The sequence below is a fragment of the Euphorbia lathyris genome, chromosome 1, assembly GCF_963576675.1.
Source record: "Euphorbia lathyris chromosome 1, ddEupLath1.1, whole genome shotgun sequence".
Lineage (NCBI taxonomy): Eukaryota > Viridiplantae > Streptophyta > Magnoliopsida > Malpighiales > Euphorbiaceae > Euphorbia > Euphorbia lathyris.
The window spans coordinates 130,189,944-130,262,032 of NC_088910.1; the positions used below are offsets into that span (position 1 = coordinate 130,189,944).

General features: G+C 37.3%; 1 protein-coding gene and 1 pseudogene across 3 annotated transcripts; both read left to right on the top strand.

The window, feature by feature from the left end:
• Nucleotides 1-10,878: 10,878 nt before the first annotated feature.
• On the top strand, nucleotides 10,879-13,255 carry LOC136219485 (protein FAR1-RELATED SEQUENCE 11-like; annotated as a pseudogene).
• Nucleotides 13,256-20,779: 7,524 nt separating this feature from the next.
• LOC136210999 (cyclin-dependent kinase E-1) lies at nucleotides 20,780-24,802 on the top strand. Of its 3 annotated transcripts, none has more exons than XM_066002485.1 (3): nucleotides 20,780-20,903; nucleotides 22,597-24,194; nucleotides 24,578-24,802. In XM_066002485.1, the coding sequence occupies exon 2, from the start codon at nucleotides 22,721-22,723 to the stop codon at nucleotides 24,113-24,115; it is 1,395 nt and encodes a 464-aa protein (XP_065858557.1). In that variant the 5' UTR covers nucleotides 20,780-20,903; nucleotides 22,597-22,720; the 3' UTR covers nucleotides 24,116-24,194; nucleotides 24,578-24,802. The 3 variants fall into 3 exon arrangements, with proteins under 3 accessions (XP_065858557.1, XP_065858558.1, XP_065858559.1); XM_066002486.1 differs by lacking the exon at nucleotides 20,780-20,903 and adding an exon at nucleotides 20,919-21,099; XM_066002487.1 differs by lacking the exon at nucleotides 20,780-20,903 and adding an exon at nucleotides 21,186-21,343.
• Nucleotides 24,803-72,089: the final 47,287 nt, after the last annotated feature.

A 72,089-nucleotide genomic window follows, 5' to 3' on the forward strand; every position in this document is an offset into this window, starting at 1 on the left:
CATTTCGAGGGAGCAGGAGATGAAGATTATCCCAGTCCCAACCACGGTCGTCAATCCATAAGTCCGCCACTCTCTTCCCCTTCTGTTGGGCCGTCAATCCATAAGTCCGCCACTCTCTTCCCCTTCTCTTCCTCCGTCAAGGGTGTAAATGCTTCCTCACTCAACTGGCCAGCCTGTAGCCACCTATCCATCCAGAAATTCGTATCTTCTCCATTCTTAACTAATCTGCTGATGCCCTGTTTCAGTAAATCCACCCCTAGAATGATGCTTTTCCACACAGGGCTTTGCGGGTTCTTTTTCCTGAACACATCCAAGCCAGTCCTGTTCCCCCCATATATACTCTTTAGCACCTTAGCCTAAATGCAATCCTGCTCTGTGAGGAGTCTCCAGCCTAGCTTGGCAATATTAGCGAGGTTTGCTTTCCTGGTCTGACGAATGCCAAGGCCTCCAAGCTCCTTCGGTTTACACATAGTTTCCCACTTTACAAGGTGCATTTTCCTCCTACTGTTCTCACTGCCCCAGATGAAGCTCATGTTCATGCTGTCCAGATGCTTACTAACACTTACCGGAAGTGTCGACGTCTACATAGTGTGGATAGGCAATGCCGAGAGGACCGACTTAACCAGCGTTACTCGCCCTGCAAGGGATAGGCTCTTCTCCTTCCAACCCGCTAGGCGGTTCCTAACCCTGTCAATCACATAGTCAAAAGAGTGCTTGTTTATTTTCTCATGAGCAAGGTAAGTTCCCAAATACTTTCCAAGGTTCCTGGTGCTCTTTATCCCCAAAATCCCTGTTATCTGGTTCTGGAGCTGAGTCTGGACGCAAGAAGAAAAGAAGCAGCAGGATTTTTCAAGGCTAACCTTCTGCCCAGACCCATCACAGAAGGCCCCCAGAATCTTTTTAATCGTTTCCGCTTATTTTTCAGAAGCCTCAGCCATTAGAACAATGTCGTCAGCGAAGAAGCAATGGGATATTTTGGGCCCATTCTTAGAGAGAGTAACTGGAATCCATTCCCCTGCTTCCACCGCATCCTGTATGAGATGGTTCAGGCGCTCGAGACAAAGGACAAACAGATAAGGTGACAGCGGGTCCCCCTGCCTGAGACCCCGGGTCGGTTTGAAACCAGTCCCTTTCTCCCCATTCCATAGGATATGCATAACCGGTGTAGTGACACAATTCATGATGACCGAGATGAGACCCGGGGGAAGGCCGAGCAAGGTCATAGTATCCTGAAGAAAATTCCAATTGATCCGATCATACGCCTTTTCCAGGTCAAGCTTTAGGAGCATTCGCTTCTTTTTATTCTTAATGCGTTGGAAAGAGAAGATAGTTTCCTGCATTAGAATCACATTGTCCGATATCTGTCTACCCGGCACAAAGCTACTCTGCATAGGACCAACTACATCAGGGAGAATAGTTTTGAGCCTATTTGTAATACATTTGGTGATGAGCTTGTAACTGACATTGCATAGGCTAATCGGCCTAAACTGCGTGAGGCTCTCAGCATCCTTTACTTTTGGGATGAGGGAAATGAGGGTGTCGTTCATTCCCTCCTCCAACTCCCCCAAGTTGAGACCCCGAAGAACACAGTCCCTAGTCCTGGCTCCCACAGTATCCCAAAACCGCTGATAGAATCCCGCTTGAAACCCATCCGGACCTGGCGCTTTCTAAGGAGACATGCTACGGAGGGCTTCCTTCACATCATCCATAGTAAACGGTTGCTCCATATCCGAGTAATCCGAACAGCTGATCGCAGGGAACCCATGTTCGGATTAAATTTGGATCCTGTTCGGTAACTCATCAAAATACAGCTGCTTAAAAAAATCATCTGCCATGCTGCGCAGCATCCGATCTTCCCAACAGGTACCATCACTACATCGAAGCCCAATCTTCCAATTACGGCGGTTTCTGATCACGGTTGACAGGTGGAAGAATTTTGTATTTCTATCACCCTCCTTGAGCCACTGCACCCTCGAACGCTGCGCCCAAAATAATTCCTCCTGATGCAGGATAGTGCTTAGTTCCTGTCTTACTTTGCTCTCAAGTCTCAGCATCCCAGTCGTGCAATTAGAAGCCAAGCTCTTCTGGATCCCTCCCAGCCTAGCATAGGCTCTCTTTTTCCTGTGAGCCAGATTTCCAAAATCTTCCTTGTGCCAAACCGTCAACCGATCTGCCAGATCACTGAGCGCTCTACCAAGGGGAATCGCGTCATTCCAGTTTTGACTAACCACCTCCTGTAGAGAATTCCCTTCAAGCCAGGCACTCATAAAGCGGAAAGAGATCCTGGGCTTGCTTATGTTATTAAGAACGTCAATCAAGATAGGAGTGTGATCAGACTGAGTTCTCTGGAGGTGTCTCACCACAGCAGAGGGAAAACGGAGACGCCAGTCAGCATTACACAAGCCCCTATCCAACCTGCACGCTACACGGGTTCTTGGCGTGGATCCCCTGTACCACGTAAACTTCAGCCCCTCATACCCCAAATCCACTAATTCAAGCTCATTAATCCAGGAAGAGAAGAGATTACATCTGTTTAGAGTTCTATACGATCCTCCTTGCTTCTCACTGCCTTCTTTGATGCAATTAAAATCACCACAAAGAATCCAGGGCCCCGTAGTGTATCTTAGCAGCTGGCCGGTATCCACAAAAAAAGTACGTTTGTGAGATAATTGAGGTCTCACATAGACAATCGTAAGGTCAAAAAATTGATCCTTCCATTCACCCTCCTTCAAAGCAACGGCACAGTGAATGAACTGATAATTCTTCTCTTTTATATTAATCTGAACCTGCGCTTCATCCCAGAAAAGCCAGACTCCTCCACTGAACCCCTCTGCCTCAACGATCTCGCAACTATTGAGGCCCATCTGCTTACCAATAGCCGGAGCCTGAGTCCCCGGAATGCGGGTCTCAAGCAGACCAACAACATGTGGTTTATGAACCTTCACCATGTGCCTTAAGGCTCTCTGAAAATTAGTGCCACCGGCACCAAAACAATTCCAAATAATAATCTTGATGGACAAAATTAAAAGGATCAGAAGCCAGAACCGACTCAATTCGGGCTCCAACCAGGAGGCTGCTCCTCCATTCTGATTACGTTGCCTAAACTCTGCACTGTTGCCCTTTCTCTTAATTTCTGATTTAGCCTATCATTCCCTTTCAACTTAGGATTCTCATGCTGAACGTTGACGTTTAGAACGCTGAGAGGCTCCCGTGGATCCATGTCAAACCTGGTTCTTTTCCCTCTCCCAGCCCCTGTATCTGTCATGGCACTCTCCTGATTCCCATCACTTCCCATACGGATGCCCTTCTCTATTTCCATCAGGTCGTTGTTCAAGTTAGCAAATCTGTTAGGATGGGAGAACGAACCTTGCTCCTTGTTTTCCTTCTGTTTATTAGGCTTTACCGGTCCCTTAAATTTCTACCTCCGGGCAGAGGTACCACCTATACTTTCCTTCTCACTTTTTTCGGGCTCCGTCGCCTTAAAACCTGTGAAGTCGCCCTTGCTTGTGCTTCCCAATTCCCTTACCTGCTGCTGGACAAATGGGTTCAAGACTGGTTCTTTCCAGGCATTCGATCTCCCTCTGTTTTCATTACCTTGGTTGGTATTTCTAGCCTGAAACTTCCTTCTAGGCACCAGCATCCAGGGCCCATAAACCTCCGCGTTCATGTCCTGGACTCCAGATCCTGATTCAGACATCAAATTCGGACCCGTAGTTTGGTTATCGCTGTCAACTTCTTTCTCTCTTTCAGCTGTTACCATATCATTGGTCTCCTGGGTCTTCTTGACAGGCATGGCACTCTGCCAGTTGCATTCCGTCCTTAGATGGCCGTATCTACCACATTTTGTACAAGCTATATGGAGGCCTTCATATTCCACATGTTGTAACTCCCCATCAAGCTCAAACTGTGCAATTAGAGGCTTTAGTAGGTCAATTTCCATGCATACCCTGGCGAACCGTCCCCTAGTCCTCATGGCCGTATTCTCATCAACACGAACCGGTTTTCCGATGGTCGCTGCAATCCCTAACAATGTATCCTCATCATAGAATAAGAGAGGGAGTTGAGGGAAACGTACCCAAACCATAGACTTCTCCACGCTAGCTTCAACTGGACTGAAAGAGGCGGACCAAGTACGAACTGTCAGGTAGTGTCCCTGGATCATCCAAGGACCATCATTAATCACATGGCTTCTATCCAGCTCCTCATCAAATTGAACTAGGTGGAAGCCCTCTCCCAAGTCCATCATACTCACCCCTGCAATTGGCTTCCACAATTCCATGGTTCTCCGTTGAAGCGCTACGTAACCCAAGCTTCTACCAAGGACCTTAATGATTAGGGCGTTTTCCTAGGGTTTCGCCAACCTTTTTTTGAGCTTCGGGTCGATGGTGACAATCGGGACAAGGGGGTCTTCGTTGTTCTCATTAATCCGGATTAACCCCTCCGCACAGAGGTCCTTACGAGGGCGAGAAGACGAAGCAGGAGGCTTCACGGCGGCAATATCCTTCCAGGACAGCTTGGGCGGCGGCGGATTAGACTGTGGCGGGGGTAACTGATCTTCGGTCGGGGTGAAATTCGAGCGGTGCCGGTGGTCCGGCGAAGACAACCCTAGGGCTGCCGCAGGATCGGACAGGGACATCGTGAGAGAGATAGGTACCATGAATTAAAAAAAATCTAAGATTGTTCTTTTTATTTATTAGTTTAATTAATTATTATTATTTTTTAGATAAAGGAAAATTTAATTATAACGTTTCAAGCAAAGTGTGTATTTAGAGGTGTTTGTTTCAGCTTTTTTGAAATAATACAAATTTAATCCTAACATTTTCAAGGAAGATAAACTTTATCTGTGCTATCGAAATTTTGAAAAGACTGATTGAACTATTATTTAACTGTTACATCAGACTTTTCAAACAAGGTTTTTGATAAATTGAAGCAATTTCGTACATTTTGCGCTAGTTTTTTGTAACTATAATAACACAAATGTTTTAGACATGTTAACAAAAAAAAAATTGTGATGAACTTATATGAAGCATATTTCATTTTTAGGATTTTAACATAATTTTTGTAATTTTATTAGTAATACACTGAATAATACAAATTTAGTAATACACTGAATATCTTAGACGTAATTGATATTTGGAAGATTTGAAGTCATAGATGAATACCAATACTCTTCGATAATGTAAGAACTAAAATTGTTCTTACTTGAAAATATTAGGGTTAAATTTGCACAATTTCAATGTTAAGACTAAATCTGCACTTTCCTCGTTAGAATTAAATTTGGTTTTTATCCCTAATTTTTTTTATGAAATTTATTTAATTCTGCTCATACTTTTGTCAAATTTATAATTTAATATCTAATTAGAATATACATGATTATAATTTGAAATTTAAAGATTATCATATAAAATTAAAATTAAAAATTAAACATTAAACATTAAAACGTTGTAAATTTAAAATGTATCTATTAGTTTACATGGTTTAAGAGATTATTCATTGTTTGTTTTATTTTTCATCCATTAAAAATTCAATTTAAAAAAAAATCAATAAATTATTTGAATACGTTATAATTATTTGAATACGTTATAATTAAATAATTATTTGAATACGTTATAATTAACTAATTATTTGAATACGTGATAATTAACTAATTCCTTATATTTTTACTAATTTTCAATAAATTATTATTCATCCAAAATTTTGACATGTAATTTTTAATAATGTAGAATCCTTGCCTTTCCATTCATTGATAATGTGATATATATACACAAGATATATGTGTGAACATGATAATTACAAATCAATTATATTCCTAAATTACAGCAGAAATATCCATATCTAATACACCCCCGTAGTCGAAACGGGAGGTGGTCGAACGTTGAGACTAGAGCGGAAGTCGTCGAAAAGAATTTGTGGTAGACCTTTGGTGAAAATATCTGCAATTTGATGACGAGAAGGAACATGAAGTACCCTAACCTCTCCTTTAGCAACCTTTTCTCGAACAAAATGTATATCCATCTCAATATGCTTGGTACGTTGGTGTTGTACAGGATTACCAGTGAGGTAAACTGCACTCACATTGTCACAATATACCAAGGTGGATTTACTAATAGGGCAATGAAGTTCAAGAAGAAGATTTCTAATCCAGCAAGTTTCAGATACGACATTAGCAACACCACGATACTCTGCTTCAGCACTAGAACGAGATAAAGTGGGTTGCCGCTTAGCAGACCAAGATAGAAGATTGTCACCAAGGAAAACACAATATCCTGAAGTAGAACGTCGAGTGTCAGGACATCCCCCCCAATCTGCATCTGTATAGGAGACCAAGGAATCTAGTGAAGAGGTTGTGAATGTAAGTCCGAACTCCAGGGTTCCTTTAACATATCGAAGAATCCGCTTGATAGCTGCCATATGAGACGTTTTGGGATCGTGCATGAATAAACAGACTTGCTGAACAGCATAACTGATGTCTGGGCGAGTGAGAGTCAAATACTGTAATGCACCAGCTAAACTTCGATACTCAGATGGATCATGATAAGCAGAACCAGATGAAGCACTCAGTTTTTGCTTAGTGTCAACAGGTGTTGTACAGGAATTTGCTGAAGAAAGACCGGCTTTAGAAATGATCTCAGTAGCATACTTCTTTTGAGACAGAAAAAGAGAGCCGACGCTCCGAGTGACAGATATCCCTAAAAAATAACTCAATGGGCCAAGATCTTTCATAGCAAATTCGGAACTCAATTTGTTGATAATTGACTCTCGTAGAGCAGTGGAAGAAGTAGCTAGAACGATGTCATCCACATATAAGAGTAGATATGCCATCTCTGCTCCCCGACGAAAGACAAACAGTGAATGATCAGATTTACTGTGAGAAAAACCCATGGTAGACAAGAAAGAGGCAAACCGTTGGTACCACGCCCGTGGTGCCTGTTTGAGGCCATAAAGAGACTTTTGAAGAAGGCATACATGATCTGGATAGTTGGGATCCCGAAATCCCAGTGGTTGATGCATATAAACAGTCTCATGAAGATCCCCATGAAGAAAAGCATTTTTTACATCCAGCTGATGTAGTGGCCAACCTTTAGAAAGTGCAATACTTAATACAGCTCGAATTGTTGCTGGCTTAACAACTGGACTGAAAGTATCACCACAGTCTACCCCAACAAGTTGATTCGCCCCATTTCCAACAAGTCTTGCTTTGTATCTTTCAAAAGATCCATCTGCATTAAATTTGTGCCTGAGAATCCACCAACTACGAAGAACATTAGCATTAGAAGGACGGGGTACGAGGACCCACGTCTTATTTTCAATAAGAGCCTTATATTCTTCAGTCATGGCTTGTTTCCAATTAGGGTCTTGTAAAGCAAGTGAGGGATTAGAAGGAATAGGAGAAATAGTGGTGGTGTGTAAGTTGAGCTTTCTTTGGGGTTTGAAAATTCCAAGTTTAGCTCGGGTTGTCATAGGGTGAGTCGGTTGGGTTGGGTTGGCGTGTATAGGATCGGGAGAAGGCGGGGAAGTGGGCTGTTGTGGGGAGGTGAGCTGTTGTGGGGAATTTGTGTTTGGGCCGTGTTGAATTGGAGAAGGAAAGGGACTGTCGAGAGGAGAAGGGGGAAGTGCTGGGCTGTTTTGGGAAGATGGGTTGGGACTGTTGGGCCGTGGTGAAACTGGGCTTTGGTTAGGAGTGGACGCATTAGTGGGGAAGGGAATAATGGGTTGGGTTGTTTGTGTAGGTGAGTTGGAAATAGAAGAAATGGGAGGGGAGGCCGAGACATGTTGAGTGGAAAATGGAAATTTGCTTTCATTGAAAATAACGTGACGAGATATAATTATTTTCCGCGCGGAGATGTCGTAACACTTATAGCCTCGATGATTGGATGGATATCCAAGAAACACACATGGAGAGGACCTAGGTTGAAGTTTATTTCTAGAGGAAGAAGGGACAAGTGGGTAACAAAGACAACCGAAAGTGCGTAAGTGAGTATAAGAAGGAGTACGATTGTAGAGAATTTGAGTCGGTGAAAGAAGACTAAGATTTTTGTGAGGGAGAATATTTAAAAGATAGGTCGCATGAGCAAGAGCATGAGGCCAGAAAGAATGAGAGCAAGAAGCATGTGTTAGAAGAGTGCGAATTATATTATTGATTGTTCGAATCGTTCGTTCAGATTTACCGTTTTGGGAGGAAGTATGTGGACATGAAAAACGGAATTGCATACCATTATTGTTAAAAAAATCATGAAAATGACTATTGTTATACTCACCACCATTATCACACTGAAAAGTTTTGATATCTTTTTCAAATTGAGTACGTACGTAATTTCGGAATGTGAGGAACACAGAAAAAACTTGAGATTTATTTGCTAAGGGAAAAGTCCACAGAAAATTAGAATAATCATCTAGGAAAAGAACATAATATCTATAGCCACTAGAACTTAGAACAGGAGATGTCCATATATCACTATGAATAATATCAAACGGCATTGATGACATATTTTTAGAAGCATAAAAAGGCAATTTAATATGTTTCCCAAGCACACAAGAATTGCAAATAGAAAAATCAACATTTTTAGGACAAGAAATAAAATTATTAGTTCGAAGATTGTCTAAAATTTGAGGACCAGGATGGCCCAATCTATTGTGCCAAACTGAAGGAGATAAAACAGAAGCATTTAAAGCATAAGAAGACTCTGAAGAGGAGGATGTGACTGGATATAAATCACCGGTGCTATTACATCTCATAATAGGGATCCCCGTGCGCAAGTCCTTCACAGAGAAACCAACAGGATCAAATTCAACGGACACATTATTATCAATAGCAAATTTCCGCACAGATATAAGGTTTTTGATTAATCTAGGGGCATGTAAAACATTGTTCAATTCTAGGGTTTTGTTGTTTGTTTTTAAGGATGCATTACCAAGACCGATAACAGGAATACAAGTGCCATTACCTACTACGATACTCGTGTTAGGACTCTTATTTAAATAAGATGTGAGTTTACCTCCATCCCCGCTCATGTGAGAAGTGGCGCCGGTGTCCATATGCCAAGGTTCTGCAGGTGGTGTGATTGTCAAGGTGTGCATAGCCGCCTCAATGTTTGTTGGAGTGTAATACTGGGCCAGATGGGCCTGCGGATGGGCTCCCAATATGCCTGGCTGGACTGCAGAAGAATTGTTATTAAAAACAGGCCCGCGAGTTGCACCATGAGTTGCACCATGTGAAGAATTGGGCCAAGAAGGATAAGGACATGGGGGATAGGCCCATTGGGGCGCCTGTCCAGTCCATGGCCCGTACCCCCATGGCTGTTGTAAAGAAACAGCCCCTGACCAGCGAGGACCGCTATTTTGCTGCCATCGTCCGCCTCTGCCCCGTCCGCCTCTGCCACGACGATAATAACCCCGGCCACCGCGAGCAGCGCCAGAATTTTGAGGGAAAGAAGGCCGAACGTGATTTGAATATGGAGGAGCTTGATTCGACGGGGACTGTTGGGCGATAGTAACGGCGGCAATTTCAGATCCGACGGTGGCGGTTGTGCGTTTTTTACGGGCAGATTCTTCCAATAATAACATGGACCTTGCCTTTGTGAAATTGGGCAGAATGTCATTGTGGCGAATTTGTGTTCCGATTGTCTCGTAGGCGTCAGTGAGCCCCGAAATTAATTGAAGAACGAGACGATCGTTGGATACGGCAGCCCCGACGTTGCTTAATTGGTCCGAGAGGGACTTCAAATGTTGGCAGTAGGCAGAGATATCATCAAAATTTTCAAGTCTAGCATTGGACAGTTCTTGTTGTAAATAAAGGGCTCTTGAATTTTTATTATCGGAGAATTGTTGTTCTAGGAGTTTCCAAGCGTCGGCGGCTGTTAAATTTGGTCCGATGATACTGTTGAGAAGGTCTGAAGATATGGTTCCATAAATCCATTGCAACACGATGGCATCAACACGAGACCATAAACCTGGATTCTTTGCTTTCATAACCGAAGAAGAGGTTTCCGATTTATCGTCGGTTTCAGGAAGGATATGATCAAGAACTTGAAAAGCACGGGCATGTGTTTTAAAAAGTTCAGCCCAAGTGGTATAGAGGCCTTTGCCGGATTCGAGAGGATCACGAATAAAGGAGGTAATGTTGATAATGGAGAGGGCCGGATGAGTTGGTGCGGCGGCGGCACCATTGTTTTGTTCATTGTTTGGCATGGTGGTAGTAGAGTTTTTAGGGATGAAGAACGGCAGAATGAGGAAGAGAGAAAGAAGAGATTTGGGTGGGATTAGGGAGAGAAATTTTAGGAAAGAAATTAGGCTCATGATACCATAATAATGTAGAATCCTTGCCTTTCCATTCATTGATAATGTGATATATATACACAAGATATATGTGTGAACATGATAATTACAAATCAATTATATTCCTAAATTACAGCAGAAATATCCATATCTAATAATTTTATTTTAAAATATATATATTATATATGGCAAAAGCTAATGAGCGCCCCCGGGGCGCTAGATAAGAAAAATAATTATCATTAATCACTACATCAAAAGAATAAATAAAAGGATGTCATTATTGATCATTAATCATTTTTTTTTAACTAATTGACCATTAATCATTTTTTGACTAATTAATCATTAATAAAAAAGTTTGACTAATTGATAATTAATTACTCCATTTTATTTCTACCATAACATCTCATTCCCTCTATTTTCTATTCCCACCATTTCATCTTCCCTTATAAATTTTATAATTTTTTCAACTTTTTCCCTCCACTTCCTTTTCCACCAAAAAAATAATAATAATCAGATTACACTTTTAATTATAAGGCCTTAATATCTCATTCCCTCTACTTCGTTTATGTCATTTCATTTCCACTTCTTTGAGTTGAGAGCAAAATGTTTGATTTGAATATCCTCCCATCCAATGAAGAAATAGTTGTGTTCATGGAAGAAGATAATGTAGAAGAAACTCATGATCAAGCAAGCCTACGGCTACAACCATTTGTGGGTCAAACATTTTTAAGTGAAGAAGAAGCATGTGTAGTTTACCAAAATTATGCACGCCGACACGGTTTTAGCATTCGGAAAGATCGAACAAAAAAAAAGATGGTATAATTTTAAGTCGTGATTTCTACTGTCATCATAATCGAACTCAACCAGGAAAGGAAATTGACCCAAATAAGGAGCAAAGAAATAGAATTTCTGATAAATGTAGTTGTAATGCTCACCTGCGTATCAAATTGAAGATTTGTAATGAAATATTTCATGAAGAGTGGCACACAACTACATTTATAGAAGAGGATAATCATGCTTTACTATCTCAATCACAAGTGCGGTTCCTTCATGCTAATAGGATGATAAGTCAAGAAGATGAGGCACATATTCTGCTATTGAAAGAAGTCGGTCTATCGGTGAGACAAATTATTCGTGTTCTTGAGCTTGAAAAAAATGTAGAGCATGGAGATCTTCCTTTTCTTGAAAAAGATATCCGAAATCTTTTTACCAAAGTGAGAAAAACAGTTTCTAAGAATGATGTTTCCAATTTGATAGAGTATTTCAAATATTGCAAAGAAGAAAATTCCAACTTCCACTACGTTGTTAAGGTTGATCATGAGAAGAAATTGAAGCACTTGTTTTGGTGTCCAGCTTAATAAATTGAGTGGTATGACAAATATGGAGATGTTGTGGTCTTTAACACAACTTATAAAGTAAATTTATATGACATGCCATGTGGCATATTTGTTGGTATGAATAATCATGGAAAAATAATATTTTTTGAATGTGCACTACTCCGGAATGAAACTACAGATACTTTCAAATGGTTAATGAAGATATACATCAGTTTCATTTATTTTTTCTCATGCAAAATATCTTACTTTTAACTAACTCAATTATTCCTTCAAATTTTTACATTGTTCATTATTTTATAAGATTTAATTTTTTGCACTATGTTCATTGCTTTTAAGTTACTCAATTATTCCTAGCGTTTTTTTATTACACTATAGTAGTGACATATATATTTCATTAATTCTAACGTATATGTTTTTATTTTCTTGAAGACTTTTATGGATACTATGAAGAAGCCACCAAAAACGATCATAACAGACCAAGATCCATGGATGACACAAGCAATTTCTCAAGTATTGCCAAACACTAAACATTGCTTTTGTATATGGCATATCACTTCAAAATTTAGTGGTTGGTTCACATTTATTCTCCGTGATAAAGACCAAGCGTGGTGCAAAGATTTTTATATGCTCTATAAGTTGGAGACGATTGAAGATTTTGAGACCCAATGGCCCCTTGTTCTTAGCAAATACAACTTGCTTGACAATAAACATGTAAAAGGTTTGTATAATATCAAAGAATTTTGGGCACCGACATACCTTCGAAGTTACTACTTTGGAGGGATGAGGACTATAGGAAGATCCGAGTATATTAATGGTTTTATCAAGAGATTTGTGTCGTCCAATTCAACTTTAAACTATCTTGCTAAACAGGTTAGTAGAAACTCACTTTTTTCCCCTCTCAAATAGTGGAACTAGTAGGTACTATTAATGTGTGGTTGTTTATTTTTTTTCCGGAATTTGGTTTGATGAATTTCAAGCTTTTTGATTTAATCAAAGTGATTCATTTTTATTATGTTTATTGTTTTGTTAGATTGATGTTGCGGTTCAAGAGATTATCCAAAGACAATCACATGATAATATGGTAGCTGTCACTAAGAAGAATGTTTTAAAAGTCAAGTCCCCTTTGGAAGAAATATTCAATCATTTGCGATGATGGTTATGATTTCACAGTTAGATATTATGCAAATGAAAATAGTCGATGTCGCAAAGTATTTTGGGATGGAAATGTTGCAATGTGCTCTTGCAAGCAGTATGAGTTCTTGGGGATAATTTGCCGACATATATTGCGAATATTTCTTCAAAAGGACTGTCATGAAGTTCCATTTATTTACTTCCCGATTCGCTGGCGTCTTGATGAAAGCACCACTTCAACTCAATTTATAGGTGATCAAAGTATACAATCTACTGAGTTGATCAACAATGAAGATATTTTTTGCCCTCCAAAGTCGAAACCCAAAGGAAGACCGAAGAACAAACGAATACAGAGTGGAAAAGAAATGACAAAACAAACAAGACATTGTTCTAAGTGTAAGAAACCTGGACATTATGCAAACAATTGTGAGATGGATAAAGATGATGCTACTGTGTTGAATAGTGCACCGACAAAAAAAAAAACAAAGTTGATACATGTAATAAAGATTTGAATCCTGTCTTTTTAGTCAAATATTAGATTACTCAACTAAACTACTAATTTTTTGGGCCACTTTTGTAGACATTATTTTTTATGAGTTGTTAATTATGATTTTTTTTTATTTTATGAGTTGAAAATCTTTTTTTTTTAATTGGATTGGGATGAGAAATGATTATTGAATTGGACAGATGAAATGACGAGAAGAAAGTGGAGAGGATGTTCAGGCCTTAAATTTCAAAGGTCAATTTGATTATTTTTTTTTGTTGGTTGAAAGGAAGTGAGGACATAAATTGAAAGAAAAAAAATCTACAGAAATAGATAAGAAAAAATCTCAAAAGGAATGTGAAATGATGAGAAATATTATGGAGGGAATGAGATGTTATGGTTGGAAGATGAAAAAAATTTGAAAAAATTATAAATTTTTTAAGGAAAGATGAAATGGTGGGAATATAAAATAAAGGGAATGAGATGTTATGGTAGGAATAAAATGGAGTAATTAATGATCAATTAGTCAAAGAAAATTATTAATGATTAATTAGTAAAAAAAATAATTAATGGTCAATTAGTAAAAAAAAAGATTAATGATCAATAATGACATCATTTTATTTATTATTTCAATGTAGCAATTAATGATAATTATTTTTCTTATCTAGCGCCCCCGGCGTCCGTTAGCGGGCTCGATTATATATTTAATCAAAATATTTAATTATAGTAAACTTGTTGAGTAAAATTTATTTTTGTGAAACATGTAATATTTTAATTGTACTTTCACTACTAATTAAATCTAATTAAATCGTATTAGGATATCGTAAATTAAATTGGTAACAAGATGATATTTCACACCCGACCCTAGACGACCTCAATCGGCATCGGGCGTGAAATAGAAAGATCATAATCAATACTTAAGAGTCTCCAAATTATCCAACGCCATTATATTACAATTGAACTACCAAAGTTCTAACCATAATTCTCACAATAAGCAGCCAACTTCCAAACCCCGCTTAAACGGTCGGTAACCTTCTCTATATCCTGTACTTTCTCACCTAAAAACATTAAAACATTTAAAAACGTGAGACAAAAATCTCAGTAAGAAACTATCAGCTACAAAAACCAACTTTATTTAACATAGCTACATATATACCTTTATAAAGGGATTTAATCAAAACCTTATAAAATATACTCAAAACTTAAGTTGATATAATTTTATCAAACTAATGCATAATCAAATAAGTGTTTTATCAAACCAACTTGTAATCAAATAAGTGTTTTATCTTATTCAATCAAACGTAAAACTTATATCAAAATCAATCATAACCGAAAACATAATCCAAATGAACTTAAAACATTGTATCCATCCTCGAGTTTCTACCCTTAAGTATCAATCCATAACCACATATATAGTCGAGACGTCTCTTAACATTGCCTATCTCATATGGTCTTACCCAACACTTCACTACCATACCCAATAGGTCTTCACACTGTGTACACAGGCCATGTCCCTCACTGAACATGGTCTTCAAATATAAAACCACCGATCCGGATAACTCTCGATGGATATAAAATCATAAAATCATAACGTACTCAAATTTCATTTCATAATCAAATTCCAAACTATTTTATAATCATAAATCATTTGACTTCAATTCGCCCTTTTGTAACATACAAAACATATTTGGACTTCAATCCAAAATAATAACAACAATAACCGCAACAGATTTCTCAATCCAAAAACAATTCGTAAGAAATCATCAAATTCATTTTGTTCAATATAGATATATATTGAAACCAAAAACATATATGTAAATCAACCAAATTAAGCCTTAAATCAACATAATCAAGTAAAATCTGAAATTCACATAGAAGCATAATCAATAGCTTCATTTGAACCGTAATTTCACAATAAAAAGAAAAATCATGAAAAACCCTAATTTTACAAAATTCCTGCATAACCCTAAAATATCAATTTCTGAAAAATATTTGATATATATTTATCCATATACATAAAACTCAAAATATAGTTGATAGTTACTTACCTCGGCTAAAATACGCCCGTTCAATTCTCGTCTAAATCCTGTCTAAGACGTTTCGCTCCAAACATTGCCGAAACTCAAAAACTCTTCGGTTAGGACTTAGATCTATACATAAGGATGCTATATTTTAAATTTCGAGTGATTCGGACGGTCGAATCTCCGTAAATCAAAGGAACGGTGGAGAAACGGTCGATGAACGATTTGATAAGGATAAAAGAAAAAGAAACAGAGAACAAAAGAAAAGAAATAAAAGAAGAAGATGGTGATGATCGAAGGTCCGCGAACATTTGGGATTTATATCCCAAATTTGTTAAATATCCTTTTTGGTCCTCCATCATTATATAATCTTTTAATAATTACCCTAAACTTTTAATTTACACCTAAACGCATCGAAATAACTCCAAATTTTTCCTATAGCACCAAATAAAAATCATACACCTAATAATTATAATATATAGTACTATCAAGGTATAAATTCTAGAAATTTAGACCCGGACGTGACATGATATGTATAAATTAAAATAGAGATCCTTGAAGGAGCAGGGGAGTTTGCGGAAACATTTCTGTTTTAGGGGATCGCGATTAAGGTTGTAAATGGTGCTCATGAATAAAGCCACATAGTCTCTTCAGTGCCGGAGTAGAAGGTTAGCCTGGGGTCTTCCAATCTTTTGAGAAACGGGTGTCGATGATCCGGTACACTAGGGGGTTTTGCTTGACATCACGTTCCTTTCCATTACTCTGCCCAAAGCTCACTCGTCAAGGAATCTCTTAATCTTTGATTCTAGCAGGTCTTTAACTTCTCGTAGAGTCATGATTATCGTTGCGGGGGTCAGTTGAGATAATGCGGGTTGCTGGATAAGTGAAGATGGTTGTGGCACCGGTGGGAGATGGACCACGAGATGCGTGAAACCTTGATTGTCTGTGTATTAATGGCATGCGAAAGTTTTTTTCAGATGAAGATGGTAAGTGGTACATGTTTAGACTACTTTCAAGGGGAAGAAAATTTACATATAGTTTCTAGATGCCTTGGAATGGAAATTCCAATGTCTTTAAATAGCAAAATTCAAATCATATCTTCCTACTTCAAATATTCATAGCTAGAATATGTACATACATATTGTCAATTCAAAATGAGAAGAATGAGTCATCCGAGGCTTTTTCGGCTGGACAGTTGGTCATGACGTGTTTTGGGTATTTGTTGGACCCCAGCTCAGCAAGCTGGGGGGGGGGGGGGGGAGGGGGGCAGAGTTTGCCCTCCTCCTCTTTTATGGACAGCTCAACGAGCTGCCCGACAGTGATGTTTGCATGGACGGAATCCTTGCCTGTTCTTGATCGTACTTGCTCTTGATCATATTAGAGACGAAACGACTAACTATTCCTTTTCATTTTACATGAATTATGTCTAATAATAGATGATTTATGTAAAGTTCAAAGACTTTACATAAAATTAAGTTTTTCATGATGTTAATATTATTATTTTTTTTTATAAAAATGCAACTTTACGTAAATTATGTCAAGAAATAGAAGATTTGCGTAAAGTTCAAATGTTATGCATAAAACTCATTTTTTTTACAAAAATAATGATTTTTCTTGTAAAAATACAATTTTACATAAATTAAGTTTAAATTTTACATAAATTATGATTAAAAATAGAAGATTTATATATAAAGTTCAAAAATTTTACGTAAAATTCAATTTTTTTTATGATGTTAATCATATTATTTTGTAAAATACAACTTTACGTAAATTATATCTAAAATGAAAGGAGTTATTAAAATTCAAAGGTTTTATGTAAAACTCGATTTTTCGTAAAATTAGTTCATTTTTTAAAGGCAACTTTACTTAAATTAAATCCCACTTTATGTAAATTATATATAAAATTAGAGGATTTATGTAAAGTTTAAAAGTTTTATGTAAAACTCGATTTTTCGCAACGTTAATGTTTTTTTTTTGTGTGTGTAAAAAGACAACTTTCCTTAAATTAAGTCTAACTTAAATAAAATGGAAGATTTGTATGAAGTTCAAACATTTTACGTAAAACTTGACTATACCCAGGGGCGGAGCCATCCCAAGCCACCGGCTCCGCCCTTAAGTACAAATTGATTTTTGCCATGAAGCCCCTGTCCCCCCTAAAATTAGTATATATTGACTCTATGTAACATTATTTCAATATTTGAAAGTAGATTAGATGGTTAAGGATGCATGTTCCTATTTGAGAAGTCCTATGTTCAAGTCCCTACAACCTCATTTTCTTTTAGAAAGTTTTTATTTAGTTTTAAATAATTATAAAAACATGTTACCATTATTAATTAATTTAAATAGACTATTTATTTTGATAACAATTTTGAATTCATTTTTATTATATCTTTTCCATTAAAAAAAATAAACATATTTAATTTTAGGGTAAATTCAAAAAAAAAAAAAACCACGTGGTTTCACTGATTTCTGAAAAAACCCTTGTGGTTTGTTATGACAAAAAAAGGACTGTGTTATACGACGTTACCCGAAAAAACGGAAAATGGCTTAACACCGTTAAAAAAGCTGACGTGGCACAGGGGTAAAATTGGAAAAACGGTTTTTTTTTATTTCTTTATTTTTTTTCTCTCTCTCCTCATTCTTCTTCTTCTTCTTCTTCCTTCTTTTTTTTCTTTTTTTTTTTTTAAGTTTCGATTCCAGAAATCTGGAAATTTCCATAAATCTGAAAATTTCTGAAGAAATCTGAAAAATTTCCAGATTTCCGGAGTATCGGAAATTTAAAAAAAATAGAAGAAAAAGAAGAAGAAGGAGAGAAGAGGAGGAGGAGGAGGAGGAGGAGGAGGAGGAGGAGGAGGAGGAGGAGGAGAGAGAGAGAGAGAGAGAAAAAAAAATAAAAAAAAAATCGTTTTTCCAATTTTACCATTGTGTGTCACGTCAGCTTTTTAACGGTGTTAAGCCATTTTCCGTTTTTCGGGTAACGGCGTATAACACAATCCTTTTTTTTTTTGTAATAACAAACCACATAGGTTTTTTCGGAAATCGGTGAAACCACATGGTTTTTTTTTAGAATTCACCCTTACTTTTATATTAGTCCAATGCTAGTTCTAAAAAATGATAACATTTTTACAATTCTAACGCATTGGAGGCTAAACTTTTTTTGTCCAACCCGTTAATGCTAGTTACAATCTTGCACATTTGATTTTAGGGTTTGATTGGATGAAGGGTAGGGAAGTGTTAATAAATGAAGGGTAGAGAAGGGTAAGGAAATGGAAGGGAGAGGAATTTCTAACCCTTCCAAACCCACCAAATTAGAGAGTTGAAAATTGAATGAAATTTCTTAAAAAGAAACCATTCAAGACCTCTCTAAGCTCTTACCCTTCTAATTTTTTTTTGTGTTTCAAACATGAGTTTGTAGAAACCCTTACTAACCCTTCCCCCTCCCAAACAAGGGTTTCTATCAACCCTTCCCCCTTCTAAACCCTCCATCCAAGACACCTATATAGCTATGCTCATTGAGTTATAATTAAAATTTTTGATTAAACACATAAATATGTTTTCACCAAAAAAAACATGTATATTTAAAATTAAAATTAAATATCAAAATTTGGATAATAATAATTTATTAAAAATTAAATTAAGAAGCAGAAACGGCAATCTCGCATAAGATTTGGAACTTCACTTTTTGTGTAATAATATACTACTAATCTCCAACCTTTCAATTATTTATCATTGGGAAAAATGATTATATTAAATACTATAGTTACATGATTATAATAACAAACAAAAACAAAGAAAGAATTCTATGTATTTATTATAGATTCACATTTGTTTTTATGTAAGGGTTATTTAAGGTTAAATCAGTAAATATGTATGTCAGTAATTTAATTTAATCATAGACATTTAGATCTTAATCCAATGATTGATCTCCATGATAATAAAATGCAATCTCCATTAAAAATGAACCCATATATATATATTACTAGTTTTTGACCCGTGCGATGCACGGATTCATCTTAATATATAAATATTAATAAAAATATAATTTAATAATTACAATTAATGATATAAAGGTGCTATATAAATTAAATATTATTATTTTATTTTCACATTTAATTTAAATAATCTTTTTATAGATAAATATAATAATATAATTAAAATTAATATATTATATATTATATTATATTTTTTATCAGTAAAAAATAATGAAGTGACACCCCAGCTCCATCGTTACTATTTTATATTATATATAGATATGAAGAGAATTAGAGAGATTTTAAGGATTAATTTAAATTATATAGAACTTTTAGATATAGATATGCAGAGAATTAGAGAGATTTTAATGATTGATTTAAATTCTGCAGAACTCTTAGATATAGTATGGATAAAATAATCTTTTTATAAATAAATATAATAATATAACTAAAGTTAATATATTATATTTTTTATCAGTAAAAAAGAGGAAGTGACACCTCAGCTCCATCGTTACTGTTTTATATTATATATAGATATGTAGAGAATTATAGAGATTTCAGGGATTAATTTAGATTCTGTAGAACTTTTAGATATAGATATGCAGAGAATTAGAGAGATTTTAGGGATTAATTTAAATTCTGTAGAACTCTTAGATATAGATATGCAGAGAATTAGAGAGATTTTAGGGATTAATTTAAATTCTGTAGAACTCTTAGATATAGTACGGATAAAATAATCTTTTTATAAATAAATATAATAATATAACTAAAGTTAATATATTATATATTATATTATATTTTTTATCAGTAAAAAAGGAGGAAGTGACACCTCAGCTCCATCGTTACTGTTTTATATTATATATATATATATAGATACTTTGCATTATTTCATTTTCATATATATATATATATGTGTGTTTATATTATATATTTTTTATTTATTTTGATATATATGGATGTTAGGTGTATATATGTGGGTTAAATGCACCATAAGTCACTGCATTTACATGGTTATCTCAAAATGGTCATTCAACTTCAATTTGTCTCAATAAAATCATTCAACTTTGAGTTCGGTCTCAATTAGGTCACTATAGTTATTAAAAAACATCGGAATGATGACATAAGTGATACGTCAATATGAGATAACTCATATTTCTAACCGAAATGACACATGCCATCCACATATGCGTCATCTGGCTATCACGTGTCGATTATTTTTATGAAAAAAAACGAAAATTTAGTTTCTTTCATAAAAATACCCGACATGTGGCTGTCACATTTCTTCTTGGTCAGAGATTTGAGTTAACTCATGTTGACGTGTCACCCATGTTATTATTTTGATGTGTTTAACCACTAAAATCGACGGAGTGACCTAATTGAGAAAAAACTCAAAGTTTGGTGATTTTATTGAGACAAATTGAAGTTGAGTGACCATTTTGAGACAACCATATAAGTTTAGTGACCAATGATGCATTTAACCTAAAGCCCAAAATTACAATTTTGGATAGGATAGGATAGCTAGCGTGTGAGGAAACGACCCCGTTCTGTTTAAGGTCTGGTGTTACTTTCAACTCGAAACGGCACTTCGTCTTGTAGTTTAGATATTAGGAGAGAATGAAGGTCGGAGTTTCTTTCCTTTGTACTGACTGAGTTTGAGGAAATCGTGGATCACCTTCCTCCTTAGGTACGCTTCTCAGATTCTGCAATTTCGCCTAAAATTTTCTTATGCTATGCTTCTGCTGCTGCTTCATGCTTTGTTTTTCCCTTCACGGTTTGTTCTTGTTGGATTTTGGTCATTTTAACACACATCGTTTTTCTTGAGCTGGATCTATACGACGACTCGTCGATTCCATGTTGCCTTTAATTCCTTTGGATTTTGGGTAATTTTTCTGCTAATTATTTGAATTAATTGCGCTTTCTCTATTTTCTTTCAATTTTGAGGGTTTTTCTCCTGTAAATTTGATTCCATTGGAGTTTTTTTGTATGTTAACAAATTTGATGAAATGATACTTTAAGGGTTTCCTATAGTCAGAAACAAATTAATTGTAGTTGGTTGTTAATGATTTGAGCTAGTTGAAATGGTTGATCGGTTGATTCAGGCTGGAAAACAGTAGGCTCAGTAAGGTAAGGCATTGAACTTGCAGAGGAATTATTGATCTGCATGATAAATCAACCTGTCTCAAATTTAGACTGTTAATTTCTAGCACGAGAACCTGCTTGACATATCCGTATGACACGTACGATTATCATTTTTGTTGCATTTGTATCATATATTATGTTGTGGAATATAACCGGTTTTGAAACTCCCATCTCAAAGGATACTTTAAGAGAAGTTTGAGTTAAGAATTGGATAGAGCTGGACTTGAGGAAAGAAAAATTTGAGTTTTGTAATGTTCAAAGTTTTAGTTATCCTCTTCAGTGTCTTCACATAAGTCACATGATGTTTCTCTCAATATTGTGTTTATCCATGCTTAAACAGAAACACTTGTTTGATTATCAATTGACATTTCGAGAGGCAAAATGCTATAATTCCTTTTTGTGTATGATTTAGCATTCGGACCCTTAACTTTTCATAAAGGATGCTACTCGTGTTGTTTGTTAAAAGCTTCAAGTATCATGGTCTTAAATTCTGGCACACACTGAGGAGGGTATGTATATACATTATCTGATGAGAACTTGTTAAAGATGTGTTCCCAGTGTAAATTCTGAGTTATTTTTCATATTTGTCAAATTAAAAGAGGGAAAACCATGGGAAAATGTTAGAGGAAGAGGGGGATTATGATAATGTTATGTTTACAAAATCCGATGTGGCAGTCGAATAACTGTCAAATCAGTCCATTCAAATTTTTTATTAAGTAGGTGTAAAATTGATCTTGCTTAGTAATGTTGAGGGTGAAATTGTATCATTTCGTACACCAGAGATAAATTTGCACTTCTCTAAAAACAATAAAGCAAATTTAGACGTTATCCTAAATAAACGATCCCTAATTCTCTTATATATTCTAAATCATCATCTTCAACAATTTATCAAAATGAAAAAAAATCTCCTTTTTTCTGTTTATTATCCAACTTGTATGTAACTTTTAGTGTGTATATATAAAAAATTTGAACATACATCCTTAAAATCTTAATACTTTATAGATATACCCTTGTATTTTTGTTATTTACATGTTTCCCCCATGTTTTTGCTTCCAATATTTTTTACAAATATCATTTCTCGGTGTCTGTTTCAGTTTCCGTTTCCATGTAATATAGCTGGCCGTAGAAAAAATATGGATGTCTTTGTATAAGTACTGCATCTCTCTTTATTTTGACTTCTATTCCTTTTCTTCTTGAAAAATTCATTAACCAACTATTCCATTCCTATAAAATTCCAGGGGGCTTACAACCACAATTCAGAAAGCTGCAGTCCGACGGCTGGTGTGCCTTCTGTTCAATCTCAGTGCTAGCTAGTGTGCCATCCTATGTTGTAAGGCACCTACATCCTGTTATGCAGAAACCATGGGAGATGGAAATACCACCTCATCCAATAGAAGTATCACAACTAACAGCCATGGTAGCGAAAAGCCGGAGTGGCTTCAGCAGTACAATCTTATCGGCAAGATCGGGGAAGGAACATATGGTCTTGTATTCCTTGCGAAAATCAAAGCTGCTGCAAATCGTGGAAAATCAATCGCCATCAAGAAATTCAAGCAGTCCAAGGATGGCGATGGTGTCTCCCCTACTGCCATCCGTGAAATCATGCTGCTTCGGGAGATTACACACGAAAACGTTGTCAAGCTTGTGAACGTACACATTAATCATTCAGATATGTCGCTTTACCTGGCTTTTGATTATGCTGAACATGATCTTTACGAAATCATAAAGCATCACAGAGAGAAAGGTTCGCATAGTATTAATCCATACACAGTAAAGTCGTTGTTGTGGCAGCTGCTCAATGGACTGAACTATCTTCACAGTAATTGGATCATACATCGAGATCTAAAACCGTCGAATATCCTGGTTATGGGAGATGGAGAAGAACATGGGTTTGTTAAAATTGCTGATTTTGGACTTGCAAGGATATATCAAGCTCCCTTGAAGCCGTTATCTGACAATGGGGTTGTAGTAACCATTTGGTATCGTGCACCCGAGTTGCTTCTCGGAGCAAAGCACTACACCAGCGCTGTTGATATGTGGGCAGTGGGGTGCATTTTTGCCGAACTTTTGACTCTGAAGCCACTTTTTCAAGGGGCAGAAGCCAAATCCACGCCGAATCCTTTCCAGCTCGACCAACTCGACAAGATATTTAAGGTCTTAGGCCATCCCACACTAGAGAAGTGGCCAACCTTAGCACATCTTCCGCATTGGCAATCAGATCTACAGCACATTCAAGGGCACAAATACGAGACTGCAGGACTCCATAATGTTGTACATCTCCCACTAAAAAGTGCTCCATATGATCTTCTTTCAAAAATGCTCGAATATGATCCTCGAAAACGGATAACTGCAGCACAAGCTCTCGAGCATGAGTATTTTCGGATTGAACCTCTACCAGGGAGGAACGCCTTGGTGCCCTCTCAACCTGGAGAGAAAGTAATCAACTACCCTACCCGTCCGGTGGACACGAATACGGATTTTGAAGGAACAACTAGTCTTCAGCCTCCACAAGCAGTATCTGGAAATGCCGGGGGAATGGTTAGATCTGGTCCTAGAGGAATGCCAATGGGCATGCAGAGAATGCAACCTCAAGCATTGGCTGCTTATAACATGGCATCTCAAGCAGGAATGGGTGGTGGAATGAATCCAGCTGGGATGCCGATGCCACGAGGTGTCGCCCAGCACCATCTCCGGAGAAAAGATCCTCCAGGAATGGGGACTGGATATCCTCCACAACAGAAATCCAGGCGGCAATAAGCAATCACCTCTTCATGCATTGTCTGCTAATTTTGTTGAGCAAATCCGTACATTGCTCCGACAGTCACTAAAGTTTGAGGTTTGTATCATAAAGATCACTGGTTTTTTTTTTTTTTTTTTTTTTTTAATAAAATTAGCATTGAAAATGAAGTCATTCCGACCAATCTGTATATAAAAACTTACTGAAATGTCGATGTAGACAATTGATTATATGTCAATTAAGCGCCACAATCGCAGAAGAATGCGAGTTTTTAAAACTTTTATAGTGGCTTAGGATGTGCTACGTGGCTGCTGATACGCTTAGATGGCATTAGTCAACTTGTGTCGCACCATATTCAGGTGACTTTACGTACACATATTAGTCGGAATGATTGATTTTATTGATGGGAATGAAGTTTAGCGACTTTTGTGATATAAACTTTAAACTTCAATGACCATCCGTGTATTTTAAACACTTCTCAGGCATGTCTGTATATGATTGGTGATTCTTCTGCTGTATTTTTGGTGTCTCTCCGAAACGTGGCAGCCTCGTGTGTCGTCGACGAAGTAGCATGGTCAAATATCTGAATAGCAAATTTGAAATGAATGTGCTGATGAATTGAAAGAAATGTTATGTCTCAACCTTTGTAAGAGATGAATCATTGTATGAATTTACACTATAATGGCCATTTCTTTTGTTTCTAATAACTTGCTCAAGTCTTTTAATCTTGGTAATACTTTTAACGTTACAAATGTTTCAATTTACTTTTAATGTGGATTGGACTAATTTTAGACATTCTTAAAAAACACAAACATTATGTTCGGTTCCTACCAACTACATGTTAGTTGATTCAGAAAAATAGATTTTTACATTTTTATTTATTTCAGAATACGTTTGAGTTTGAAAATGAAAAACTTTTACGTTTTGATAAAATATTTGGATTTTTTTTGTCCAACAATGTAGAAAATGGAATAAACTTATATATATATATATATTGATGTAGATTAAAATCGACTGGAGGTTTTAATCTTAAACCAACAAAGATTACAAACTTCTCAAGCTTAACTTGAAGGTTGAATAAACCCAAAGGAATGAATCCTTGCTCCAATGGAGGTTTCAAAATATAATATTCATCAAAAGTTTTTTCAACATTACAAAAGATGGAGAATATATACTCCTTCTAAATAAAAGATAAAGACTAAAAGGCCACCCCTAGGGTTACCAACAACTAAGGAGCTCTAGGGGTAAAATAGGAAATGCATAAAGATAGATATTAGGGTAAATAAGTTCAATGGCAAAGAGGTAAATAGTAGAGTGGCAAAACAGTAATAAAGAAGGTGGCAGATCTTGTCCTCAACAAGAAGAACTTGGGGAGGAAGTATTTTCCAGGTCCGATACTCCCCGCGTGGCCTACCTCACGCCCCGCGTGGATGTGTCCCTGAACTTGATGTTGCTGGCTCGAACTCAAGACGCGAGGCGCCCGATAGATTACGCCATGCGTCAAGATTACGCCCCGCGTCGTGCGACCTACGCCCCGCGTACTCGGCCTCCTGATCTGAACTCTCATCCGAGGCTGGCTCCACGTCTCGCGTCTCGCCATACACGCCCCGCGTGTATGACCTCCTGGATGGTTCCCACGACTTCGAGTCCTTCACGCCTCGCGTCCCAGCGGACACGCCCCACGTGCTCTGTTCTTCGCCCTTTCCTTCCTCCTTCTCGGTTAGCTTTCTACGGGTCCCATCCTTCAACTCCGGTTCAATCTTTAGGGACCGGATGCCCTCATCATTCTCTCATTCTTTAGAGGATTTGGGCCCCAACTCAATGTTAGTACGAAGGCGACTCTTCCCCAAGGTTGATGTTCCGCTCTCCCCACTAGCAATGCTTGTCTCTTGGGTCAGCTCACCCACACCTAACAACCCGACGGGCTGCTCAACATAGGTCCCTTCTAGCGGCGTCGGTTCTCGGCTAGGGTATGCAATCAATGCCGCTTTCTTTTCTTCCTTAGTCGGACCCGTCAACGGTATGAGAATATACTTGACCCCCTCTTTGTAGACGGTGTACGTGTTGTCCCGTCCCGCATGTGAGGCGTCACGGTCGAATTGCCAAGGCCTCCCAAGAAGCAAGTGATACACATCCATATCAGCCACATCACACATAACCTCATCATGGTAGGCCCCGATAGAGATAGGAACCTTGCAACGGTGAGTGACATTGAGCTTCTCCCCCTCTTTGATCCAGCCCACTCGGTATGGCTTCGGGTGTGGCTCGGGTACTAAGCCAAATTTGCTCAAAGCGGCTTTACTAAGGATGTTCTCTTGGCTTCCACTATCAACAATCATTTCACATTTCAGTCCGTGGATTAGACCTCTAGTTCTAAACAATTGGTGCCTCGGGTCGTGCTCTTGTTCAACCGACATCAATACCCTCTTCACTACATGGACCTTCCGCTCATCCCCGGATGATCCACTATCAATGGGCTCACAATACAACTCATGATTACCTCCATAATCACCATCATCACATCGCTCAACCATATTAGCGCTCCTCCTCCTTGGACACTCATTCGAACGATGGCCCGGTTCATTGCATCGGAAACACTTAAACGGCGCCGGTTTTGTGTACGGGTTGTTGCCCTTAGGAAGGGTGGCTGTCCTAAAGGGTCGCACATCCCCGCTAGGTGATTTTCCCCCACTCAAGATTTTGGTTCCACTTGAACTAGCACCACCTTTGTCCTTGTCCACCCCTTTGGACTCTTCTCCCTCTTCACAAACTTCCTCAATTCTCGGCCTCCGGTACCCGTCACGGGCCCTAACATTCAATTGAGACTCGGCCTTCAAAGCTAGGTTCCTTGCATCTTGAATCCGGATTACCATTTGTGTCCCAATTCTGTCTTGAATATTATATCGTAGCCCCTCTAGATACCTTGAAGTCTTTTGGCTTTCGGTTTCCGACAAGTTAGCCATTGCCGAAAGCCTTAAGAACTCTGAAGTATACTCGTGCACGCTCCTCGGTCCTTGTGAGCAATTCCGGTAGGAGCTATAAATATACTGCTCGTAGTCGGGTGGTAAAAACCGCTCTCTCATCATCGATTTCATCCTCCTCCAAGACCTAATCGGTTCCCTTCCTCCTCTTCTCCTCTCTTCCTTCACATTATCCCACCATACCGAGGCTCCCCCTTTCAACCTATACGCCACTAACCGAACTCTCCTATCTTCCGGTATCCCCGCATAGTCGAAGAACCTCTCCACCTCAAGCAACCAATCAAGGAACCCCTCAATGTCAAGTTCCCCTCCAAATGAAGGTAGATCAACCTTGAGTTTGAAAGCATCATCCCTATCATAGTGTCCTCCATAACCCACTCTCCCATTCATTCCGGCTCTATATCCGCCCCTATCAATATCATGACCCCCATACGGATCATTCATTCCATAATTTCCCCTTCCATGACCACCTACATCATCATCATTCAAAATATCCAAATTCCCGGCACGCACATGCACGGGACCAACAACATCATGCATATTCATATCATTTCACATGCCTAACATTCAACACATCATCATCCATTCTAATACCCATAGTTCTAGCAATTTTAGGCATCTCAAAATCATCAAATCGATCTCCATCGTATCACTATCAACGTTTCTAACGGCTATGGGATTAGTACGTCTTACCTCTTGAACCCGAGGGTTCTTGGCTTGGGGTGCATAAGTTATCCTTGGTGGTGGTGTCGGTTGCCGTTCAAGTAGGGGGCGGGCTTGTTCCTCTTGTCTCCGGTGAGGATCTCCGGTTAGGAGGTTGTGATTTTCGCGGGTCACTATTGTGAGTTCTTCCATGAGGCGGCGCAAGTCTCGGGTACTCGTCTCGTGTTTCTCCTCTAACGTTTTTAGAGACTCCGAAATATGTTTCATGTTACTTTCTAGCGCCTCAACACGGTGCTCCATGGATCTGGTGGCTTCGGTGGTGATACGAGGTTGAACCATTTCCGAGAAGAAGTCTCCGGTCAAGGAAAACGACTCGGCTCTGATACCAAATGATGTAGATTAAAATCGACTGGAGGTTTTAATCTTAAACCAACAAAGATTACAAACTTCTCAAGCTTAACTTGAAGGTTGAATAAACCCAAAGGAATGAATCCTTGCTCCAATGGAGGCTTCAAAATATAATATTCATCAAAAGTTTTTTCAACATTACAAAAGATGGAGGATATATACTCCTTCTAAATAAAAGATAAAGACTAAAAGGCCACCCCTAGGGTTACCAACAACTAAGGACCTAGGGGTAAAATAGGAAATGCATAAAGATAGATATTAGGGTAAATAAGTTCAATGGCAAAGAGGTAAATAGTAGAGTGGCAAAACAGTAATAAAGAAGGTGGCAGATCTTGTCCTCAACAAGAAGAACTTGGGGAGGAAGTATTTTCCAGGTCCGATACACCCCGCGTGGCCTACCTCACGCCCCGCGTGGATGTGTCCCTGAACTTGATGTTGCTGGCTCGAATTCAAGACGCGAGGCGCCCGATAGATTACGCCCTGCGTCAAGATTACGCCCCGCGTCGTGCGACCTACGCCCCGCGTACTCGGCCTCCTGATCTGAACTCTCATCCGAGGCTGGCTCCACGTCCCGCGTCTCGCCATACACGCCCCGCGTGTATGACCTCCTGGATGGTTCCCACGACTTCGAGTCCTTCACGCCTCGCGTCCCAGCGGACACGCCCCGCGTGCTCTGTTCTTCGCCCTTTCCTTCCTCCTTCTCGGTTAGCTTTCTACGGGTCCCATCCTTCAACTCCGGTTCAATCTTTAGGGACCGGATCCTCTCATCATATATATATATGAAAATGAAAAACTTTTGTTTTTGATGCACATATATTGGAAAGATAGGAGTCATGTCTAAGAAAAGAATTTCGTTAATGATATTTAAAATTGATCTAACTTACAAACGTTATTAATTTAATTTACGTTATGAATGAAAGTAATGTTTGAGATATTTTTATAATTATTCCAAAAATTTAATTACTAATTGAGAATATATATCCTCCACAAACTACTTTCAATTAAATTCTCACAAAATCATGTCATCTTTTGTTGTCATGTCATCTTCTGTTATGACTACAAAGTAATTTAAAATTATAAAAAAAAGTCTGATACTGTTCATTTAACATAATTATTAGGGGAAAGTTCAAATAAAACCCCTGTGATTTCACTAATTTTCAGATAAAGGACTGTGGTTTACTTTTTGTCAAAACGAGGACTGAGGTTTTGCACTTTTAATAATGCTATTAAAACTATTTTTAACGACCTGAAAATGAAAATTTTCAAGAATTAAAGTTGTTCAATGTCATATTTTCTATGGAACTACATTTTCAATTTTAGAAAATCATCTTTTTTAGAACTTTCTCTCTCTAAACATTAATTTTCTCTCTCTTTACCAAACATCATTTAAATAATCTCGAAATAAAAAAGTTGAAGAATTAAAGTTGCTTAGAATATTAGTAGTTCTTAAAATATGTCATTTTTGAAGTTGTTAAAGGTGATTTTAATAGTATCAATCGAAAAAATCCTTATTTTGCTAAAGTTGAAAACCTCAGTCTTCGTTTTGACAAAAAGTAAACCACAGTTCTTTATCTGAAAATTAATGCAACCACAAGGGTTTTATTTGAACTTTACCTAATTATTATGTTTATTGTATTTATATTATATATAATTATATAAAAAAATATAAAATTATATAATACAATTATGATACGAAGCAGAACCGGTTCATTTGAACATATATTGTTTTGTTTAATGATTGAAAGCTCTGTTGTGTCGTTTGATAAAACTTAAAATTAAATGGTGAAAAAATAAATATTGAATTTTAAGTGCTGAATATTATAAATGCTGAAAGTATTAAATGATATAATTGTTTTGATAAATACTAAAAATAAGCATATTGAATTTAAAAATATTAGTTAACAATGTTCAACTTAAAATCTCAAGTTAAATTTTACTTACTTGAAAAAGTGATTCTGTGACTTAACTGAAATATCTAAATTGTGTTATTAAACAAACTTAAATCCAATAAACACTTAACGTATTAAATTTAAGTGCTGAAACTGGTTATCAAACAAAGCTTTACTTTTTTTTTTCAAAACTTCAAATGATTTCTATTATGTCCAGTTACATTTAATAACTTTCTATTTCTTAATATAATTCGTTGGATATAGAAAGTCGGAAACACATTCCACCATGTGTTAAAATGCTCGTCACGTGTCAAAAAGAAAATACAAAACAAAACAGATAAATAATTAGGAACTTTTAAAAGTTTAGGACAGTGGAAGTTTTGGAGTTATAGATTCAATGCAATTGGACAATATGAGGTTATTGAATATAACCGGATAATAAGGAAGGATTATTAAATGCAATCGGACAAAATCATTTGAAATTTTTTAAAATTTAAAGAACGAGTTGAAGTTTTGGACCAAATACAAACACAAAAAAATATATTATTCTTTATTTTATTTATTATGATTTTTGTTATACTGTTTATATTTGGTTTCATACATCTTTAGCCCTTTATTCGTCTAAAAAATTCAATTGCTCCTCTTTACTTTAAAAAAGTTCCATTTACGCGTGAAGTTGCTTAAAATGGCAATCGATTATATAAAAGTTATATAATTAACTCTTTAAACTTACTTAAAGTATATATATATATTTTAATTTTTTCAAAATCTATTTTTACTTTTACTCCACCATGTGGACTTTTAGGGGATCAAAAGCTACTTTCATGTAGTAAATTGAACATTTTAAATAAGTATAAGGAGTTAAGTTTTATATTTAGTTATGTTATTTTTATCTCATAAATCATATTTAAAGCTATAGTTGACCCCAAACTATTGGGATATTTAATTATTGTGTCGACATGTTGATATTTATTTTTGACTTCAATTCTTTTATTTTATTAATGAAATATCGATTGAGAGGTAATTAAACATTTATAATTCGAATTTTTATATATTCAAATCTAACTCTACGTACCAAAATCGATTTTGATTCCTGAGTTGTACTCGCAACTACTATTGGGTTCGTCATTAATTTGTTACTCTAATTATATAATTCATCAATATCTTTTTTATTTATTTATTTATTTTTTTATTTATTGGGTTCAGACACATTTTTAGAGAGCAGAATCGTGTTGCTGATCGCTTGGCGGCGGCGGGCCATGAAGGGACGTTAGGCGTTACTACCCTTCCTGTTTCCCCTAGTTTCATCTCTCATCTTCTCTTAGAAGATAGGATTGGGGTTAGCTTCCCTAGGCTAATTCCTGGGTAGTTTGTTGTTTTTCGTTTTTCTTTTCCTTTTCTACCAAAAAAAAAAAAGAAGAAAGAAAAATCTTCACCAGACCCGGATGTGATTCGAACTCATGACCTCCCAAGGCATAGGTAAGCTCTCAACCACTAAATTAAGAGCTTCACCACTAATTCATCAATATATTGCTATTCATTAAATCAGAAGAAAATCTGCTGTCTCTATTTCAGTATCTCCTTCCATGTTCTTCTTACAAAAAATGGTCCATTTTTATTATATGGTTCCTTTGGCTCACATAACATATTATTTTAATTAAGTGGGAACCACTTTTTGTGAGATGCACATAGAAAGGGACAGAAATAGAGACGTCAGATTTTCTTCCCATTAAATTCACCCGGTTTAGAGTGTGTCATGATAGAAGATCCGAGCAAAAAACTATAATAAAAAATGGCGATAAAGGTAAGAGTAAACTGAATCTCACATCAAAAATGAAAAAAGATAATATATATGTAGACGCGTTTTAAAGATATTAGATCTAAAATGTTCATTTGAGCCAAAACGGATAATATCTACATGTGTTATTATAATTGGTATTGATGTGGTTGAATCATGAGAGTCTACTTGTAAACCTGCAATTGGACAGAAACAATGTCAAAAGGAGCTGTTGTCCGACTAACCCGCTCTAATGACTTAGTTTTGAGGGAAGACTTGGAGATGGACATAATAGTAAATCAAAATTAAGATGTAAGTTTAATGAATGAATGAAGTGAACGTGTACCTATATATCGAGGCTTGATATCCCTTAAGCCCTATGTCCGGAATTCACGGGATTGCTGTAACGAGTGGATCCAAAAACCTCTGAGATGCGCGCTTCTTCAAATATCCATCCCATACATAAATAAAGGTAGCTTGACGGAGCCTTTTGAGACTTTCCTGAGCCAAGACCTTCAAGACGGGGTCGTATTGAGCAACTTTCCTATGATGATGTCACGTGTCCTCTTTTACTAGGTGATGCTACGGGTTTCGCAAATGTCACGTGACGAGTTTATATTTGTCCGATATCAGGTATTATAGCCGACTCTCCCAGTACGATGTGTAGTTTGAGGATGAACATATAAAAAGTTGAAATAGTGCAGTTGAGACTTATTAGTAATATGACTTTTTAATACACGTAGACACGTTTTAAAGGTATGAGAACTAAGATGTTGGATTTGAGCCAAAAAGTATAACATCTACAGTTAGTATAAGAGCCGAGTCTCCTCATACGGTGTGTGATTCGATATGAACCATGCGAAAGTTGGTGGGCTTGTAACAACCTGATCCGGAGTGGGTGGTGCATGGGTAGAAAACCTGAGCAAGTGGTGGACCGAAGGGATGACGATGAGGGGCATGAATAAACTGAATCCCACATCGGAAGTAAAGAGAAAGTGATCAGAGCTTATTAGTAAGATGGAGTTCTTATGCCTGTAAACACGTTTTAAAGTTGTGATGCCAAATTTATCGGATTTTAACCAAAGCGAACAATATCTACATGGTATTAAATCAGACTATACAAATCATGAATCGAGTATCAGGTTTGTGCCAGATCTCACAAATTTATACATAAAAATATCCAGTCCAAGTACAATCGAGTTTATTATCAAATTAATCGGATTCAAATCGAGCTAAATTTGAGCTTGAATATCAAATTCCGAGTCAACCAAAGACACCTCTTCCTTATATATATTTTGTACTTTTAAATTATGTCACTTCAGACCTTCCAAACATAATTATGTCTAAAATATTTAGTGTATTACTATCACAATTACAAAAAAACCTAGTAAAACTCTAATAACTAAGTCTCCCATGTATAAGTTAATCACAATTTTTTTTCAAACTGTCTAAAATATTTACTGTGCTACTAATATTATTACAAATAACAAACAAAAAATGTACGAAACTACTTTAGTTTATCGATAAACTTGTTTGGAATATCCAATGTGACATTTACATAACATTCAAACCGGTGTTTTCAAAATTTCGATAACATAGAGCTAAAATTGACATTGCTTAGAAACGTGAGGGTTAAATTTACACTATTTCGTACGTTAGAGATAAATCTACACTTCCCTTAAAACGATAGAGCTAAATTTGACACTTATCTCATATTTCTATAATCCCTAAACCCAACATAAAACACCCCGACTTAGGCGTACTTAAATCGAATTGAGTCTAATGCTATTTTTGTGCATCCTATCCCGACCCAATTTTGGGCGTGAATGGATCGAACAAATGTCCGTGCTTATGAACAAGTCTACTCCTCGTTATGTATATAAACATAAACGAAGCAGCCCTAAATACAAAACATAAATAAAAAATTATTTCCAAATTTAGAAATTAAGATGATTGAACTTTCAAGGCCTAATACATTACCAGCTCTCTGAACTTGTCCAAAATAGTAGATTGGCTTCCTAAACTTTGCAAGTGTCTCACCAGCTCTCTAAATTTGTTTATTTCGTATCACCAGCTCCCTAAACTTGTCCATAAAAATAGATTAGCTCCCTGAACTTTGCAAGTGTCTCACCAACTCCCTAAACTTGCTTATTCTGTAACAACTAAATACAAAAACTTATTAAACCTAAATTCTAAAAATACGTCTTTATCTATTCGAGAGGTAATTTTTTTGCTTCTCCTACTTTTCAACCTATTATAAGAGTTAGTGTTACGGGTTTGAGAGATTGAATGGATGAGGATCGAGAGTTAGTATTATGGTTTTTGTATTTAGTTGTTTCTGTTCTTTATTACTTAATTTTAGTATCAATCAGTTCAGTTCAGTAATCAATTCAGTTCAGTTCAGTAATTTATCATTACTTATTATAATTATAATTATTTTTTATAATTATTTTTTTTCATTATTATTATTATCATTATTATTAGAACCATTATTATTTTTTTCAGATTTTTATTTTAATTATTGCTATTTTTAAAGGATTATATTATTATTTCAGTTTCAGTACAATTCAGTTCAGTTCAGTTTTTTTTAGTCATAAAGAACAGAGCCAGTTTGAGGAGTTGGTGAGACACTTGCAAAGTTGAGTGAGCTGATGTATTTTTATGGACAACTTAAGGGAGCTAGTGATACAAAATAAGCAAGTTTAAGGAGATGGTGAGACACTTGCAAAGTTTAGAGGGTCAATCTATTATTTTAGATAAATTCATGGAGTTAGTGATGTATTAGGCGAACTTTCAATTTTATAAACTGTTCAGACTGAATTTTTATTTTTTGCTAGAAAGGTTTGTTACATTTTATTATGTTCTTCGAAGCAATATTAGCACTATAAGAATAAAATAAATAAAGGAAAAATTTGTGGTGTGAATCGAAGGAGATGATTGGGTAAGTATGAATCAGAATTCAATTCAAGGATTTAAAAATTAACTAAACCCTTTTTTACTAAGTCTTGATTCTTTGCTTAATTAAAAGTTAACATATTATTTTTAGAGATCTAGTCGGCACAAATAATAGATTTATGGAATAAAGAAAACACTTCTTCACTTATTAAGGTTAACTTGAACGGTAAAGAATGTCACAGGTGGAGATTTGACCGCAGGCAAAGTCATTTGGCCGTAGGTATATCTCAGCCTGTGGCCTGAGCCAAGTCATTCCCAAGCATTGGCATAAGTGTTGGAAAGGTATCAGGGAAAGTTTGAGGCAGAATCAAGGCAAGTCCTACATCAGGCCAAGACATCGGCGAGAGTTGGGGCAACGGCAAGGAGGATCGGGCCTATTGGAGGGCGAGTGGTGAATGGAACATATCAATATCCCCTGGCAGGCGGCCTCAAGTCGGTATAAGAAACATTATAGGGGGATGGGGTCTCTGGTGTCGGATCTCCGCCAACCCCTGGACCAGTTGTCGGGACTGTTTTAAGTGATCCACTCTAGTCTACTAGGGACTACGAGAGTCGGGCATTCGACCTTCGGGAAGGGAGGCGGATGTCCCGTCGGGTGGAATCCCGACAGACACTTTGGGTGGGTCCATAGTGCGGATACTTTGTAGGCCGAGGTTTAACCATAGGAAACCCCTCCGGGACGGAGTATGGACTTACGAATTGATGGGATGCCTGATGTTAAAAGAGGATAGACCACTTTCGATGGTATTGGCTGGCCGAGACTCGGGAAATCTCGGCGCCACACGAAGCTTTAGCTCGGGCTCACGGGTGACAAGCAGTCAAATTAGAATTTGAGTTCGATTCCTCGTTTATAGAAAAAATATTGATTGAGAAAGGAATTACTTAAAAATTATCTAACCAATTTCAAATTGATTAATCGGAAAGTGTTAGAAATATACACAAAGTGTTAGAAAAGTTTTCTCTTTGAAAAGTTTTCTTCTTTGCTATTGAATACACAAAGCTATATTTTCTATTGATTCATTCGGTGCTAGCACATGATCTAGCCGTTAAGTTTTTGATGGAGGGAGGTAGTATCAGTTGCGGCTCATTATCCATTCGGATTTTTATTCGTGATTACATCAATCATCTGATCTCAATTCGAAAAAGAACGATATGAATTTAATCATCTTATATATTTCTTAATCTATTTATTATCATATACATGTTTCACGTTTTAAATTAAGGATTGGGGGAAGTTTTTTTTATTTTCCGCTTAATTTTACTGAGATAATCTCAACATTTTCACCTTCCTTATTGTAAAGCTTTGTCCGTTTAATTAATATATACATACTGTGTTCTAGGTATAGTACAAGCTATTAATGTTGTTCTTTCACCTTTCTTATCGTGAAGCTTTGCTTTTTTAATTAATAAAAAATATATTTTTAAAATTGTCTATGTTTCTTATTTTCCTACTTTAACTTGGTTTTATACGTGTTAAGAATGTGAAGTTATAACATATTCTAGTACAAATTATGTTTACGAGTTTCTTATAAAGATCTGTTACAAGAACTATGTAATTTTAACGAGCGTTCACACGTTACAAAATTGTTAATGAACTTGCCCGTTATAATATATATTCGGATTTTTCTCGTTACAAATGACATTTTATGTTTCCAGCAATGATACTTGGCATTGACTTAGTAGAATCGATGCATACCACTAAGCCTCTCAGTAGTCCTTTAACACCTGATACGATCTCGCAGTTTCAAGTGATCTTTTCACCGATTCATAACAACATAGATAATTGTTTAGACAATTGCATTAACTCAATTTTACCAGATCTGGCATAACTTGTTTCATACAACAACTAGTTAGTTTAAATCTTTGTCAGCATTATCTCACTGCTACTTTTAGGTTCTCCGCTACTTAAAGGGGACTCTTATATATGATTTGCTTTATTTTACTAATTCAGACTTGTCTCTAATAGGGTACTATAATTCTGAATGGGGAGGTTGTCAAGTTACTAGAAGATCTCGGTCTAGTTACTATATTTTTCCTGGCTCTTATTTGATATCTTGGAAGAGTAAGAAATAAGGGGTTGTAAGCAAATCTTCTACAAATGTAGAATATAGAAGCATGACTTTTATGAGAAGTTCTACGGTGGACCGGGACCAGTACTGGTCCCTCAACTTAGATAATGACATATTAACAGTTGGTCTAACGTAGTATTATTTGAGAGGACAGGACCAGGACTAATTCCAGCCCATTGTATAAACTTTCGGCGTCAATTTGTTGTTGACTAAAGTGATGACATGTGTTAGTTACATTTTGGAGGGAAGTTCATTGAGGTGTTATGAATGAGTTCTTATATTAAGCACCGGGTTTTCCAAGTCACTTGGAGAATCCCAATTCACATTTGGATACGTGTATTGTGACCCACTTAATAAAAAGAATAAGAAAACCTCTTATAATATATGTGGGTCCATATTACATATAATAAAATATGTATGGAAGGTCATCCATTTAACATGAAGGATCAAATGCTTCTAATAATATCTCGTTATGCAAATTGTAAAGTGTGATTAAAAATCTCTTCTGAATTTATAGAGATTTTTTTCATTCATGTCATCATTTTATTATTGTAATGAATTTTCATTGACTTTCACTATACGATGCTAGGTTCAAAGATTTTTAATATTAAAAAATTAAGATAGAAACCACATTATTATTTAATTAGTGTCATAGCTGATAGAACATAAATGTATTTTACCACATATATTGCATGATATGAAAAGAATATTGGTTATACATTGTACTGAATTACATTTTCATTTTCACTAGCATAAAAGTCTTTTTTACGAAAGTAAATGATATCAAAATTACCATTGGCGATCAGAATAAAAAAATCTAAAAATTAAAGTTGTTTAGATCTACGGTTTTGTAGAATCTGTACTTTTTATTTTCCAAACCACAATTAATAGAATTTTCTCTCTCCTAACCACCATCTACTATTTTTCTACCACGATTCTAGATGGAGTGTATTTTTATTCGTTATAACAATAACAGTTTCAAACACCATCTACTATTTTTCTATCACGATCTGCGATATTGAAAATACAAATCCATTAGGATTTCGCAAGGCGCTTATGACCGCCATGTCGCTTTGTGTTCTCACTCTCTAATTGGAAGGATGGTTCTTTCGAAGGGAGATACCCCATGAAAGGTGCTGGATTTAAAGAGAGTTCTGAATTCGATTTGGGATTTGACTGAACTATGGAGGCTAATCTCAATTGGTCCTGGATATTTCCATTTCATTTTGCATTCTCAGGAAACCAAGGAATTGGTTCTTAGCAAGGGTATTCTCAATGTAAAACCTAGTTCCTTTCGTCTTCAGTCTTGGGTGCCGTATTTTGATCCATTTGCGGAGAAATCTACTAATGCTCAGGTATGGGTTCGTCTCTACTCCCTCCCTTGGGAATACTGGGATGTACAGATACTATTAGATATTGCAAAAGGTCTGGGGGGTCTTCTTTGAGTTGACAAGGCTACCATTGAGGGTGATTTTGGCCACTATGCTCGTATGTTACTTGATGTGGATTTAGCTGGAGATCTTCCTACCCAACTAGGCATTGAATGAGATGGTAAGAAATTTTGGGTTGATGTGGTTTATGAGAGATTTCCTAGTTTTTGCAAAGTTTGTTCTTGCATAGGACACATGGCTTATGACTGTAGGAAGAACAGGAAACCTACCTCTTTTGAATCACGCCTCCCTGCTAAGGACGCGGATATTAGAGCTCGTGCGGCTAAGCCACGGCCTGAAAAGCAACACGCTGTAATTCCAGTTCGTGAAGTGACCACTAGAATTGTTGCAGATACTGCTCCATGGCTAGGCGTGAGAAGGAATCTGGGGGAATTTTATCTAGAAGCCCTCAAGGTCATGTTGTGGATCATGTAGCTGACATGTTTCCTTGCCCTGATTCGCCGGGTACTGATAATTTATTTGTGGGAGCTGCTGCTGCCTCACCTTCGCTTTCCTAGGCTGATCAATCTAAAATGAATGAGGGAGAGTGGCAGACTATGGTTAGGAACAAAAATAAGAAATCAGGGGTCTCTTCGGATCTTCCAGAAAGTTTGTAAACCCATTCCAAGAGGGTTAGTAGACCACCTTCTCGTTTTACATGACTGTGTTATATTGGAACTGCAGGGGTATCAACAACTCGGATACCCAACGTTACCTTTTCCATTTATGTTCTTTGCAGAAGCCCGATTTTCTTTGTCTAGCTGAGCCGTTAGTTGATTTGCTTGCTATTTATCAATCCTTTTGGGATGGTATTGGGATGACTTTTGTTGCTGCTAACCAAAGGGATCGCCAGACTGTTTGGGTCTTCAAAGCTGTTACCTTTACTCCTTTAGTTTCTGTTGTTTTGTCTCATGGCCAGTTTGTGCTCCTTAGCTTCTTCACTTTTGGTATTACTCAATTTATCTGCTTTGTTTATGGTAGTGTTTGGGCGAATCGCCGCCTTGACTTGTTTGATACCATCTCTCGCCTCCATAGTGTGTCTTCAGGTCAATGGCTCCTTTTGGGTGATTTCAATGCTCTGTTAGGGGCTCATGAAAAGACCGCCTGACCGCCTGCTCCTGGACCTTATAGGGAATTTCGTTCCTTTTTGGAACAAAATAATTGGTTGGATGTGCCTCCTTCGGGACCCCAGTTCACTTGGTGTAATGGTCGCCAGGGTGTGGCTCGGGTTGACATTAGACTTAACAGGGCTATTGTTTCTGAGCCTTTTGCTACCTTTTGGTCTTATAGGAGCACAGTGCTCCCCAGGCATCACCCAGATCATCATCCTTTACTCTTTCGTTTTACCAAAGGTAAACCTTGGGTTGCTCGGTTTTGGTTTCAGAAAATATGGCTGACTCATCCTGGGCTTCGATAGCTGATCACCGACTACTGGTCTCTTTCGCACCTATTGCTTGCACCAATGCAGTTAATCAGTTATAAATTGAGAGGTTTCCATCAGGTTCTTCGGCAGTGGAATCGTGAGGTCTTTGGTAACCTTGATGTCAATATTTCCAGATGTGAGGAGAAGCTTCATAACATTCAGTTGGATATTGTTGCTTTTGGGTTTTCTCCTGAGCTCCATAGTCTCGAGGCTTCTGCTCATGCGGATCTGGATTGTCATTTATTGCAGAAAGAGATTTACCTGAAAGAGAAAAGCCAAATTAGATGGCTTGAGGTGGGGGACCGGAACAACGCTTTCTTTCATCGCTCTGCCAATCGAAAGAAGGCTTTAAGGGGCATTGCAGAATTGGAAGTGGACGATGAGTTGTTTACTGATCCTGATCAAAGTTCTGCTCAAATTATTTCTTACTACTCCAGCCTTTTTTTTAACCCCTCGGGGTTGGTGGATCTTTCGCGGGTTCATGATATCATCCCGAGTCTTGTGTTTGATGATGATGATGACTACTTTACCCGTGTTTCGAGCAGTTCTAAAATTAGGGATTCTGTCATGGCTATGGACCCTAGTAGCGCTCCTGGTCCGAATGGCTTTACTTGTGAGTTCTTTTAGTCTTTTTGGGATATTGTTGGGGCTGATGTGTGTCTTATGATTTTTTGGTTCTTTGAACATGGGTTCATTACCCCAGGTCTGAACTCAAACATCATGGCCCTAATTCCCAAGGTGGATGGTGCAATTACAATTGATCAATTTCGTCCGATTGTTATGAGCAATTTTTTCTATAAAATAATAACAAAGATCCTCGTGGATAGATTGGCTCAGGTAGCTACGAGGATTGTTTCTGATAACCAGTTTGGGTTTGTAAAAGGAAGGAACATCCATCATTGTATTTTTGTGGCTTCTGAAGGTGTGAATATTCTTGACAAAAAATGTTTTAGCGGTAAGATGGGTATGAAAATTGACATTCGGATGGCCTTTGACACGCTTGATTGGAATTTCTTACTTGAGGTTCTTCAGGCTTTTGGCTTCTCCCTCCAGTTCCGTGATTGGATCCTTAATATTCTTTCTTCTGCTCGGATTTCTATTATGACCTCAGTGGGTCCCCAAAGCTATTTCTCCTGCTCTAGGGGAGTTCATCAGGGGAACCTTTTGTCCCCCATTTTATTTGGGATTGCTAAGGATTACCTTAGTAGACTACTTTCGTCTTTGGTGTCGACAGGAAGTCTTATTCCTATGACTTATTCTCGCTCTTCTCAGTTTCCTACTCACTTGCTCTATGCTGATGATGTCCTAATATTCTGTAGAGCTTCTTATTCTAATGTCCGGACCCTATATGAGACTTTTGCACATTATGGCTCTCTCTGGTCAGCACGTTAATTGGCAGAAGTCAGAATCCTTCTTTGGTTGTGCTATTACGACTAGGCGGAGGGGTCGTCTGTCTGGGATTAGTGGAATCAGGATTGGATCGCTCCCGTTCTGTTATCTTGGTGTCCCTCTCTTCTGTGGTGCCCCTAAATTGTCTCACTTATCGGCCATTGCGGATAAGATCTCTTGCAAGTTTTCCCGTTGGAAGGGGAAGTCACTCTCTATGGCAGGTCGGCTTACTCTTGTCAATGTTGTAATCACTAGTTCCCCGACTCATTCTTTTGTCGTCTATAAATGGCCTTCAAATCTTCTTAAATGTTTAACCAAGCACATTCGAAACTTTATTTGGAGTGGGGATGTTTTTGAGAGGAAATTGGTAACGGTTCCATGGCACATTTGCATTAAGTCGGTTAGAGATGGGGGCTTGGGTGTTAAACAGCTCGAGAGATTTAACACTGCTCTTTTGGGTAAACTAGCTTAGGGTCTGCTCTCCTCTGATGATGCTTGCTTATCTTTGTTACCTTTGCGGTTCCTTGTTGGTTCTGGGTTGCCTCGTGGTCGTGTGCTTAATTCTTCCATTTGGGGATTGGTTCGTGCGGTCTATTCTATTCTTAGGCAGCATTGTACGTGGTTAGGGATGTCAACGGGTAGGGTACCCGCGGGTAGTGCCATTCCTATACCCTCACCCGTTTATCTTTGAACTATCCGTACCTGTCCCATTACCCTAATGGGTATCATTTGTACATCCCATACCCGTCCCATTTACTCTGCGGGTACCTGCGAGTACCCTTACCCATTAAAGAATAAACATAAAATATTACAATATTATAAAATTTAACAAAATCATATTTCATAAAACATCCATCTAAAAATTAAACAAATATCCCACATGAATTTAATAAATCATCCACAAAACAATTCACAAAACGTCCATCTAAAAATAAATAGTTCCGTTTTGATTAATCTTCGTTTTTGCTCCATTTTGTGTCGCCTTTATCAACCTTTAAGAGAATGAAACACATAAATTAATAAGTTATATAATGTAAAATAAAAATATATTGAATAAAGAAAAATACATACCTTAAATCGCAATTATCAAGCAACACTTTCCCAAATGTCTTCTTTGTTTTCACTTGTGAAAAGATTTTGAGAAGGATCTTCAAATACAAACACATATATTGGTTAAGTAATTCTTTAACTTTTAATTGAAATTAAAGCATAAATTTTGAAGTTATTATAGTTACCTCCATAAACCGCCAACCAATTTTGAACACACATCAATTCTTCCAAAGTATATTCACGAAGCTTATTCCTATAATCATTGGCAACTCTTCCACTAGTACTAAAAGCGGATTCAGATGTAATTGTGGAAACGGAAATAGCTAGAAGATATCTATGCAAACATATTTGTTGCTAAGAAACAACATATCTATGCAGGCGAGTACTTACGTCAAACTAATTGGGAACTGCCAAACTGATAAGTTCATAGAATTTCAATATCCATCCACAACCTAAAACTTAAAACTGAAATTTGAATCTATCACTTAGAGAAGTACATCTAAGAACGCATTTGGAAAACAGAGACTCGAATACATGAAAAATCAACTTTGATTGCCAAATAAACACGCATAACGAAGCCCCTCAAACAGTATTCAAACACAAATTCATTTGTTGAACTCATCTACCCAAAATGAAAGATCCAATTGATAAATTCAAATTCAAATTCACATCCCCAATCCGATAAAAGCAAGAAAAAGAAAATGAACAGATCCATAATGATACGAGATCTACCAAGAAAATCAAAATTGCATTTCCGCACATTGCATTAGATCTCCGGTTAAGAAATGCAAATCAGAAACGGAAAAGATCGACATTATCAAAAGAGAATTAATGAAAGAGAAATTAACCTGTTTGATTGATTAAGAGATGATGGCGACACAATGATGGTTGACGGTGCCAGCAGTGAGCAAATCAATGGAGGAGTGGAGGAGAGGCGGTGAGGGAGAAGAGCAATGGAGGCGGAAGAAGTTTGAGAGATTGAGGAGAGAACAAACAATGTGGTGGCTGACTGTGTATTTCTAGGGTTCTGTTTTATATAACTAATAACCAAATTAATATAATAAATCAATTACATTTTAAATGTAAACAATAACAGCAGAGTGGCAAAGTGGTAATGCTTATTTGTTTCAGCTTGAAGAGCATAGGTTCGAGTCCCATGTATGGGAAATGGGTAGCGGGTAACGGGTCAGATATATATCGGGTACCGGGTACCCATACCCATGATGGGTAGTAATTTTAATCCTATACCCATCCCATACCCACTAAAACAGGGTTCGGGTAGTGTCGGCATTGCTCCTTTGGAGAATTTTCTGGTGGACGGAGTATGGAGGGATTTACCTGATTTGCCTTCGAAGGTCTTATGTGCGATATCTGCCATCCGAAGAGGTCATGAACCCTCTGACATCTGTATTTGGCACCCTTCGGATAAGGGGGCTTCACGGTCAAACTTTTCTATGCATGGTTAGGGAATGAACCGTCTTCATTAGCAGTTTATCGGTTCTTTTGGCGAAAATTCATTCCGCCCACACACTCTTTTTTGTTGGCGCACTTTGCTTGGTTATCTCCCCACCCACGATGCTCTGCGGCTTCGAGGTATGTCTATTGTCTCCCGTTGTTGTTTATGTCTTGAGAATTGTGAGTCTATACAACATCTGTTTGTGGATTGTCGGTTTACGAAGACGCTTTGGCAGAGTGTGTCTTTACTGTTTGGCCGATGAGTTATCACATCATCTGTTGCCGATCTGCTTAGTTGGACTACAGATCAGAGGTTTAGCTCTCAGATTTTTGCTCTTTGGTGTAGTGCAGTCCTTCATGTGCTTTGGGTAATCTAGAAGACGCACAAAGACTCCGTCTTTTCAGATTTATCCCCTAATATTCATTCTGCACTGAGTCTTCTTTGTCTTCAAATTCGTCGGACTGATCTTCTATCATTTGGCTCTGTTTGGAACTCAACGGTTGAACTTGATCTGCTCCACACACTGCAGTTGTTGCCTCATCGGTCCCGGGCGCCTAGGATTCTACTGATCCGCTCCTCCGCCTGGCTGGATCAAGTGTAATTCAGATGCCTCTGTTACCACTGTCAATGCTGGCTGTGGAGCTGTGTTTCGGGATTCTGCTGGACACTTAGTTGGGTTTATTTGCTTTTCCGACTACTTGTTCCCTGGTGTATGTTGCGGAACTCTGTGTTGCGCTTTATGCCGTTCGTTTGGCCTACAATAAGGGTTGGCATCATCTTTGCCTTGAAAGTGACTCGACCTATGTGGTATCTCTACTTCGTCATGCTGACTTACTGCCCCCCTGGGTGAAACATCAGGAGCTTATGGAGTGTCGCGCGTTGATTCGTGAAATGTATTTCGTTGTGTCGTACGTTTTTCGGGAAGGTAATCAAGTTGCAGATGCGCTGACCAACTTTGGCAGGATCAGTTCGGAGCCTCATTGGTGGTACTCACATCCTCATTTCTGTTCTAGTTATATTTGGGACAATTGTAACGGTCGAGACTTGTATCGGTTCGCTTAGTCTTACCATTTCTCTCTTTGACATTATTTTTTTTATTCTATTCTATTTATTTATTTATTTTGATTTGAGTTCGAGGGTGCTTGTTTGAGGGGTGCCAACCTTGTTAGGATGTCTCGGGCCTCCTTTCCTTGTCCTCTACCTTCTAATAAAAAAAAAAATTACTTATATCAAGAATAAAATAATTATATTTCTTCTGAAAAAGAGTTTAAAATGTTAAAATGAAAAATCTAATTAAAGAACTTGAAAATATCAAGATTTTACAGAATCCATGGAATAATATTCTTGCTAACAAGATTTTGTTCAAATATCTCAAGTGGAGCTAGAGAGAATATTTAGGTTCCCTTTACCCATTATTTCTTGAGACAAAGATTCCTACATGTTGTCATAATTCTCAAAAATATTAAAGTAAAACCCCAAATTATATCACATTAAATTAATTTAATCAAATTAATATAAAAAGTCTAATTAAAGCCTGTATATTTTGAAAATAATTGGCCATAATTATATGGTTTTGTGGTTGTTGCTCCAAGTATAAAAGACAAAAACTTAAAACATATAATTGATGGAAAATGAAAAGTTAGTGCAAAAATGCATCATCAAATAGCAATGATTCTAATTGGATAGAATCATCCTAAATTCTTTTATATATCCGAGTGTTCATGGCATTTTTATTTCAAAGTTTCATAATAATTTTCTTTAACATATAATATACGTACCAATTAAATATAGACTTAGTATATATCTCTTTATGGATTGGATTGGGTTAAATTCGGGCTAGATAAGCAAGGGCAGAAATAGAGGTGGGTCTCGAGGAGTCATGGCCCCGGCCAGTAGCGAATAAAGGATTGGTGCACTGGAGAGTTAGTTTTATACGTGTGTGCATACAAAAATTATTTAATTAAATTTGCTAAAAAAAACTTCGTATATATGGAACCGATTTTTATGTATCAATATAAAACTTCTCAAAATTAAGCTAGATTTGAGCTACAAAAGTAAGATTGAATCGTTTTGAACAAACTTAAAGAAATTTATCGTCTATTATATATTAATGAAGTTGGATTTGTAATTAAATACAAACTCGAGTTAATTAACCACTTCGAATATTAATTTGTCAGAAACATGAGACCAAAACAATCTATAATAGGAATAGTTCCAACAGCTGAGGACCCAAAAACCATCGAGGCCCTCTGTGTCTCCTCCCCTACCTTTGGCTGCTGGAACTATCCCTACCATAGATAGTTTTGCCCCCCCGACTTAGGTAAGGCGTACGCCTGCCCACTCCCGATGTCAGAGCAAACCACATATTTTGATGAGAATTTAAAGTGAAATTTATGGAGTATAGAGTCAAACCTCAAATTTGACAAGTAAAGATTCTACTCATTACCGCTCGGATCAACCCTCAATCTCTTTATTTATTTATCATGTATAAATATATTATATAAAATGTATATACTATAATTAGTATAATATTTTATATAATAATTTATATGAATAGGTGGAACCGGACCGATCAATTATATTTTTATAAGTTCTAATCCGAACGCAAAAATATGCAAAAGACTTGACCTAATGCCATTTTCTTTTGTCCAAATCCGCCGTTAGACGTGGGCCTACTCGGACTGGTTGGATTTCTCATCCGTGTCAAGTTAAATTAGAGATTTCGAATTCGTATCCTATTATACACAATGTATTTTAATTCCGAGAAGAGCAACGCTAAAAGATGCTTGAGTAATCTCAAACCAATTAATCATATATATATATATTATATATACATAAACGGAAAGGTTTCTTTTTTTTTCATATTTGTTTAATTCAATCAATTATCACCCATTGGTGGAAATTGGGCCTACCATTAATATTTCCAAAATGTTAAATACACATTATTCTTTATTATTGATATATAAAATAATAATAATTTTAACCTAAATGGATTTCCTTTTTGATAATTTTTATTATTTTTTTGGTCAACAGCATCCATAAAAAGGCTTGCTTTCCAATCAGAATGGTCTACAACTTTTTAAGGACTAATTAATATTTTTAACATGGTGAATTATAACTAACCCCATAAACCATAACCATAAGGTAAATAAATATATAGGCTTAATATATCATCTGCTCCTTCAACTTGTTTAAAAAGTTTGATTAAACCTCTGATCTTTTAAAGTGCCTCAACAGCCTTTGACATTGTAACACCCTAGTTTAATACCATGTAGATATTATCCGCTTTGGTCTAATTCCAACACTTGGGCCTCACGACTTTAAAACGCGTCTGCATGTATTGGATTCATCCCTTACTAATAAGACTCAATCACCCCTTCTTCATTTCCGATGTGAGATTCAGTTCATTCCTGCCCCCATCGTCATCCCTTAGGACCGCTCCTTGCTCAGGCCTTCTATCCCAGCGCCACCCACTTCGGACGGGGTCGTTACATGCCCACCAGCTTTCGCCTGGTTCTTTCCCGAACCACACATAGTACGTGGAGAGTTGGCTCTGATACCAATTGTAACATCCTGGTCCAATACCATGTAGATATTGTCAGCTTTGGCCCAAATCCAACATCTTGGACCTCACGGCTTTAAAACGCGTCTGCGTGTATTGGATTCATTCATTACTAATAAGCCCCAATCACTCCCTCTCCATTTCCGATGTGGGATTTAGTTCATTCCTACCCCATCGTCATCCCTTAGAGCCGCTCCTTGCTCTGGCCTTCTATCCCGACGCCACCCACTCCGGACCGGATCGTTACAGACATTGACATATCTAAGATTCACTAAGAGAGGATGCTTATCGTGATTTATGGATGCTAAATTGATATTTCTTTTAATATTTTTACATACAAAATGAAAGCCCGTTCACAGTTTCATAGAATTTTCGATGTTTTTCAGTAACTAGTGGGTGCTCAGACCCTCCTAAACCCCTTAGATTCGTCCATGGCCCTTGAACTTGCTTAAAATGCGTCAATAGCCTCTTGAACTTGTTTAAAATATAGTCAAGTAATCTTTTGGTTACAAAGAAGTAAGTTGCATGTGGAAGATGTGTTGCACATGTCTTGAAATTGAAGTTCTTACTTGCTTAACCGTAAATTATGTCCTTTCTAATACTAGAACCCTATACCCCGACTTGGTCGTTCAGATTTTTCAAGGCATGTGCAACACATCTTCCACATGCAACTTAGTTCTTTACAAAATATTTTGAGCAAATTGAGGGGTTATCAGGATATTTAAGCAAGTTAAGAGGATTATCGGGACACTTTGAAAGTTCAGGGGAGTTAATCAAACTTTTTAAAAAGTTTAGGGATAAGTGATGTATTAAGTCAAGAAATAAAGTGTGTACATATAATAATAATAATAATATATTCCTTTTGCAAATGGAAAACTAGTGGGACTATAGTGGGTCAATATCACAAAAATTAATTAAATTTGCTGTCATTTATGAAAAGGAAAAAGAAAAAGAAAAACATATAAAAACCACTCATCTTTGTGTTTTTTTTTTCTTTTTTGTTTTTTTTATGAGAATAAGATTTTATTTGATTATATATATATATATCCAATATTACTGAATTTACATATATTTGTGACTAATATTGTACATCCTCGTAATTTTTTATTTATTTTCTATTGGATATATTGATGAAGGAAAAAATATTATGAAGTCCTGATTATTTTCATTTTTAAATTTTCTGATAATTTACTTTAATGTATTGAGTTATTGATAAATTAAAATGGTAATATATAAGTACATAATTACTAGAAAAATTTAGCATGGATGTGAAACAATAATTTTATTCCACGACTCATCCCAGAATTTTTATGTTCGGTATTTTCATTCTTCTTCTAACTGTAAAACAATAATTTTAAGACGTTCTTGCTGCCATGTTTATCGAACAAACTAATAAGTTGAGTGATGAATTTATAAAGTGTTGTGTTGAACTTGACTCAAATTTGAAACTTGATAAAATTTAACTAATAGGGTGTTTGGTTACCTACTTTTCACCTTTTGTTTGCCTATTCACTTTAAAAGGCAGACTTGTACGTGTTTGGTTAGACATCTCATGTCTGCCTTTTAGAGCTGAAAAGCAGCTTTTTACAAAAGCGGAGAATCTCTGTTTTTTGGAAAACAACTTTTCTAAAAGCAAACAGAAAACCTTAACAGCAACCAGCAAACAGGAACAGCAAACAAGAAGTAGCCAAACATGCCCTAAGTGTCTAAAACCCTATTTAAATGTCTAGACTCGTATCTAGGAAAATCATCGCTGGTAAAAAGAGTTTATAAGGTGGTATCTCATACCATTGCGGCTTGCCCCAGGAATACCCACTTTTGTGAAAATGAGAGGACTTACATGATATTTCTTTGACCTTTGACCACCACACACACGTGGTGCCACCAGTGTCCGACCAGCTGAGCCGCATTGGGACAGTTGGAGTTTATGGACAACTTGGGGGACTAAGGATGTATTATGCCATTTAAGTATTATTTAAACCGTTACATAATTATCTTTGAATCAGTCTTCTTCAAAAACGCTTTTTTAATGTCTTAATAGACCTAATTTTCTCGAGAAGTGTGGTTATTAAACGATTCTAAATCATACATATCAGAATCGATTTACAGAATGATTGAACTGTTTTATTTCGGAAGTAGCCGACTGATAGTCTGTTTATACATTCTCGAGGCAATGCCACAAACGTTTTAAGAGAGAATAACCTCATCCGCCACTCATCCCAAACTTTTTCTATTTGATATTTTTATTTTCCTCTAACTGTCCAACAATAAAATGTAACATTTTAAATATAAAAATGTAATTTTAAATTCATATAAAACAAGTTACACATTTTTAACCGAATTTATAATTTGCAACTAAGTATTTTATCAATTAAAAACTTGCTGCGAGAAGTGTTGTTGCTGCTGAATCGGAGGAACAGCGCCAATCTGCTACCGGGCTGCATTTTGCTGCGATTAGGATTGATCCGGAGCTGGCGACTGATTACACCCTTCAAAGACGGGACATTAATGCGCAAAACAGAAAGAATATATCAGGAGTCGAAGAGGGAATCCGGGAGGCTAGACCTGTTGCTGCTGTCCCAGGAAATCATTTAGCAACAAATGGTGCAAATTTAAGCTTGAACATTGGTAATGAACGGTATGACAGCAGAGCCCAGCTGCAAGAGAATAGAAATTTTGATGAGGGCGAGAATAGCAATGCTGTTGTTTCGAACAACCAGAGGAGAAAATCTAAATGGAAAAAACCGGATGTTGGGATTACTAAATGCAACACTGATGCGGCTATTTTTATGGATTCAGGATCATTTGGGGCTGGAGCAATTCTCAGGGATAGCGAGGGTAATTACATTTTAGGCTATAGTATGCATATGCAAGGATCGGTTTCAGTCCGATTCGCGGAGGCGCTAGCTCTAAAAGAGAGTATTGTATGGGCTAGTTCCACAGTCTTCACTGAAATCATCTTCGAATGAGATGCAAAAAATGTGGTTGATGCCATTGAGTCAAAACATCCAGATTTATCGAAATTTGGTAGCGTAATTCATGAAGTGAGAAGGTTACTCAACAACCACCCAAGGTTTTCGGTGGTATTTGTTTCAAGATTAACGAACGAAGCAGCTAATGCTTTTGCAAGGCTTGCTCGGTCCTATGCTAATTCTTTTATTCATTATTCTTTACCTGTAAACATTCAAGACATTCTAATTTGGGATGCCATTTCGTGTGATTAATATAGCATTTCGTTTGGTTTAAAAAAAAAAAAAACTTAATATATACAGTTATAATTACAATTACCTATGTCGGTATCAAATTGAAAATAATTTACTTAACCATATAATAAAATCAAGAATATCTCAGCATGTTCTTTTTCTTATAATCAACTGTAGCAATCATTGATAAATAATTGAAATAAAATCTCAATTAGTAGATTCTACATTTAAATTTTATGTCTCATTTGAACCGTAACTATCATAGAAATATTATTGGTCTAGAAATTCCCACGTGGCATTATGTGAAAACTTAATAAGTTTGTAAGTTGTAATCCTAGAATATAAAGTGGTTATTAAAGTTATTGCTAATAGAATTTGGCCTTTGCTTTCTAACCACATTGGCTCAAACCGGTGTAGCTTTGTTCCGGGAAGTAGGGATAGGCAAATAAACCGATCAAATTGGTAACCGAACCGAAAAACGATAATCCAAACCGAAAAAATCGGTTAACCGAACCGGCGGTTCCAGTTTAGGGTTGAAAAATAACATAGTTTCGCTTTCGGTTTCAATTTCAATTCAAAATATTAAAAAACCGATGGTTTTCGGTTAACCGAAACATTTACATATATTTATATATATTTTTTATGTTATATATTATATCAAACCAAAACCCTAAATCTAACATGGTATATATATAATAGGGTAAAATAAACTGTCTCTGGAATGTGGAAAACACCCCCAAGTTCACTTTTTTCACGTTTTGGGTGCCTCTGTTTGTAGTTCGGTGAAACTTCCTCCTTGTTTGGATTTTCTTTTCTTCCTAATTGTTTTACAGAGAAATGAGTTTCCACTTCTAATCATGCATTTTTTTTTGGGATTTTCACTTATTTAACAAAATTGATTTAATAATTAAATCAAGTGACTAGTTTAGTTGATGATTTTTTTTTAAATGTGAACTTATGGTTAACCATTAATTTTGATTAATCATTTTAACCATTTTGAAAAAACAATGTTTATGGTTAAAAACCGATAACCGAAAAACCTAACCAAAAATATTGGTTAGCCATTATTAAGGTTAACCGATATTAATGGACCGGTTTCGGTTTTAATAAATTAAAAACCGATAGTTTCAGTTCGGTTAATAAAATAATCTAATGGAGCGGTTAACCGAACCGTGCCCTCTCCTACCGGGAAGACGATGGTTGATAATATAGTGATTGCGCGGGAAATGAGCCACTCTATGGGAGTGACAAATCGTAGAAAAGACATTAAAAAAAGCATTATGGCTCTAAAATTGGATTTAGAGAAAGCTTATGATCGTTGAAACTGGAGATTTATTGAGGATGCTCTACAGTAGCTGGCTCAAAGTTGGTTCAATATCATTATGTCTACTTATTTCTGGTAACCTACTCGTTGATTTGGAAGTGGTGAAACTGTTGGTGTGAGCGCATCTTCTGAGTTGTTGGAGCATATATTTCTTTAGGTATGTCTCATTGATGAATATCTTGTGTGGAACTCCATCTAAGCTCGATAACTAGTAGGATCTGCCCTTCATAACCTGATGCACTATTAAAGGATCTTCTCAATTAGGTGACCATTTTCCCAATTCTCTATATTTGGTAGCAATAGGCAGAGTAATCTTCCAAAAAAATGTCTCCTTCTTGAAAATTTCTCTTCCTCACTCGTCTATTGTAGCTCCATATAATATTCTTCTTTTGGATGATCATATTATTCAAAGCAGTGAGTCTTGCATCGTCCAAGTCTTCCAATTCAGTAAGCATTGCTTCATAATGCCTTCTATTTGTAGTCATTCTTGCCTTGCTACTCTGAATGACGGAACAAAAACTTCCATAGGCAAAATGACTTCGTGGCCATATAAGAGTAGGAGTGGACTCATATTGGTAGCCTCTCATTTTGAATTTCTATAGGCCTATAATGTTTGAGATAGCAAGTTATGTCAATCCCTCAGTTTCTCATATATTGTATTTTCCAAGATTCCAATTAGAACATTGTTTTATGCTTCTACTGAGGATAATATGGAGCCGAGTTGGTCAATTTGATTCCAAAATTTTCTACGAAGTTTCTGATTTTCTCCCCCATGAACATGGTTCTTTGGTCTGTCAGTGTTGAATCCTAAACCGGTGGATGAAATGTCCTTTAATAAAAGCTATGGCATCTTCCTATTCAACTTTCTCCATAGGAATCACTTCAACCCATTTAGTAAAAAAGACAATAGCAATAATGATAAAACTCTACATATATTTCATGACTAATGGCGCTAGGCGCATGGATAGAGGTTGATGTTTTCCATCAGTGTTTTGTTGGAATCAACAACTCCTTCGGGGATGCCCTGATGGATTTTAAGGCGTGTTTTAAAGCCAAAAAATTAAATTAAAACACATAAATACGATTCTCATGGATCACACAACTAGAATAAGGTTAAAGAATTTAATCACATGACACCGCGGAATGAGAGATGTTCCATTTATTTGCTTGAGCTTTCTCTCACTCGATATTAGGAGTTGAAATGCGAACTCCCTCTACATTCACACTTGCAGAACAAGAACATGAATCAGCTTGCAATCGGCGGAACAAAATCCTCGTAACTTTATATATATATATATATATATATATATATATATATATATATATATATATATATATATTCCAAACATATATATACATGTATAAATTTATCTGAATTTATATTTCCAATTTAATCTAATTAAAATGAAATTTCTATTCATACAATTTTACCCATTTCTTATTTAATTAACTTAGGTCAGGTTGAACTTCACTTCAATCCAATTGAATTCTTCTGTTCACCTGGCCCCACATAGCATTGATATAATTCTCTTAGATTCATGTAATTATTTACATGTATCCTAAGACATTTTGAGAAGCTTTTTATTCCATCCAGTCTCTTCTGCTAGCTATCCTGATAGGCCTATCTAGAGATGGTGCTCAGACCGAACATCCGGTTTGTCTTACCAATCATATAATGCTTTAAATGACCTTTATGATTACCCAACTCAGACAGTAATTTCGTGTGTAACTTTCAAGGACCTAATAGTTGAAGGAAAATAGACAAATGTTTGGCAGCGGAAATATAAAATTTTTAACCTATTTCCTTTAACCAAGATTTGTTAACCGTTATTTCATATAAAGAGGTATAGAAGGAAATACCTTTTGAAGTTCTATCTACTGTTGCAATCGAAGTGCCCTCAACTCTTACTCCGAGTTCACGAGCACAAAACAAAAACACAATTCAAACAAAGATTAGAACTCAACCGTATAATAGCAACCAAAGCATATTGCCTCTAATAAATCAACACAAGATCAAGGAGTAAAAGAAAGAGATGAAAATCAGTTGATCGGAAGTAAGCAGTGAACGATGAACCACTACAGTAGGGGTCGAAATTCACTCTCTCCAGGATAGCTAGGGCTGGCCGAAATTCACAGTTAAGGGGGGTATATATAGCCTCTTCCATCTAAACCCTAGTTAGATAGAATTAGGTTACTGAATAAGAATTTAATTCGGAATAAAATTCTTATTGTTATTATCTATAATTATATTAAATATAAAGATAATAATAACTTATTGATAGGATAATAATAGAAGCAATTTAATCTCATTAAACCTCCTAACTTATTTATCCTATAATTAATTTAATTCATAATCATAATCTAATTATAATTGTTTGAATTAAATCAATTCTTTTGTGTATTTAATACACTAAATTCTCCCCCTCCCCCCCTTATACTACTGGGCCTTAGTGGACTCAGTTGGGCTTCCGTCAATTAATTAACATATGTTTCTCTTTTGGGTTCCAAGTCTTATGTGTGACCCATTAGGTTCTTATTGCTTCTAGCCGTATACAACTATTAAATTAATTTTCTCAGAATTATATTTAATCTTTGTATAACGGAATGAGTACGCGAACTGTGATTGGCAGATCCGAAACATTCCCCCAGAGCTATAAGAAGACATGTTGATTCGGTCGTTGACCTTTCCGTATTAGTTACAGTATAATTCGATCCTTTGTCAACTACATCCTTGAAAAGAATCTTATGACTATGGGTTATGTCAAGTCACATATAGCGAGACGTTCGTTTTACTTGTACAGGCCGAGTTAACTCCAATTAGATAGGTTAAGTGAAATCTGCATTTCAAGTCTTAAGCTATCAGCTTGTAAGGATTTCGAGTTAAGTCTTCCACAAGCAATCCTTGGACGTATCTCCCATTTATCAGGAGTGACAAATGATCAATCTAATGCATAACTATCCTGCAATTACTTCCTGTGATATCCAACGTTTACCGTACACACCCCAGAGTCATCCCTGTTATAGATCGTGTTACAACAGGATCAAAACATCACATTCCATAATCCAGAATCACTAATTAACATTCCTTTGAGTCTTAGGATTACTTATACCTATTAATACCAATGAGATGAATAGGTGACAAGGATAAATCTACCCATCCTGTTATCTCAAGTCGGGTCCCCAATCCTAATGAACCCCTTTCATTGGATCCATGTAACTGTCCAGATATCTGCATATCTGAAGCTTGTGAGACCAGCTCTCTGTCACGACAGAAAATATTGTTACATGCAAGTCTCAACAGTGTTATGTCAATCCCTATTCAAAACATATCACTTGACTTGGGGTGGTTTTCAGTTTATTAGTTTATTATAATGTTTCGTCTCACTTCATGCTTGTATGAACACTTTATAATCACTTTAAATAAACTTAGGGATTTCCTTTTATTAGACTTATTTAGTTCTTTAAAGGAGGTTGCCTTTATACAGTTATGAAACCATATCTTATTAGAACAAATGACATAAAGAACAATTCATTTACATTAGGTTTATATCCTGGAACAATTATCTATAGGACACTAAACCCCAACAATAGTAACCTTTTAAGTAATACCTTGTTATATGATATCAAGTCCAACATGAGGCACAATTAAGTCATCCTCATTTGATGCTCAAACATTTCCTTGATCTCTAGTGAACCGATAAGTTTGAATAAGAAACTATACATTGCCTCATTCGGATGTGGTCACATGTTTCTCAGTCCCACTAGTCACGTGGCCAGTGATATCTAATTTCTTTAAGAGATTCAACAATCCCTCGCTTCACTCATGGTTTTTAAGCATGACGTACAGTGCACCTGACTGAACCTATATTTGACACCTTGGTATAGGCCTGTTAAACGATTAATCAAAGTACAATGCAAGCCATCTAGGCTCTATAGTGAACTTGGTCTAAGAATTCAACCCATAGTCTATTCTAACCATGTGGTGTTCTCATAGTGGATCAATCCAGAGCTTACTATTTCATAAACCCTAATGCCTTTGATTTGACATCCAATGTCTCTAACTGGTGAAACACCATTATAATCAAGACACGTACTATTCTTTATTTAGATCATTCCCATAAAAAATAACAAACCAGGTATATTCATATTAGTATCTTGTTGTCCTACGATTTCACTTGACCAGGTCATCAACCCATCAAACGTGAGCAAATCACTAATCTTTGACACTCTGTTAATCAGTTTGCACAGGTAAGCTGGCTTAATAAATAATTTTCTTATAATTAATAGTTACATTAGATATAATGTCTCGGGACTAGAGCATACTCTAATAGCCCCTCGTGCCTTGCATGGGCATCGATTCTCCTTCCAAATTATAAGCACTTGGTTAAGTATCAGGTCCGATATGACCCTGGATATTGGAATAGGTACAAGAGAAGAATTTCATTTTGCATGAAATACAGATCTGAATAGCTAGAGCTGGCCTAACACTGAGGGCGATATTCTTATAGGGGGCCTTCTTCTCATCCGCTAAAGCAAAAATAGAAAGTAGCAACCAACTCAAAGAAAAGGGTGGATCGGTTCATCGCGACACCTCAAGCATAGTAGCAGGAGCCTAGGTTAAAGCAAGTATCGGGTTAAAGAGAGAAAGGACTCTTAGTCTTCCTTTGCATAAACAGTTGTAGTGAGGACTGCTGCAAAGGAAGACTACTAGGGTTAAAGAGAGAAAGGATTCTCACTAAATCGATCTTCTCTTTTGCCAAACTTGATGGAAAAGTTAAATTGACCAGATCCATAATAAAATCAATGATCAATGGCTTAATATGAAAAATAATTGATCAGAGATTTGATCTCTAAAACAAGAGTTCTTATATTAAACATCGGGTCTTCCATGTCACTCGGAGGACCCCCAATTCACATTTGGACACGTGTATTGTGGCCCCATGTAATAATTAAAATAGTGAGACCTCTTATAATATGTGTGAGTCCATGTTACACGTGTCAAAATATATATGGGAGGTCCTCCATTTGACATGGAAAATCAGGTGCTTCTAATAATTTGCCCTAAAACAGGCAAAGTTCAGAGGTTTATTATATTTTTTTGACAATTTAAAAAATAAACTAAAATATATTATAAAGGAAGTTATTACTTGTTTAACAGTAAAATCTTTCATCTCTGATATTAGAACTCTAATTACTCAAATCTTGGTCGTTTTACTTTTTCAATGAGAGTGCAACACACCTTTCGCCTGCTGCTCACTTCTTTGACACTAAATAATTAATTAACTACATTTTAAGTAAGTTGATCATGGCTAGGGTTTGAGGTTTTGGCCGACTCTCTCCGCCGCCGACTCCTGCTCCCTGCCGCCGCCGTCATCTCGTCGTCGCGGTTCTCTTGGTTCCAGAGAGATCGCGGAGTCCGTCGCCGGTCGTAATCGCGGATCCTTCTCCGCCACCGATGATCCTCTCCTTCTTTCTCTCGCCGCCGTGGTTCTTCTGTGGTGCTTGGGAGATCGCGGATCTATCCCGCTGTTGTCTCCTGAATGGACTCTAGCAAGTGTACTAGATACAAGTAATAAAGTGATAAGTCAAGTATCGTATCCACAGGGATTTAGGACCAAAGTTTATGAGAAATACTTTGTAGAACAGGGTGTTCGTGGTGTGTGTATTCTTTAGATTGAGAGATGTTGTTTAAACAGTAACAAAGTCAATGATTTAGTTGATTAAAAAAAGTACTTAATGATGGTAAAAGACAGAGCAGGTTAAGCACAGCGGAACAGGTTACTTTCAGTCTCTAAACACCCTATTTATTCATGAATGACGTAAAGTGAAGCCAAGGTCTCTGCTTTAATGCTCACTTAAGTCAACTCTCATGTGTTCTTAAGATTCTAAGACGTACTACAACCTTAAGCGTCCCTAAAGTTGGTTCTTTCTTGCATTACGATCGAAACAACATTTCTATTAAGAAAACCCTTGATACAACCTCCTGACATCTCTGTTTCGGGGTTGAATGCTTGACAAATAGTTTCGTGAAGATGAAAGCAGTTTCCTATCATGCATCTAATGAGGGAAAATAGGCTAACGTATAGCAGTGGAAATATAAAAATTTTAACCTATTTCCATTAACCCAAGATCCGTTAATCGTTATTTCATATAAAGAGGGATAAAAGAAATACCTTTCAGAAGTTCTATCTACCATTGCAAACGAAGTGCCCACAACTCTTACTTCGAGTTCCCGAGCACAAAACAAAACTATTGAAGATCAAGTTAGAATCAACCGTATATAAAAACCAAAATAGATTGTCTCTAATTAATCAACACAAGATCAAGGATAAAGAGAAAGAGATGAAAATCAATCGAACGGAAGGAAGCGGTACATAATCTCGTCCTCTAGTGAGTGGGTCAAAATTTTCTCTCTCCCAACTTACTTGTGTGTATCGAAAATTGCATAGGAGGGGGGTATTTATATCCTCTTGTATCTAAACCCTAGTTAGATAGAATTAGGTTACTGAATAAGAATTTAATTCGGAATATAATTCTTATTTATTATCTATAATTATATCTTAAATATAAAGATAATATTAGTAACCTTATAGGATAATAATAGGAGTAATATAATCTAATTAAAACTCCTAACTTATTTATCCTTTAATTAATTTAATTCATAATCCTAATCTAATTAGAATTGATAAAATCAAATTAATTTATTTATGTATCTTATATACATAAAAATCGCCCCCCATTAACTGGGCCTTATTGGGCTCAGTTGGGCTTCCATCAATTAATTAACATCTGTTTCTCTTTTGGGTTCCAAGTCTTATGTGTGACCCATTAGGTTCTTATTGCTTCTAGCCGTATGTAACTATTAAACTAATTTTCACAGAATTATATTTAATCTTTGCATAACTAAATGAGTACGCAAAATGTGATTGGCAAATCCGAAACATTCCCCCAGAGCTATAAGAAGACAGGTTGATTCTGTCATTGACCTTTCCGTATTAGTTACAGTATAATTCGATCCTTTATCAACTACATCCTTGAACTGAATCTTATGACTATGGATAATGTCAAGTCATATATAGCGAGATGTTCGTTTTACTTGTACAGGCCGAGTCAACTCCAATTAGATAGGTTAAGAGAAATTTGCATTTCAATCTTAAGCTATCACCTTGCAAGGATTTAGAGTCAAGTCTTCCACAAGCGATCAATGGACATATCTCCCATTTATCGGGAGTGATAAATGCTCAATCCAATTAATAACTATCCTGCAATTACTTCCTGTGATACCCAACGTCTGCCATTCACACCCCAGAGTCATCTCTGTTAAGGATCGTGTTACAACAGGATCAAAGCGTCACATTCCGTAATCCAGAATCACTAATTAACATTCCTTTGAGTCCGAGGATTACTTATACCTATTAATACCAATGAGATGAACAGGTGACAAGGATGAATCTACCCATCCTGTTACCTCAAGTCGGGTCCCCAATCCTAATGAACTTCTTTTCATTGGATCCATGTAACTGTCCAGATATCTGTATATATGAAGCTTGTGAGATCAGCTTTCTATCGCGACAGAAGACATTGTTACATGCAAGTCTCAGCAGTGATATGTCAATCCTAAACATATTACTTGACTTGGGGTGGTTTTAACTTTATTAGTTTATTATAAAGTTTCGTCTCACTTCATGCTTGTATGAACACTTTATAATCACTTTAAACAAACTTACGGATTTCCTTTTATTAGACTTTATTTAGTTCTTAAAAGGGATTGCCTTTATATAGTTATGAAACCATATCTCATTAAAACAAATGATATAAAGAACACTTCATTTACATTAAGTTTGTATCCTAGAACAATTGTCTATAGGACACTAAAACCCCAACATACTCCCACTTGGACTAAAGCCAATTGTTTCTACAACTTATCCCAGTAGAAGTTAGATGACGATCATGTACTTTCTGGGTTAAGGGCTTTGTCAACGGATCTGCAACGTTGTCCTCATTAGGTACTCTTTCTATTCTCACATCTCCTCTTGCCACAATTTCTCTTACAATGTGGTATCGCTTCAGGTAATGCTTGGATGCATTATGAGACCGTGGTTCCTTTGCTTGCGCAATGGCTCCATTGTGATCACAGTACAATGTAATGGGATTTACAATGTCAGGCACCACACCAAGTTCAGTAATGAACTTCCTAATCCAAACCGCTTCCTTTGCTGCTTCCGCAGCAGCGATATACTCTGACTCGGTCGTAGAGAAAGCTACGCTTCCTTGCTTGGAACTCTTCCAGTTGACCGTGCCCCCATTCAAGATAAACAGGTATCCTGATTGGGATTTAAAATCGTTCTCATCTGTGAGATGACTTGCATCTGAAAATCCTTCTATTTTCAGATCCCCTTCTCCGTACACTAGGAACATGTCTTTAGTCCTTCTCAAGTACTTAAGAATGTTCTTGACGGCATTCCAGTGCTCGTCTCCCGGATTACCTTGGTAACGACTCGTTATACTTAATGCGAACGTTACGTCAGGTCTAGTGCATAGCATAGCATACATAATCGAATCGATTGCGCTGGCGTACGGGACTACAGCCATGCGCTTCTTATCATCTTCGATTTTAGGACATAGATGATTGCTTAACTTTACTCCATATATCATGGGTAAGTTACCTCGTTTCGATTCAAGCATACTAAACCGCTTTAGCACCTTTTCGATGTATGTAGCCTATGAAAGACCAATCAGTCTTCTTGACCTATCTCTGTAGATCTTTATACCAAGTATATAAGCTGCTTCACCAAGGTCTTTCATTGAGAAGTTACCAGATAACCATACTTTTACCGACTGTAGTAGAGCTACGTCATTTCCCATTAATAATATATCGTCCACATATAATATCAGAAATGCAACTAAGCTCCCACTTGCTTTCTTGTAAATGCAAGCTTCTTCACAATTTTGTTCGAAACCAAATTGTTTTATGGTTTCGTCAAAACGCTTGTTCCAGCTTCTTGATGCTTGCTTGAGTCCATAAATGGATCTCTAAAGTTTGCAAACCTTGTTTGCATCCTTTGATATGAAACCTTCAGATTGCATTGATAACATTGTGATATTATCCCAAGGATCAAAAGGGATATTCGCCTAAAGGACGCCACGTGTTGGTCACCTAATACGGGAATACCACGGCGTATTGAAACAAAGAGATCCGGCGGGCGGATCTCCAAGGACTCACCACGAGAGACTCGCGGGCGAACCTATGGGGCGAATCTCCATAAACACTCAATCCGCCATTAGAACGGCTGGGCCGATCCGGCAATAAAGACCATTAATGAGCTATCAATTAGCTAACCGCCAACTTAAGGGTAATCTGTAACCGCCATTAATGGGACATTAATGGAGACTTTCTAGTTGCTAGAAGTTACAACTTCATGACTATATATAGCCTATGTCTCAGGCTATCAAGGTACACATTCACTTACCCTTTGTCAATTCAGTTCGTTCTCTTGTTCTTCCTTACTGACTTTGGCATCGGAGCTTCCCCCCGTCGAACCCAACGACGCCCCCACAGGGACGGAAGCTGATCAGAATTTCTCCACAAGTCATCATGCATCACATATACATCCTCAAGCAGGTTTCCGTTTAGGAAAGCTGTTTTCACATCCATTTGCCAAATCTCGTAATCGTAGTGAGCGGCAATAGCGAGCATTATTCTGATTGATTTGGACATAGCCACAGGAGAGAAAGTTTCGTCATAATCAATTCCTTGTTTCTGACGATATCCTTTCGCTACTAACCTAGCTTTGTAGGTGCTAACCTTTCCATCCATGTCAGTCTTCTTTTTGAAGATCCACCTGCACCCAATGGGTTTTATCCCTTCGGGTGGATCAACCAAAGTCCACACTTGGTTGGTGTACATGGAATCCATCTCAGAATCCATGGCCTCGAGCCATGCTTTAGAATCTGGACTGTTAAGAGCCTCTTCGTAGTTTTCGAGTTCGTCGTCTAACACGGGAACCTCATCATCATCTCCCACTAGAAAACCATATCTAATAGGGAGTTCACAAACTCTTTGTGATCTACGAATGGGTGGCACTTGAGTCTCATCTAATGGGACTGTATCGGGTTCCTCAACCGCTTCTGTTGTTTCAGTCGGTGTTTCTTATTCTTGAACTTCATCAAGTTCAATCATGCTTCCCTTTTCTGTTTCTTCGAGAAACTCTTTCTCTAAGAAGGTTGCGTGCTTGGATACTATTACTTTCTGATCATCTGGATGATAGAAGTAATACCCCACAGTTTCCTTAGGGTATCCAATGAAGAAACACTTATCAGATTTAGAATCTAGTTTGTCTGACGCTATGCGTTTGATAAATGTTGAACAACCCCATACTCTCATGAATGAGAACACGGGTTTCCTACCAATGAACAATTCATATGGTGTGGAACTAGCGGATTTAGTTGGTACTCGATTTAGGGTGAAGAGGGCGGTTTCTAAGGCATAGCCCCAGAATGTCTTTGGAAGTAATGCTATGCTCATCATGGATCGTACCATATCTAGTAAGGTACGGTACCTCCTCTCGGATACACCATTGTGTTGTGGTGTATAGGGAGGTGTCCATTGTGAGCACATCCCACATTCAGTTAGATACTTCAGAAAATCATCTGAAAGATATTCGCCACCTCGATCGGATCGAAGTGTCTTTATTTTCTTTCCTAATTGATTTTCTACTTCATTCTTGAAGCATTTGAATTTCTCAAAAGCTTCGGACTTGTGCTTCATCAAGTAGATATAACCATATCGGGTATGGTCGTCTATGAAGCTTATGAAGTATCTGAATCCTCCTCTTGCTTGGACTGACATAAGACTGCATACATCGGAATGTATTAAGCCTAGAGTGTCTGATACACGCTCACTTTTATTGCTAAAGGGTGTCTTTGCAATTTTACCTTTTAAACATGCTTCGCATGTTTCCAATGATTCAGGATCAATTGAATTTATAAGCCCATCTTGATGTAGCTTAAGCATGCGTCTTTTGTTTATATGGCCTAAACGACAATGCCACAAGTAAGTTGAATTATCTAGCTTATGTCTTTTGGTATCAATTGTGAAAACAGAAATTTTGTCATCTAGCACATAAATCCCATTTTGTGATATTCCTGAAAAATAGAAAATCCCATCTCTATAAAAATCGCAATGTTTGTCTTTTATTGAAATATGAAAACCGTCGTCAACAAGTCGGCTAATAGAAATAATGTTACGAGACATTTCTAGAACATATAAACAGTTCCCTAGTTCTATTACAAGCCCAGAGGGCAAATTTAAAGCATAATCCCCAATGGCGAGGGCGACAACTCTTGCTCCATTTCCTACTCGCAAGTTTATGCTTCCTTTCTTCAGTTCCCTAGTCCGATTTAGTTCCTGCATATTTGTACAAATATGAGATCCACATCCGGTATCAAGTACCCAAGATTCAGACTGTGAAACTGTATTTATTTCAATATAAAACATACCAGATGTTGAAGCACCGCCTTTTCCCTTCTTGAGGGAGGCTAGGTACTCCTTGCAGTTCCTTCTCCAATGCCCATCTTTACCACAGAAGTGGCACTCTCCTTTGGGCTTCTTCACTTCCTTTCCCTTAGCTCTAGTGGGCATGGCTCCCTTGCCTTTCTTGGGATATTTAGGATTGGGAAAATTCCCCTTCCTCTTCTTTGATCCCTCTATAACAAGAGCCGGTATTGCCTTGTCTTTCTTCATATTGGGCTCAACTGACTTGAGCATATTTGCAAGCTTTTCAAGAGAGGTTTGCAAGTCATTCATCTGGTGGTTCATGATGAACTGTGAATAACTCTCTGGGAGGGATTGAAGAATTAAGTCTATGCTTAGTTCGTTATCCATCGCGAATCCAATACTAGAAAGTTTGGTAATATAGCCAATCATCTTGACACAATGTGTCATCACAGATGTACCCTCTTGCATCCTGCAATGATATAACAACTTGGATATCTTGTAGTGTTCACACCTAGTCTGTTTCCCAAACAGCTCCTTAAGGTGCATGATGATGGAATAGGCATCCATTTCCTCATGTTGCCTTTGCAATTCCGGTGTCATCGATGCAAGTATGATGCATCCCGCATGATCGTCATCAGCTTTGTGCTTCTGGTAAGCATCAATTTCTTCGATGGGAGCATCATCAGCTGGGATAGAGGGTATCATTGTATCAAGTACATACCCTATCTTATCGAACTTCAAAACGATTTTGAGGTTACGAAACCAGTCGGTGAAGTTTGAACCGTTCAATTTGTTATCGGTAAGAATGTTTTGCAGATTGGTTTTAGTCATGATTTTAAGAGTGTTATAATATAACCTGAGAGTGAGAAAGAGTAAACGTACATTATTCATTTGCTTTAAAATACATCAATCTAAAATTATAGGCCTTTTGTTTATTTTAGATTGCTCCCACTATTTTGCCAAATTAATAGCCCTCCATATTAATTCAAAGAATTTCACAAATCCTTTAGTGAGCTAGGATCTTAACTCCTGAGATTCCGCCTTGAGTTTGCTCAACAAGCTAATCTCATTTGTTAGGTAGATTATGTAATCAATCACATCTTTAATGTGATTCCTAGGTTATTGGGTTACTAACCACATTAGTAACTAATATGCTATTCATATTAATCCCAACCATATTGCCCATTAGTTTATGACAACATGAGTTTGCTCATCCAATTATCATAATCTAATTTAAGTATTACCCCATATTCATGAAAAATGATTTTCGATAATTCAGGTGTTACCATAAGACCCCGAGCTTGAGTTTGCTCAACAACCCAAAGGCCCCCAGTACTGCTGGCTGAATTATAATATTAGGGAGGGGCAACCGATTTTAATAACTTGCTTATTTACTTAAACTTTTAATTAGTGAGGGATTTTTATTTTAAGTCTCATAATCTAACTTAGTCTTGATTTGCTTTAGCATACATCAGACACATACATTGGCGTTATGGACATATCATCTAAATTATTCCGTCGAGCTAGAGACGGAATAAAAGGCCAAACCTAGGGAAATATTAACTATTGCATATTTCTCTTTAGGTCCTCCGTCTTCTCCATGGCGCCTTGAAATTATATATTAATTTCTATTCTACTAAAGAAAACTTCAATTAAATTGAAGGGAATTAGATGAGAGGAGAAATTATAATAGATAGTAGAAAGGCAGGACTCGCAGGTCCTATTTCAAAAATACCAAAAGACTAAAAGAGGGTCCAAATATGTCCATAACTCCAAACATGCATAGACTCAATTAAATAAATTTAATTGGTTGATTACATAAATACATTATGTAATATTTAGGTTAATCACATTAACACGTCAAATTAACTTTCATCAAATTTTACTTCTAACAGTAAAATTTTTGATTTACAAAACTTTAATTTATGCATGTCCCAATTATTTTGATTTCAATTCATTTAATACTTTTGATTTTTTTTTTTTTTGGTAGAAAAGGAAAAGAAAAATGAATAACAACAAACTACCCAGGAATTAGCCTAGGGAAGCTAACCCCAATCCTATCTTCTAAGAGAAGATGAGAGATGAAACTAGGGGAAACAGGAAGGGTAGTAACGCCTAACGTCCCTTCATGGCCCGCCGCCGCCAAGCGATCAGCAACACGATTCTGCTCTCTAAAAATGTGTCTGAACTCTACGAACTCAAAGGAGGAGCAAAGCCTTATAATAGCTTTGATGAGGTTGCGACTGTTAAGACCCATAGAATGATTCTCAGAAATCATTTTGATTGCTTCCAAATTATCAGACTCCACAGAGAGCCTCTTAACACCCAGCCTTTTAGCAAGATTGATTCCAGTAAGAATAGCCCAGAGCTCCGCAGAAAAGGAAGAACCCAACCCTAAATTCTGGGAGAACCTAGAAAGCCAGACGCCCCCTACATCTCTAAGCACACCTCCAGCCGCAATCTTACCGTTACTGAGGCAGGAACCATCAGTATTCAGCTTCACAACCCCCTCTCTTGGCCTGCTCCATCCCACGAGATGGACATCACAACACTGAGAGGCTCTGTCAAGGGACTCTCCTTTGAAACTATCGATAATAGAGAAAAGTTTTTTCGAGAAGAAATCAGCTAAGTTTGTCATAAAAACAGTTTTATCTCCAAAAATCTCCTCGTTTCTCCATTTCCAAACTTGGTGACAGATAATAGCAAAGAAAATGTCACCATGCTCCATGTATGGAAGCAACTTTCCTCTAACACCATCAGAGAACCAGTCGACCTCAGAATGTGCCATGAAGGAAGAGAAAATATGGTGTGGGAGAATTTTCCTCCAAACCTCTTTACTATTAGAGCAATCTCTAAGAGCATGGCACAAAGTCTCAACATGGCCTCTGCATCTACTGCAAGCTCCAGAATCAGCCAAGTGCCTTCTGTGCCTATCCGAATTAGTAAGAAGCCTGTCCTTAACGCCCAGCCACAGGAAACTCCTAATACGGAAAAGAACTTTAAGGGTCCAAATCGACTTCCACACATCCGAGGGAGGATCAGATCTAAAGAGAGAGAAAGCTTCAAAGGCCGATTTGCAAGAATAAACTCCATTGTTAGTCAGCGCCCAACAGTGCCTATCCAAGTCTTCCTCTTGATTACTCACCTTCACTCCCCGCATTCTAAGGAGAGTCTCAAGGCTAAAGAAAGTATCAAACTTTGACCAGATCCAGTCCCCTTCCGAGTCAACCACATCGGCAATCCTCCAGTTGCGTATATCACTAGGCGGGGGGGAAGAACACACCTCAATTAACGGTTTATCCCCAATCCAGTTATCAAACCAGAAACTAATGGACTTACCATTCCCCACCTCCAGGCCAACTCCCGAGCAGAACTCATCAAACACAGCACTAAGTCCTTTCCAGAGGAAGGAACAATTAGCAACTCTCTCTTTCGGGCCCCCGAAGATTTTGTCTTTCCGATACTTACCACAAAGGAGGCGAACCCAAAGAGAGGTGGGGTTTTGCCACATACGCCAAAGGAGTTTCATTAATAAAACTTTATTATTGTCCTTTGCTTTCCTAATACCCAGACCCCCAGAATCTTTAGGCTGGCAAACCTCACTCCAAGGCACAAGATGGATCTTCCTGCCCTCCGCAGCTTCCCTCCACAGGAACCTACGGTTAATCTTGTCAAGATCATTAAGCACAGGATCCGAAAGCTTACAAGCCTGCATGATGTGATTGGGAGCAGCACAATTAACAGATTGAATTAACGTGAGGCGGCTAGCGAGAGACAGAGTCTTGGCTTTCCAAGTGGCACACTTCGAATTAGCTTTATCCAAAGTCTCTTTGAAGGAGCCTTTAGATTTTGGATAAATCTAATTCGAAGTGTGCACAACTATAGCGAGACGTTCGTTTTACTTGTACAGGCCGAGTCAACTCCAATTAGATAGGTTAAGAGAAATCTGCATTTCAATCTTAAGCTATCACCTTGCAAGGATTTAGAGTCAAGTCTTCCACAAGCGATCCATGGACATATCTCCCATTTATCGGGAGTGATAAATGCTCAATCCAATGTATAACTATCCTGCAATTACTTCCTATGATACCCAACGTCTGCCGTTCACACCCCAGAGTCATCTCTGTTAAGGATCGTGTTATAACATGATCAAATCGTCACATTCCGTAATCCAGAATTACTAATTTACATTCCTTTGAGTCTGAGGATTACTTATACCTATTAATACCAATGAGATGAACAGGTGACAAGGATGAATCTACCCATCCTATTATCTCAAGTCGGGTCCCCAATCCTAATGAACTTCTTTTTATTGGATCCATGTAACTGTCCAGATATCTGTATATATGAAGCTTGTGAGATCAGCTTTCTGTCGCGACAGAAGACATTGTTACATGCAAGTCTCAGCAGTGATATGTCAATCCTAAACATATTACTTGACTTGGGGTGGTTTTAACTTTATTAGTTTATTATAAAGTTTCGTCTCACTTCATGCTTGTATGAACACTTTATAATCACTTTAAACAAACTTACGGATTTCCTTTTATTAGACTTTATTTAGTTCTTAAAAGGGATTGCCTTTATATAGTTATGAAACCATATCTCATTAAAACAAATGATATAAAGAACACTTCATTTACATTAAGTTTGTATCCTAGAACAATTGTCTATATGACACTAAAACCCCAACATCTAACACTAACATACATGCCTTAAGCAATGGAGTTAAAGATTCATCAAGCACAACATAATATATCAACATTCATTCATAAATAAGATAAAAGAAGACTTACATAACTGGCCCTAACTGGCCGAACCCATTCAAAATGACTACTCACTCATAGTGTAGAGTGAATAGCCTGAGTTAATTCCAAACACCTCCATTGATGGAGTCATCTTCCTTAGAGAGCTTCCCTCTCTTCAAGAAGCCAAAATTCTAGTTATACTATTATCCGAAGTCAAAAGGTACTTTCTCCTTCTCCCTACTATGTCTATATAAAGGGAGAAATACGATCCGTACCACAAAATATTACAGAAAGATTGTTTTTCTACAGCTAAGTTACTAGGAAATGATTAATTCTAGTTTGACCCTTGAACACTCAAGGGGGTGATCCATCTTGTCATCATGTTGCTTTCTGCCTTTCCTACGCCTGCTGTCACTGCCACGCCGCTCCTGCCACTTGTCCAGTCGCTATCCGTCATCAGGTACGCAGCGGAGATCCGCTGGATAAAAAGTTGCTCTACTCCTCAAGGTTCATTGCAAAATAGGCTGTGTGGTAGCCCTTTGACTAATCAATACAAATCTGCATAAAACACTTATAAGTTCTTTTATTTAGGAATATTTTGCCTAAATCACACACAAATTGTTATTAACATGCTGTTTAATTGCAGTCATATTCATGCCTAACAAATACCCCCAAATAAAATCCTTACTTGTCCTCAAGTAAACAAAAAGACAATAACAACATCACAAGGGATTAGGTATGAATAATGGAAGAATATTTATAGAACAAAGATGAACAGGTGAAACAGATTTAGAAAAATGATTCAAACAGAAAGAATTTATGATAGAAGACTTTTTGAGCAAATCATGATTGCTAATGAGGTTTTTTCGCTAGAGTTAAAAATTTTATCCCTTTCTTATGAAGTTCCTCAAAGCTTTAAATTGAACCTCAATCATCATTTAAACCACCTGCATTGCTCCAAGCCTCACTAAGTTCAGGAGGATTCACTCACTCACAAATGGCCTTTGTTGCCATAAGGGAAGGGATCATCACTCCTCAGCTTAGTACAATCATCGTTAGATTATGACATTGCTTATCGGCCCTATCTCAATGGATCAAAAGTTTCCCGAACATAGTCTAAAGGTCTTACACATAGGTTGTAACATTAAGCTAAGGCCAGGGTATAGGAAAAGAATGGCTATTTGAGTGTAAGAATTATGTCCACATGCCAAGCGATTCAATCTTAATTACATTTTAAACATTTAGTGAACTTGTTTCACTTTATTACTCTGCACAATTTGTTTTACAACATTGGCCAAACTATTCTTCAAACACATAAGAGACAACCAATTCAAACATTTCATTTCAGGCTCAAGATATGAACATATGTTCTGAGCATACAACAAAACTTCACTCAATCATCATTCCTCAGATGTCACCATTTCAATAAATTTATTTTTATCCACTCAGAATTTCTTAAAATTGTAATTTTCCTTAACTCGCGCAGCTTGTTCTGAGGCATGAGACAAATTCAAGGTATTTTGGGATTTCAGTGAAGGGAATTGGTTCCATTACGTAGTGTTTAAGAAAGAATAAGCTAAGGCTCAAGTTGGATATCCTAAAAATGTGGGTGCAAAGCACGGGTAGGCTTTTTGTGGAGTGAATTTGGGATCTAAATGCCTTTTTCCTCCTATGTTCTTCCACAATTTTACCATTTTGACTAGGCAACCAAAGCAATACCTACCTAAGGACAATATGCACTAGCCCTCTCATGAAGAAACAATGCATTTTCATGCTAATGTAGGCTCAAGTTCTCACATTTTAGGGCTTTTGCATTGGAGTAGGAGATTCTTTAAGTGAAGATTGATTTAAAACTTAAAATTTTTTAGAACTTCTCGATTTGGGAGTTCAAATAATTACACAAAGCTATTACCTCAAATCGCAATCACAAAAGCACAAACAACTAGGAATTAGACAAGAGAATGAGATAATTACAAGAAAACCAATAATGGACAATTTGCTTAAAGCGGACGTCGAGATTTATTATAGGGTAAATTGTCAAACATATCATTCTATAACAACAGCATGTTTCATCTTTTTATCATGTTATGCTCAAAAAATTTTGCAGTTTAAACGCATGCATCCCACCCCCAAATAAAAATCAACATTGTCCCCAATGTTACACTAAAAACGGGAGAAAAAGAATCATAACATGATCGCATTGGAGTGTAACAATAAATGCAGAGAAGGGTTATAAGTGTTACCAGATGCTTGGATAGCGACAAGTGTGAAGGTTTAGACAAGTGGGGAATGAGAGGACTCAACCTCTCGATCCGTAGCAGGAGCAGTACCATCCCCTTTCGAGGAGGTAGCGGCATGTGTTTCAGGGGCAGCAGATTTCGCTCTTACCAGACTTTTGACCGAGGTACCCGAAGGACTTTCCCGCCCATGCTCTTCTACACAGAGGTGCTTCAGCATATCCACCTCACTTTGCAGAATAGCAGTTTTATGCTCAAAGGCATGGATCTGGTCTCGGTTAGCTACATTTTGCGCAAACAGGGCATTGAACTTACAGACAATATCATCATTGGTGAGCTTTGCACATTTCATGTAAAAGGCAAGGTCTTTTTCGTGCTCAACTTGCTCGGACTCAGAGGAGACAAAGACAGTAGGTTCACTCTTTCTCTTTCGGCTTTTGACTCTCCTTGATTCAACAAAGTCTGCCATCCAGACCCACTTCCCATTCACCATTTTCCCAAATAACATGCTCTGTAAACTCCTTAAATCAATCTGGTCAGGGTGGTTCATAACAGTGAGCCGGGTGCGGTCCTCTAGCTTAAAAACTCCAATCTCAGCTGCAATCCGAGTCACGATACTCCCACAGCAAATGACCGAGGAATTATTCTTTCCAAAGTTGGCAATGTACTCCCCAAACCAATAGCCTAAATTCATTCTGGGCCCGGTTGTCATACTCCACAGAGCCGTAAGGTCGGCACGGGGAATAGTGGCCTGGTTTTCGTGGGCAAAGATGGTGCCAGAGACTAGCTTATGTAGGTAACGGATGACATAGTCATCAATATTCGACGCCTTGGAAACACTACCGTCATACCTCGGCTGGTTCGAAATAGATTGCCAGAAAGCTTGTGGGTCAAACACATCAGGGGTTTGAGTGAACGCCTCCTTGTAACTTTCCAACTCTAGGTCATCGTCATCCGTGGCACCCAATAAACTGTTAAACATGTTCAATGAAGGCCGCTGGGTGTGGGTCATTAGTCTGAAACTAAACTTTCCTTCCTCATCCGGGTCTGTGATCTCGGGATGATGCTTAAACGTAGCCAGGAATTCCAACGTGAGTTCCTTGTAGGCCGACTCCGTTATTTCAAAGAAACAGCCGAAATGGCCTGCCTCCATGAGTTTCCGCACACGCACGTCAAGTTTGAGCTTCTTCAAGGTCTCCCAGCAAACTGTTCTCACAGGCCCAAATTCAAGTTGCGCAAGTTCCTCATAGTATGTCTGCACTGCAGCATCTTTGAACTGAGACAACTTTTTCACCAATTTTTCGCCAGGGATGAAAGCAACTGTGCTTGTTCCCGTCATTTTACCCTTAGCTTTTTCTTTCTTCGTTGATCCTTCGATTTTTACCTGCTTGCCAGATCCACGAGTTCTCATCCTGCGCTCAAGTCTAAATAGGGTTTCCCAATGATAAAGCGCATAGAGCATGTGGTGAACCGTGAAATAAAAATGTGAAAATAATATAGGTCGAACGAGGGGCCGTATGTTTGGTTGGTCTCCTTAAGTAGGGAGAGGAAATGAAACGTCCTATTGCCAACCCGCCTTTATGAAAGCAGTCCAAAGGACGCCACCTGGACAAGTGGTTGGCAAAAGGCGCGTTACATGTAGAGACCCTAGGACGACGAACGGTCACGCTTCAAAATTTGAATTTATGACTCCCGCATCCATTGGATTTTATCGAGGAAAGGAGAGCATGTGAAAGAAGTACCTAGTGACCTATGATGAGACATTTTACTTTTTCAGACTTTTAGTTCGCCTCCTAGTTTCCAAGGACAGTCTGTCCATGGAAAGGTTAATCAACTCCCTATTTGAACAAGTAAAAACGTAAAACTTAACCCTTGTGGAAAGGTATAAGTTTTACATCTTTGCTTGCGCCGGAGATGCATAATACGGACCATTGCA

Coding starts and splice junctions, on each gene's coding strand:
- LOC136210999 (XM_066002485.1), top strand. CDS start 22,721: ATGGGAGATGGAAATACCACCTCATCCAATAGAAGTATCACAACTAAC.